The 72,089-nt window shown below is 32.9% G+C and overlaps 2 protein-coding genes across 4 annotated transcripts in view; both read left to right on the top strand.

The window, feature by feature from the left end:
• Window positions 1–26,497: 26,497 nt before the first annotated feature.
• LOC120085962 (protein PEP-RELATED DEVELOPMENT ARRESTED 1, chloroplastic) lies at window positions 26,498–41,284 on the top strand. 3 transcript variants are annotated; one of them, XM_039042312.2, is made up of 11 exons: window positions 26,559–27,030; window positions 34,115–34,174; window positions 34,351–34,506; window positions 35,764–35,832; window positions 35,948–36,118; window positions 36,524–36,667; window positions 37,680–37,841; window positions 37,939–38,004; window positions 39,123–39,182; window positions 39,632–39,693; window positions 40,899–41,284. In XM_039042312.2, exons 1-10 carry the CDS (start codon window positions 26,716–26,718, stop codon window positions 39,674–39,676), a joined length of 1,248 nt encoding a protein of 415 aa, XP_038898240.2. In that variant the 5' UTR covers window positions 26,559–26,715; the 3' UTR covers window positions 39,677–39,693; window positions 40,899–41,284. The 3 variants fall into 3 exon arrangements, with proteins under 3 accessions (XP_038898241.2, XP_038898240.2, XP_038898239.2); XM_039042311.2 differs by having other exon boundaries at window positions 26,577–27,030; window positions 34,112–34,174; XM_039042313.2 differs by lacking the exon at window positions 34,115–34,174 and having other exon boundaries at window positions 26,498–27,030.
• A 24,548-nt stretch (window positions 41,285–65,832) lies between these two features.
• LOC120087243 (Actin binding Calponin homology (CH) domain-containing protein) overlaps window positions 65,833–72,089 on the top strand; it is a 7,945-nt gene continuing 1,688 nt past the window's right edge. The window contains exons 1-13 of the mRNA XM_039044173.2: window positions 65,833–66,229; window positions 66,425–66,595; window positions 66,753–66,997; window positions 67,096–67,267; window positions 68,077–68,115; window positions 68,284–68,352; window positions 68,464–68,580; window positions 69,198–69,409; window positions 69,954–70,109; window positions 70,393–70,592; window positions 70,758–70,915; window positions 71,505–71,601; window positions 72,020–72,089. The exon at window positions 72,020–72,089 is cut by the window's right edge and continues 22 nt beyond it. Of these exons, the coding sequence (XP_038900101.1) occupies window positions 66,143–66,229; window positions 66,425–66,595; window positions 66,753–66,997; window positions 67,096–67,267; window positions 68,077–68,115; window positions 68,284–68,352; window positions 68,464–68,580; window positions 69,198–69,409; window positions 69,954–70,109; window positions 70,393–70,592; window positions 70,758–70,915; window positions 71,505–71,601; window positions 72,020–72,089 (1,793 nt within the window). The 5' untranslated portion in view covers window positions 65,833–66,142. The remainder of the gene's footprint in view (window positions 66,230–66,424; window positions 66,596–66,752; window positions 66,998–67,095; window positions 67,268–68,076; window positions 68,116–68,283; window positions 68,353–68,463; window positions 68,581–69,197; window positions 69,410–69,953; window positions 70,110–70,392; window positions 70,593–70,757; window positions 70,916–71,504; window positions 71,602–72,019) is intronic.

Genomic DNA, 72,089 nt, shown 5'->3' with positions numbered 1-72,089 from the left:
TCACATCAAAATAGTGCTAGTTGATTAGAGTTACTTCGGAAACAAAAAAAGTCAAATAGATTTTTGTTATTCTATCAATTCCAATAAAATGCAACGAGATCTAGTATGAATTGGCGATCAGAACGTATATGGATAGAATTTATAAGAGGCTCTCGAAAAATCAGCAATTTCTGCTGGGCTTTTATTGGTTGGAACTTCCAGTTATCTTGGTAGGGATTTGATATCTTTATTTTCGTCTCAACAAATAATTTTTTTTCCACAGGGGATCGTAATGTCTTTCTATGGGATTGGGATTTTCGATCTCTTTATTAGCTCCTATTTATGGTGCACAATTTTGTGGAATGTAGGTAGTGGTTATGATCGATTCGATAGAAAAGAAGAAATAGTGTCTATTTTTCGTTGGGGGTTTCCTGGAAAAAATCGTCGAATCTTCCTCCGATTCCTTATGAAAGACATTCAGTCCATCAGAATAGAAGTTAAAGAGGGTATTTATGCACGTCGTGTCCTTTATATGGAAATAGGAGGCCAAGGGGCCATTCTCTTGACTCATACCGATCAGAATCTGACCCCACGAGAAATTGAGCAAAAGGCTGCCGAATTGGTTACGAAATCGATCCCCTTTTGACTGTACAAGAATATGTGGAGCTCGGCATGTCTGGAAGCACAAGAGAACGTTCTTTTGCTGATATTATCACTAGTATTCGATACTAGGTCATTCATAGCATTACTATATCTTCTCTATTCATTGCAAGTTGGTTATTCGTCAGCACGGGTTTAGCTTACGAGTTCCTCTATTCAATCCTTTTCCTTCTTCTTGTTGTTGTATATCTCATTCGTACAAATCAAAATACTTAATAGCATGGCGATACATTTATACAAAACTTCTACCCCGAGCACACACAATGGAGCCGTAGACAGTCAAGTAAAATCCAATCCACGAAATAATTTGATCTATGGACAGCATCGTTGTGGGGTAAAGGTCGTAATGCTAGAGGAATCATTACCGCAAGGCATAGAGAGGGAGGTCATAAGTGTCTATACCGTAAAATCAATTTTCGACGGAATGAAAAAGACATATATGGTAGAATCGTAACCATAGAATACGACCTTAATCGAAATGCATACATTTGTCTCATACACTATGGGGATGGTGAGAAAAGATATATTTTACATCCCAGATGGGCTATAATTGGAGATACCATTGTATTCGGTACAGAAGTTCCTATAAAAATGGGAAATGCCTTACCTTTGAGTGCGGTTTGAACTATTGATTTACGTAATTGGAAGTAACTCGAATCTGATTAATAAAGAATAAAGTTACATATGTAACATATTATGTATTTCTTTTCACCTCATTTTTTCGTATTTTGTGTTTGTCCGTAATGAATAATTGTAAATCCAAGTAACAATTCATACATCTTTTTCACTTTATTTTAGGGAAAGATTATTTGAGTCTCTTAAGTTAAATAAACTAGGCAGAAAATGCTGATATGTATGTATTGTTATTATGTATTTTTATCGTTTTATTTCTTTTTTGTGAAAAAGATTTTTATTTTGGATCTATCTAGTTGATGGGTTAATCCATACGTTTATTTATGATAATAAAATGTAATAAATCCTTTTTTTTTTTTTACAAAACTTTAGTCAAATAATAATATTAAGGTAGGAAATTTTCAATGAATTAAATCTTTTTAATGATTTCTTATGAATCCTTGTACTCGAAGAAGTGTGAAACTCGTGAATCCATTCTATGCAGAAATTGAAAAATGGAGATTCTTAATTATTCGTAATTAATTATTTCTTAATTTAATTGATTTTATAGAAATTTAAAAAAAAAATCTCTCTATATATATTATATAGAAAATATCTATATATAGAGAAATAAATATTGCACTCATACAAAAAAAAATGTTATTGATCCAATATATGTTGTTGACTTAATTTTCTTCAAACGTTTCTGTGTTGATTTTTTATTTGAATTGTCATATTCTACCAGACAGAGACGTGAGTAATAGAGACATGTACTTTAGTGCGAGGAGCGGAGACATGTACGTTAGTGCGAGGAGCGGAGATTAATAGTCATTTTTTCGTTATTGTCAAATTGATTGATAATCAATCTGTCAATGAATAAATTTTTTTTTTTTTTTTTATTCTTTCATATCAAGTCAAGCATTTCTCTAGAAGGACAAATAGGTTATATCATTTTATGGTGGATAGGTGAATTATTGGGCCGAGCTAGATTTGAACCAGCGTAGATATATTGCCAACGAATTTACAGTCCATCCCCATTAACCGCTCGGGCATCGACCTAGGAAGAATCAATTCCAAGCTTATTGATAATCCATGATTAACTTCCTTTCATAGTACCCTACCCCTAGGGGAAGTCGAATCTGCGCTGCCTCCTTGAAAGAGAGATGTCCTGAGCCACTAGACGATGGGGGCATACTTGCCCGATTCCATCATACTATGATCATAGTATGAATAGTTTTTTGAAATTGTCAATATAAGTATAATGAACTAATATGATGCAATTCGAAGGATTTTTCTGTCTTTCATTATTCCATTGAATTTTTTTTTTATTTGTGATTTCTATTTATGAATCGTTCATTCTAATCACCATTCCCCATATAATTCTATATAGGAACGTAGATAATTGTAACCATATACATATAAAATGACTACAATGGAATGCCATCCCTTGGGCTTTATTTGTAAAGTCTCTATTCCTTGGTAATCGAAACCCAAAGATCTATGAACCAGTCCATGTTTGACTAGCCAAGAAGAAAAATGACCCTGCATCTTTTTTATCCCCCCCGCCCCCATTTTTTTAATTTTTATTTGTATAATTATTTCCCATTTACAATGAAAAATTTATGAAGATTCACTCGTTCTTTGTTATTTGTATACTGCCTAATTTACTAATTCGTAGGAAGAGACTGCACTTTTGTATTTGAAAAAAGTTTCAGGAGGGATGATCTCTGAAGTAGATGATGGTTGATAAGCCCCATCCTAACGAAATTCATTTGATTGATACATGTACACCCACGAATTGAACATAGATACATTCACCAAATTATTGATAAAGCAATTCGGCTTGGCGAGAAAAACAATTTTCAATAACTTGTTGATCCCTATCCCCAAATTTCCAAATTTCTCGTTTTTGAATTTCTTGGCTTAGTGTGAGATCGAAATATACCTACCTAACCTAATCTGAACAATAAGTGAATCGATGAGTGAAAGTATGAGAAATGGAGTTCAATCCCGTTTATAGCATATGGCAGACCAATCACTTCCCGAAGGGTACTAGCCTTCGTATTATTTAAATAAAAAAATAATATTTTTTTTCTTTTCAAATATTTTTTATTTTTTAGACGTTTCTTCTAATCAATACTAATCACTATTTTCATTTTATATTCTATAATGTAAGCAATATAACTATATATTCAAATTTTCAAATTTATGTATATTATTTAAATAAAAAAATGCAATTCAATTTTAAATAAAAGAATTTCTATATAGAATTATATGAGGAATGGTGATTAGAATGAACGATTCATAAATAGAAATCACAAATAAAAAAAATCGATGGAATAATGAAAGACAGAAAAATCCTTCGAATTGCATTATGTTCGATGGAATGATTTCTTAGATATATTGCCACATCCTTAAGGATTAGGACCACTTTTTACAGGTCAGTGGAATCTTTATGCTCAAAACCCTGATTCAAATAATCATTTATTTGGTACTTCCGAAGGAGCAGGAACTGCCATTCTAACCATTCTCTGGGGATTCCATCTGCAAACGCAAAGTTTATGGCTGACTGATATGGCTCATCATCATTTAGCTATCGCATTTATTTTTCTTGTTGCTGGTCATATGTATAGAACTAACTTCAAGATCATCCGCTTCCGGAAGAAATCGAAGAATTTCTCGGGAATCCTACAAGATCCATTCGTTCTTTTTTCTCTGACAGATGGTCAGAACTTCATATGGGTTCGAATCCTATTGAGAGGTCCACTAGAGATCAGAAATTGTTGAAGAAAGAACAAGATGTTTCTTTTGTCCCTTCCAGGCGATCGGAAAATAAAGAAATAGTTAATATATTCAAGATAATTACATATTTACAAAATACCGTCTCAATTCATCTATAAAGATTAATTAAAAATATTAGAAAAAGAAATAGTATAGTATAAAATATCCTTTATATACCTTTATATAAAATATATTATATAATATATATATAATTGGTTAAATCTATATATAAATTATATAAAAATAGCCTAGTATACTCTAACCTAGTATTAATAGCCTAGTATAATAGGCTAGCTCTGCACTGATGTATACTATACATTGCAGATAAAAAAAAATGCGGATATAGTTGAATGGTAAAATTTCTCCTTGCCAAGAAGAAGATGTGGGTTCGATTCCTGCTATCCGCCGTGATAGTATAGTGGTTCTATCCTCCCCCCTTCTTTTCCTCCCATCTGGAAAGAAAAAAAGCTAATATTAATAGTAGTTAATTAATTAATAGTTACCAAGATCAAACCTCAATTTTTTAGACACAAAAATTTTACGAAGACAGGATTTGAACCCATGACTTCAAGGTTATGAGCCTTGCGAGCTACCAAGTTGCTCTACCCCACGATAAGATCACATTCATTGGACGATTATAAAGGAAATGGGAAGGCGCCTCTTCTCTTTAAATAACGGATGATTGCAATATAAATAGTAGGCGGTGTGTTGATATCGGGATGTATGGATATTCATAAAAAGATAGTGTCATCGTTTAGAAAATCAGTGCCTATACGATAGTGACTGCACGATCGCTTATATATACGATATTGTTAAGCGATCGCATACCGATTATACCGTCGCACGCTATTATCTAAACGATTGTTTACCTTTTTTCTAAGCGATCATTTAGCTTCTGATATTTACTAGACTATCGCTTAGTTTCTCCTACGTAATCGTTTGGATGATCACTCACCCTTTTCCTACACGATCGTTTACCTTTTCCTACATGATCGTTTAGACGATCGCTTACTTTTACTACACGATTGTATACTTCACCTAAACAATCAAGCATATTGCCTATGTGATAGATGACCGCATATCCCACTTGCTTGATCGTTGTGTACGGTCTCTCTTCCTCCCTCCCTCTACCAAATCCGAACAAAGCCCACATGTTTCGATTCTTCAAGGAAGGAGACGATCAACCGCATATCCCACTTGCTTGATCGTTGTGTATGGTCTCTCTTCCTCCCTCCCTCTACCAAATCCGAACAAAGCCCACATGTTTTGGTTCTTCAAGGAAGGAGACGATCAACCGCATATCCCACTTGTTTGATCGTTGTGTACGGTCTCTCTTCCTTCCTCCCTCTACCAAATCCGAACAAAGCCCACACGTTTCGATTCTTCAAGGAAGGAGACGATCAAGGGTTGATCGTCTCCTTCCTTGAAGAACCGAAACGTGTGGCATCGTGTCGAAGATCGGTTACGCAATCACTGAGTATCAGGTTGTGTAGACGATGTGATGCTCGCATATCGCTTAACGCGCGCGTGCACTAGACGATCGTTTTGGTCAACAAGCTTCATCGCTTAGTAACTGACTAAACGATCGCTTAGTAACGCAAGGTAAATCGTTTACCTGACACCGTGTTAAGTGATCGCAGAGACGATCGTTTTGGTCAGCAAGCTTCATCACTTAGTAACTGACTAAACGATCACTTAGTAACGCAAGGTAAATTGTTTACTTGACGCAAGTGATCGCATAGACGATCGTTTTGGTTAGCAAGCTTCATCGCTTAATAACTGACTAAACGATCACTTAGAAACGCAAGGTAAATCGTTTACTTGACGCTGCGTTAAGTGATCGCATAGATGATCGTTTTGGTCAGCAAGCTTCATCGCTTAGTAACTGACTAAACGATCGCTTAGTAACGTAAGGTAAATCGTTTACCTGTTGCCGCGTTAAGTGATCGCATAGACGATCGTTTTGGTCAGCAAGCTTCATCGCTTAGTAACTGAACGATTGCTTAGTAACGCAAGGTAAATCGTTTACCTGACGTCAGGTTAAGTGATCGCACTAGCGATCGTTTTGGTCGGCAAGCTTCATCGCTTAGTAACTGACTAAATGATTGCTTAGTAACGCAAGGTAAATCGTTTACCTATCACTGCGTTCAGCGATCACATAGACGATCAGGCTTCGTTGCCTTGTTGTCATCTACGCGATCGTTTAATTTTGCTCCTATCGTCTAGCTCCCGCTGGATGATCATCTACCTACGGCATTTACTACACAATGGAGTCCTCCTAGCGGTTCAAGACCCGGTTCGCTTGTGAACCGGTTTGCTCGATGAAAAATGTAATAGATAGGGTTATTTCATTCCGATTTTGTAAAGGCTCATCCCGGTCCATTAATTCTTTATTTATTATATGTGATATATGTTTTTAATATGTCATATGGTATGCACATATAGATAAATTCCACCTTAGGTCATGCATATTCTCTTTATTATAAGTGTTATAATTTAGAGAAGTATGTTTTAATTTACATAAATGCATGCTCATGCATCATATAATATAAGGGTTATATTTATGTATGCTTTATTTATTTTTTTTAACGTTATATTTATAAGCGTTATAAATACTTCGTCATGTGGGATGAGTGTTTTAGTTGTTTATTTTATAAATGAATATAAAATGAAATTAGAACTAAAATAATTAGTAAAATATTAATATGTAGCAAGTCTATCTATAGTAGTCCTTTTGTCGAAGGCGAGTTCTATCTAGGCTGGGGTATTTAAGATGACGGCAATGGAACACCCCTACCTGGAAACCTACCTGAAAAGGTAATTTAGATAGATTTGATGCATGCAAACTAAGGCCATTCCATTAAAGAGTTTAATGTGACTACTTGGATTTGTTTTTTTTTTTTCAATTTCAAAGACGAAAGTTGTTTTTTTAGCAAATTTTATAAATGACTTAGATCATAATCAGTAGCCAGATTGTCTAGGTTAATAAAACCCTAGGTAGAACATTCAGTGGGAGGTTCTTAAGGCATTTGATGCCTCATTTTCACCTCTTGTGTTTCTCCCTCATAGTCCACACCGTGAGATCTACCCTCGGCCTCGAGGCACCTTTGGCATGTCCCCCCAACGGATGGTGTTTGGGTAGGTCAATATCAAGGTGGATGGAGAGAGTGTTCATAGTAAGTAGGAGCGGGATGTGCGACAACATATCCCTCGGTCTCCCTCGTTGGATTAAATAAAGTTTCTGCACATCACCTCGTGGCACCCTAGGTGTGTCCCCCTATAGGATGGTTGTTTTGCGCATTTCTTTATTTGAACTTCTGTAAGATGATAAGGTTACTTAGTCTCTTGTCCTAATCTGTCTTTTCCTACGGTGAGTTCATTAGGGTAGGACTCTGGGGCCAAAAATGAGGGGTTACACTTATGTAGGATTGTTAAGGGTTAACTATTTTGGACCAAACAAATGGTGGCTATTAGGTATAGTTCCAAGAGTTGGTTCTACCTAATGGTTAAAATTGTCTCATCCCAGTGAAGGGCCATCTGATCACCCCGCCGGTGACGTTTATCCTGCCTCACTGGGGCATCATTGTAAAATAGAAGTCTTTTCACTTAGGGTACTTGGAATCTGTTTTGCTAAAAATTAATTGATTAATTAAAATTTGGTTTTTGCAAAGAATTATAAAAGGTTATTCGTTTTTTTTTAAACAACGTTTTTAATGGCTTCAGCCACTATCAATTTACTAAGCGCCGAAAAACTGAATGGCCTAGACTATTCAAGTTAGAATTATATACTCACGACGATACTCATCATCGAGGATCTCAAGTTTGTCCTTACGGAGGAATGTCCTCTTATTCCACCTTAGAACGCTACTCGAAATGTTCGGGTGGCGTACGAGCGTTGGACACAGGCAAACGAGAAGGTCCGAGCTTATATTCTAGCCAATCTTAGTGATGTGTTGGCCAAGAAACACGAGTCCATGGTCTCAGCACGTTAGATCATGGAGTCTCTATGGGGAATGTTCAGACATCTGTCTGGACAGCTCAAGCATGAGGCTCTGAAACGCATCTTCAGCTCCAAAATAGAGGAAGGCACCTCTGTTTATGAACACGTGCTGAAAATGATGGTTCACTTTAACGTGGCGGAGATGAATGGTTCTAAAATTGATGAGGGCAATCAAGTTAGCATTATCCTGCATTCATTGCCAGAGAGCTTCCTCCACTTTGTTAGCAATACGATTCTTAACAAAGTGGACTACTCCCTTACCACTCTCTTTAAAAAGTTACAGACTTACCAATCTTTAATGAAAAGTAAAGGGAAAAGGGTAGGTGAGGCTAATGTTGTCTCGTCCTCTAAAAATTTCTATCGAGGTTCAACCTTAGAAACAAAGTCTACACCTTCAACTTCTAACAATGAAAAGGGGAAGAAAAAGAAGGGTGGTAAAGGGAAAGGGAATGCGCCTACTAACCCGCCACCTATTGCCCAGAAGAAGCGTCCATGACCAATTGGAAAAGGAAAATGTTTCCACTGTAACTAGGATGGACACTGGAAGAAGAATTGTCTTCGTTATCTGGAGGAAAAGAAGGCTGCCAAGGCTAAGGCCAAGGCAGAAAAAGGGGATTAGATCCTAGCGGCAGTTGGAAGCTGGTGAGATGACGTTGCGAGTAGGTACCAGGCACGTCATCTCAACTGTGACAGTGGGAGACATCTAGTTTACTTTACATAATAGGTTTCTTATATTAAAAGATGTCTTTTTAGTTCCAGAACTATAAATGAACTTTATTTCTGTAAAGTGTATGTTACAATACAATTACACTATTTCTTTTAAATTGAATAAAGCGTTTATTCGTAAGGATGGTGTTGAAATTTGTACAGCTAAACTGGAAAATAATTTGTATGTGCTAAGACCTTTAGTAGTAAGTTCCTTCCGTAACATAGAGATGTTTAAATCTACCGTAACTCAATCTAAATGCCAACAAATTTCTCCAAAACCTTATTGGACATGGTTCGTTTGATGATGAGTTATGCTTCCTTACTAGACTCGTTTTGGGGTTTCACAGTGGGGACTGCGGTATACATTCTCAACTGTGTTCCTTCTAAGAATGTTGCAAGAACACCTCTGGAGTTTTGGAATGGGCGTAAAGCTAGTTTATGTCACTTTCGCATATGAGGTTGCCCAGAACATGTGCTTAAAGCAAATCCCAAGAAGTTGGAATCATGATCAAGGTTGTGCCTCTTTGTAGGCTACCCCAAAGGTACACGAGGAGGTTACTTTTATGATCCGTCCAAAAATAAGTTGTTTGTTTCCACGAACGCTACTTTCCTGAAGGAGGATCATATCAAGGAACAGTCCACGTAGTAAAGTCATGTTAAGTGAGCTTTCCAAAGAAACTACTGAAACTTCAACAAGAGTTATTGAAGGACTTGATTCATCAACCAAAATTTTTTATGATAGTTCGTCTGGTAGGTCGATTCCACCTCAAGAGTTGAGGGCACCTCGACGCAATGGGAGGGTTACAAACCCATCTGATCGCTATCTGGGTTTCACGAAAATCCTAATTATGGCGACAGATGGTGACGTTGAGTATCCGTTGTCCTATAAAAAGGTAATGGAGGATGTTGATCGAGATGAAGGGTCAAAGCCATGAATCTCGAGATAGAGTCGATGGACTTCAATTTGGTATGAGATCTTGTAGATCAGCCTGATGGGGTAAGACCTGTAGGTTGTAAATGAATCTACAAGCGCAAACGGGGTGCTGATGGGAAGGTGCAAACCTTCAAGGCTCGATTTGTGGCAAAAGGTTATACCCAGGTGGAGGAAGTCGACTATAAGGAGACTTTCTCACCTGTTGTGATGTTAGAGCTGATCTGCATGACAGTGCATCGAGGTGACGTGATCATCATGAAGATCACCTCGGAGAAAAATATTGTTGATTCATTTACGAAGGCTCTCACGACTACAGTGTTTGAGGGTCACCTTCAGAGAATGGGTCTACGAGACTGCCCGCGGCTAGACTAGGGCAAATGGGAGATTTGTTGCACTGGGTTTTTATGCCCTAGTTTATTGTTTTGTGCCTGTTTATTTGTACTTCTCACTTCGTTTTAGGACAAGTGGGAGATTATTGAGGTTTATTCCCTAAAATCTCGTGTCCAGTAGTTTGTAAACAATTTTGTACAAACACTTATGATGTATAATATAAATGATATTTACTTTACTACTTGACTTTGCACATTTAGATTTTACCACAAACCAATAAAATTAATATCCCTGGTTATCTGTATGTAACTTACGCATGTACGTGGTGACATACAAGTGAATCATGTCTTGAGTGATAACAAAAATGGTCTGCAGTATATGCATATAGGAGAGAAACCTTATCCTGGTAACGATACGCATGCGGCCCACTTTGTGGAATGGTCACAAGTGTTGTGACTTGTCACCAGATGGTCTGATCCTGATCATTCGTGTAGGGGACATGCGAGCGGGGGCGTACTATACAAAGAGTTTGTATAAGACCTTTCCACGAAGTGTTAACGTCTTGTTATATAACACCGTTCATAACTGAGACTTCACTTCACTAGGATGACCATAGGTAACATGACTTCAATCTTGAGTGAGTTGGGAACTCCTGCCATTGAGGGTGATCCTTTGATTTACATGGGTTCGAGTGGCTAGAACGCCGACTCAAACCTATCATTTTGGGGATTCGTCTGATTTGGGAGCTGGGAACTCAGCTTCACAAGATGGAATTCACTTCTTCCCCGAGGCAGGGGTAAGTAGATAGATAGCTCCTTTAAGGGTTGATTCCAAGGCTTGAACGATGTGGCGCCACGCACCTTCTCATCGCCCGAGAGGTGTTCACACATAGTAGGACTATGTTGTATTGTTCATTAGAGGGATTAGTGGTACTTAAGGAGGAAGATGTAATTATAGGGGCAAAATGGTAAATTGGGCTGTTGTAATTATGAGAATCTGTGAAGGATCATCGTACTGATGATTGGTTATATCCAATGGACATAGAAATATATCTATGGTAAGAAGAGTTCAACTGTCGATTTTTAGTGGAATGTCTGACAGTTAACGAATGTTGGATATCATGACTATAGAGTTTAGTCAGCTATTCATGTACCGTTGGAGCTTCGAGCCATAGGTCCATAAGGTCCCCTTGGTAGCTTGGATACAAGTTGAGAGTCAGTTTTTGGGTCAATTTGAAATGTTCAAATTGACAAGAGGGAGTTCGATTATATATGATATAATTGAACGAGTTAATTAAATATGATATAATTAACCTTATGTATAAGATACATTAATTTGGGGAAAATTGGATATAAATATGATTTATATTTAGTAGAGGAAAAATATTATAATTAATATTTTATATTAATTTATAAGTTATGAATGTGATAAGATCACATTCATTGGACGATTATAAAGGAAATGGGAAGGCGCCTCTTCATTCTAAATAACGGATGAATGCATTATAAATAGCAGATGGTGTGTTGATCTTGGGGTGCGCGGTTATTGTGAAAAAGATAGTGTCCTCGTTTAGAAAATCAATGCCTATACGATAATGACCGTATGATCGCTTACATATACGATATTGCTAAGTGATCGCATACCGATTAGACCATCGTGTGCTATTATCTAAACGATCGTTTACCTTTTTCCTAAGCGATCGTTTAGCTTCTGATATTTACTAGACGATCGCTTAGTTTTTCCTACGCGGTCGTTTGGACGATCGCTCACCCTTTTCCTACATGATCGTTTACCTTTTCCTACACGATAGTTTAGACGATCGCTTACTTTTACTTACGATCGTATACTTCACCTAAACGATCAGGCATATTGTCTATGTGATAGACGACCACATCTCCCACTTGTTTGATCGTTGTTCGGTCTCTCTTCCTCCTTCCCTCTACCAAATCCGAACAAAGCCCACACTTTGGATTCTCACTCCAAGAATATTGAGGGCTCTGAGTGGTGTTGTCTTCTCCATTTTCTTCTGTCTGAGTGGTGACTGTACGAGGTAAATGGTTGGGCTTCAGACTCACTGTGAAGAAGAAATCTTCATCTGGTATAATTTCTTGATCCCTTTAGCATTATGAAAGTATGTTTGAATATATGCGGTAATTTTGTCACAATGAATTGGAAAGATCTGCTTTCACTCGTAGGTACTCTTTAATAAGAGTTTCTTCAGTTTCATGAATGTCCAAGAGGGACGATGTACCATCGACACATGAGAGAGACTGAAACAAGAGTTGCGTTCTCAGTTCTTCCCCGAAGATGTTGAGATTTTGGCAAGACGCAAGCTACGGAAATAGAAACGTATTGATACTATTAGGGACTATGTGAAACAATTTTCTGTATTGATGTTGGACATAAGAGATATGTCCGAAAAAGACAAAGTTTTATGTTTTATCAAAGGCCTAAAATCATGGGCAAAAACAAAATTGTATGAGTAGAGAATACAGGATCTCCCAGCTATATACGCAACAGCCGAACGGTTATTTGACTTGATTGATGAATCTCAAGAGATGAGGCAACACTCAAGATCCCCTAATAGGGGAAGAAAGAGCAACGGTACGAGCCCATTGAGAAACAGTGGGGGAGATAAAGACAAAAATGGGGATAGTAGACCCCCTCAGTAGACGACTGGAAATACGTGGCAGGGGCAGAATCAGAAGAATTTTTATCGGCTCTTATCCTGTTATATATACAAGGGACCACACAAGGCGAGCGAATGTTCAGAACGAGCAGCCTTTAATACTTTCCAAGCCTCATTAGCTTCAGACTGAAAAGGCAAAGCTGTTCAGGTAGAAGACGAGAATGTGCAAGCAGAGGAAGATAGAACCCCACGAATTAGGGCCTGAGATATTTAGCTGCCCTCCAAAAGGATGTAGGAGAAGAAAAGGGATCCCACTGAGGCGGACTAATGTATGTTGATGCTTGGGTCAACCATAGATCAGCCAAAAGTACCATGGTCGATTCGAGGGCTACCCTTAATTTTATGTCCGAAACAGAAGCTAGACGACTGAATCTCCGTTGGGAATGAGATGCAGGTAAAATGAAAGTAGTGAACTCTGAGGTCTTGCCGATTACAAGAATGGCAAAAAAGACAGTCGTAAAGTTGGGGGACTAGAGTGGCCCTGCCGATTTCATAATCGTCAAGATGGATGACTTTGATGTGGTATTGGGAATGGAGTACTTGCTTGAGCACAAGGTAATACCGATATCCCTCACAAGTGTTTAGTGATCACTGGGTCTACGCCCGCCGTTGTGCATGCTGAGATCAGACGGCCGAAGGGGATAAGGATGATCTCGGCTCTTCAGTTGGAGAAGGACTTTACCCACGAGTCAATCGAAACCGCGGAAGAGAAGGCCCCCCAAGACATTCTACGTGTATTGAAACAGTTTCGTGTTGTTGAGTCGAACAGTTTACACAAGTCACTGACTCCAAAGAGGAAGGGAAGAAGAGGGAGGAAGCCTAGACACTGAGAGTTCCTACCAGAAGACTGGGTTTGAGTAAATTTGTGCCTGGGACAGTTTCGAAGTCGAGGGCAAAGAGAACATCACCCCGTGAACAGCTTTAGAGGACCGGTGGAAGTCATCAAAAGGGTTGGGAAAACCTCTTATCAGGTGTAGTTACCATCGTGGATGGAGATTCATCTTATCATCCACGCAAATAGACTGAAACCTTACCATCCCAACCATGCCGAGGAGAGATATAGGGTGATAACTCGTCCTCAGACCACAACGAAGAAAATGGCAGGAGAAGAAGCCAACGGAGACTTGCAAGAAGGAGCGATAGTGCGGAAAAACTAGGACCAAGTTAGGAAGAGTTCCTGGAGAAGTGGAGAAGCCTCTAAGACAGAGAAGTTTGTTGGGAGCGCATGGAAGGCCTCAAGGGCAGCTGCTCAACAATATGCCGAGTTCGAGCATAGTCGACTGACGAGGACGTCAACCAATTGAGTGGGGGAGAATGTCACGGTCATGCTTGTCCAGGGTGTGTTGCCCATGGCCGCATGACCGCCTCCACCTCTTTTTACTATGCTTTCATCCTATGTATTTTCTTTTGCTAGGTAGTTAGGCTTATATGTACTTTTCTTAGTGAGTAACCGCTCGCCCATTTCCATATGCAAGGGTAGCATACGTGTTTTTGTTCAAAATGTACTATATGAGGATAAGACTAACCATCATTTCTCCATACCCGGAGTAGTATATTATAAAGCTGTTGTTATTGCTTATTGCTTTCTAGCCTACTACAATCTTTCTCTTCTCTATTCTTACAATCAAACTGTTTGTGAAAACCTTTTCTCTAAACCCGTTTTCTCTAAAACGGGGGTGGAGGTTGCGAGAGGCATCTGGTATGCCATCAGCGTTCTGTATTTAAATTGGCTAACTTGTTCATGAGCAGGAACAAGTGCCACACAATCGCTAAGTGAAGCTTTGGAAAGTGCGATTATGACACTTAACAGCTGGTATTTTAACCACTTAACCTATTGCTCCATCCTCTTTACCCTGGTTTTGCGTGTGAAATTAGTAAATATGTTTTGTTTTCTGATCCACGCATCCCATGCCTCAAGCTGACCAATAAACATTCTTCTACACTATGCATTGTTGAAGAGAATGCTCTGATCGAAACTACCTTTTGACTAACCAAGCTTGCGTGTGAGAATGGTGAAATTGAGTTGTCTTCTTCTACATGCATCCCATCACTCAATGAACCAAACAATGATCTTGAGTGTACAACAGGTGGTTATGGCTTTACTTCTAATTCATACTTCCCATTACTCAAGGTTCACACTGTTGGTGTTGACAATCAACAAGCGGAAGTGATTTGGATCTTAAGCACTCTAATTTCATTAATTTTAGAAATTAAGCATGCCAAGTCAGGAAACTGAGATAGGGTTTCAAGTTTTTATCTTTGAAGAATCCCTTCAAAACAACAATCCTCAGCACGAATTTCTTCTTCAACAGCTTGTAGACCGCTACTTGATTTTTTCTACTATCCTCTTGGCTCTTAGATAGATTGTGGGATCTAAAATGAGAGTTATTTTGAAGGGAAAACAGAAAGGTTTTAGTTTTTGGTGTAACTCAAGAAGAAGAAGAATTTTCCTTCAGAATTTCAGCATGCATGAATCTCATTCTCAACCAATTTGATCTGTTTTTAATCTTCTTCTACATGCAATCTGATTACATAAAGAACTGACACCAAAACACACCTAATTTGAGGGGAAATCTTAGGTGTTTAAGGTGGGAAAAACCCACTATGAATATTTTTCCATTTAATTGAATTTTAAATATAAATTCAATTTTCTATTTTGGAATCAAATTTCAAAATTAAAATGAAAAAACAATTTTATAAATACTAATTCAATAATCAATATTTAAATAAAATACATTAATTTTTAACTAAAATTAATTCTATTATTAATTTTAACTAAAATTAATTCTATTATTAATTTTAACTAAAATTAATTCTTAATAATTAATTAAACAGTTTAATTAATTTAATATCAAATATTAAAATAATAAAACACTTATTCCCAACATGAATCTTTATTCATGTAATTAATATTTAAATCATATTTAAATATTTTTCAAATCTCCAAATTTGTTTAATCCAATAATTAAACGTTTAATTATTTCACATATAATTAATAATTCCCTTCAATCGAATTTGAACGTTATAAATTCTATCATCACGCTATTCTAAGGTTTAGTCCATTTGTGAGCTAGTAGGGGGACCTAATGGATCTACAGATCATGAGCTCTAACGATCAAAGATTAATTGGCTAAACTCTTTTAACCGAATTAATCAACATTCGTTAACTACTGAGCCACTCCACTAAAGTCCAGCAGCTGCACTCTCCTCATTTTAGATATATTTCTGTCTACTTGATTTAATCATGATCAGGAAGTCGATCCTTCACAGGTTGTTTGTATTAACAATTGGGTCAAAATTATCGTTTTACCCTTATAATACATCTTGCTCCTTAAGTCTCCACTAAACAACTAATGAACAATTGGTTTATGATCCTACCAATAAATCGAGTCCCTCTCAGTCATAGAGAAGGGTGGGGCCTCTTGTTCAAGACTAGAAGTCGGTACTTAATTATCTACTAACCCTAAAATTGGGTAAGAGTGAATTTCATCTTGCAGGACTATGTCCCTACCTATCTACCCAGTTTTACCCCTAAAATGGGAGGCTTATCGAGCGATGCTGTTGAGCCACTCTCACCTATGCAGATTAAAGGATAATCCCAAGTAAACAGGAATTCATAGTTAGCTCAGAATTGAGATCGAGTTACCTTAGGTTATCAGATTGAAATAGTCAGTTTTAACAGTAAACGATTGTTATAAAGAAAAGTAACTATTTCGTGGTCCAGTCTTATGCGAACATCTTTTATATACGATGCCCCCACTCACATGTCTCTACATGAACGATTCAGGATCACATCGTTTGTTTCTAATACAAAGCAGGTCACACCTATAGTGTCCCCAAGATAAGGGTCCCAACTTTATCCTTATACTTATAGACCATTTTGGCTATATACTCAAACTCGATCCTTTTTTATATCTCCATATAAAGTTCAGGTATTCATGCTATAATCAGAAGTGTTGGGTTGAATATCCTAAAACTTGCAGTTTGTAAAGTTAAACATATTTTATTATCAATAAAGATGTTATTCAACATTTATTCAATAAAGTTATTATTGAATTTTGTAAAATTGCATTTGTAAAGACTAAATCCAATAAACTAAAATTCATGGCTATTATATGAATACTTGAACTTTATGTGGAGACATAAAGATGGATCAAATTCGAGTAAATAGCCAAAATGGTTTATAGTATACGAATAAGGTTGAGTGCCTTATTCTGGTAACACTATCAGATGCGACTCACTTTGTCGTTGTTACAATATGTTGTAAGGTGCTACAAAAGAAGTGATCCTAATTTATTCATGTATTGACATGAGGAGTGTGGGCGTCCTATGCAATGAGTTTACGTAAGATCGGACCAAGAAATAAGTCACTCTTACTTTACAACATTGTTTACTATTTAAGACTGACTATTTCGCTTAGATGACCTAGGTGAATCGATCTTAATCCTGAGCCAACTATGAACTCCTGTTTGTTCGGGATTATCTTTAGATTTGCATAGGTAAGGGTTGACTCAACAGCGCCGACTCAATAAGTTTCCCATTTCAGGGGTAAGATCGGGTAGATAGCTAGGGACATAGGGTGCAAGATAGAATTCATGCCTACTTGATTTAGGGATGGGAAAAAGGTTATTCTCTTAAGTGTTGAATCCAGGTCTTGAACAAGAGGCCTCATCCTCTCATTGATCTGAGAGAGATTCAGTTTAGTGATTGGATCACAAACCAATGGTTCATCAGAGGATCAGTGGAACTTAAAGAGCAACATGTAATTTTGGGGGTAAAATAGCATTTGACCCTTACCCAGTTGTTATTACGAACAACCTGTGAAGGGTCGACTTACTGATTATGGTTAAATCAAGTAGACATAGATATATCTACAGTGAGGAGAGTGCAACTGTCGAGCTATAGTGGTGTGACTCGATAGTTAATGAATATTGATTAATTTGGACTAAAGAGTTTTAGTCAATTAATCTTAAGTCGTTAGAGCTCATGATATGTAGGTCCATAAGACCCATTTACTAGCTCGTAAAACATTAACACCTTGAATTAGTAAATTGAGTGAATTTGAAATGGTTTCAATTTGAAGTGTTCAAATTGAATTTAGGGTTTCAATTTGAAGTGTTCAAATTGCAAATTAGGGTTTGAATTCAAATTGTTCAATTTTAAATTTTAGTTTGTATAATTAACGTTTAATAAATTAAATGAAATTAGAAAAATTATAATATTTAAATATTAACTACATGAATAAGAATTCATGTTTAAAATTAGATGTTTGATTAATTTAATATTTGTTATTAAATTATTGATTAAATTAATTAAATTTGTTTAATTAATTGAATTCAAATTAATTTCAATTTCAATTTTCAATTTTATTAAATTTTAGATTAGATTAATTTTTTACTTTAATCAATGAAATTGGAAATCAAAATAGTAGATAATGGAAACATTCAATAGTTTGGATGATTTGGTGGATTCATCCCCATCCAAACACCTAACCCACTACCAAGCACAAATTAAGATGACCATGGTTGAGATTCCTTAGTGCTTGCATGCATGAGATGTTTAAAAACTTCAATTTGATGAGATGAAGCTGATAGAGTTGCTGGAAATCTGAGAAATTCTGAAAAACTCTCTCTTCTCTCAAACCCTTTCTAATTCCATTCACAATTCACCTCAATTGATAGTTCCACCATTCAAATTCAAGGCTGAGAATAGTAGAAAAGATCTCTTGGTGGCTCACTGAGGTATTGAAGCTGAGAATTTGTGAAAAGCAGCTTGGTTTTGGAGAACGCTTCATAGGTATATGATTCTTGAAACCCTCTTATTTGAAAATCTGTTTTGCATGCTTTGAGAACTTAAATTAAATATAATTAGGGTGCTTATTGATTCTGATTGCTTTCGTTGCACGATTATACATTTCGAACATGATTTAAGCACTCAATTAACGTTAATTTGAGTGTGGTGGGTGAATTTCTATGAATGCATGTTTTAGGACTGATATAGTGTGTTAATCAACTTTGGCATTAGATTACTCTTTGATTCAGTTGTTAAATTTGTAATTGGCTCTTGTTTGATGAGCTTATATGTGTGCCCTAGAGTCTGTATTTTATTTGGAGTCAATAGAGTTGAATTTAGGCTGTAATCCAAGATAGAAGCAAGCTTCGTAAACTACAAAAACTAGAAGTTCAATTACTGCCCTTGTTGCGTCGCGACGCAGTTCAGAGCGTCACGACACTATTCATCAGGGACCTTGAGGCGTTGCAATGCTGGGGTGTAGCACCGTGACATTGCTCATCCCAGCCCAACAATGTGCACATTCGTGAGCCGGTTCACACGGATGAATTCTGGTAAGATTTTTTCGGTTCTCTCCTGGTCCGGTTTAGCATCTTTTGAAGGTTTGGAGGTCCGATTACGGCGGTTCAGGTCGATTTGTATGCTCTAGAATAGTTTTGAAGCCTCTTTTGACCTATTTTGTAACAATTTAGTTATTATTGCTTGCTTAAGATGCCAAAACTGAACCACATCAGTGTTGTTTAAATATTTATGCATGTGATGTATGTTATGTTTAAATTAAAACATATATGTGAATATTATATGCCGTGTAGATTTAAAATCCCACTATAGGAAGCATGTTACATGCATTGGATATATGTTATAAAGAGTTATAATATATAGTATGCATGTTTAGAGTTTCTTTTGTTTAATATAAGTATTATATTAAATGTTGAATGCCTTTTTTGAAATTATGGATGCAATTTTATAAATTGTTATAAAATTGAATTAGACATTAAAATCCATAACAAATATAAGTTGCATGCTCACATAGATTAAACACTTGTTTTATATTAGAACACTTCAGTGGGAGAGTAATAACATTATGATATGTTGTTTTTAGCTTTCACTTCTCTAATAATTCAAACCATATTCCATTGATTTTAGAAATTAAGCATGCAAGGTCAGAAAATTGAGATAGAGTTTCAAGTTTTTACCTTTGAAAAACTCTTTCAAAACACCAACTCCTTAACACGAATTTCTTCTTCAACAGCTTGTAGACCACTACTTGATCTTCCCTACCATCCTCTTGGCTCTTAAATTGGATTGTGGGATCTAAAATGAGAGTTATTTGGAAGGGAAAATAAAAGGGTTTTAGTTTTTGGTGCAACTCAAAAAGAAGAAGAATTTTCCTTCAGAATTTCAGCATGTAGGAATCTCATTCTCAACCAATTTGATCTGTTTTTAATCTTCTACTACATGCAATCTGATTGCATAAAGGACTGACACCAAAACACACCCAATTTGAATGGAAATCTTAGGTGTTTAAGGTGGGAAAAACCCACTATGTATATTTTTCCATTTAATTGAATTTTAAACATAAATTCAATTTTCTATTTTGAAATCAAATTTCAAAATTAAAATAGAATTTTTTTTTTTTAAAGAATACTAATTCAATAATTAATATTTATATAAAATACATTAGTTTTAACTAAAATTAATTCTTAATAATTAATTAAAAATTAAATTAATATAATATAATATTAAAATAATAAAATACCTATTCCCAACATGATTCTCTATTTATGTAATTAATATTTAAATCATATTTAGATATTTTTCAAATCCCCAAATTCGTTTAGTCTGATAATTAAATGTTTAATTATATCACATATAATTAATAAATTCCTTAAATCGAATTTGAATGTTTCAAATTCTCTCATTATGTTATTATAAGTTTTAGTCTATTTGTGAGCTAGTAGGGGGACATAATAGACCTACAGATCATGATCTCCAACAATTTGAGATTAATTGGCTAAACTCTTTTAACCGATTTAATCAATATCCGTTAACTACTGGGTCACTTCAGTAAAGCCGAGTAATTGCACTCTCCTCACTGTAGATATATTTCTATCCATTTGATTTAACCATGATCAGTAAGTCAATCCTTCACAGGTTGTTCGTATTAACAACTGGGTCAAAATTATTGTTTTATCCTTATAATACATCTTGCTCCTTAAGTCTCCACTGAACAACCAGTGAACAATTGTTTTATAATCCTATCAATAATCAAAATCCCTCTCAGTCATAGAGAGAGGGGCCCCTTGTTCAAGACTATGAGTCAGTATTTAAGGGAACAACCTATCTACTAACCCTGAAATTGGGTAGGAGTGAATTTCATCTTGCAGAACTATGTCCACAGCTATCTATCCGGTATTACCTCTAAAATATGAGGCTTATCGAGCGGCGTTGTTGAACCACTCTCACCCATCCAGATTAAAGGATAATCTCGAGTAAACAAGAGTTCGCATTTAGCTCAGGATTGAGATCGAGTTACCTTAGGTTATCAGATTGAAATAGCCAGTTGTAACAATAAATGGTCGTTATAAAAAAAAATGACTATTTGTGATCCAGTTTTATACAAACATCTTTTGCATAGGATGCCCCCACTTGCATGTCTCTACATGAACGATTTCAAGATCACATCGTTTGTATCTAATACAAAGTCGGCCGCATCCATAGTGTCCCTAGGATAAAGTACCCAACCCCATCCTTATACTTAGAGACCATTTTAGCTATATACTCAAACTTGTTCCTCTTTTATGTCTCCACATAAAGTTCAAGTAATCATGTTATAGTCAGGGATTTGTTAGTTTATTGAATTTAGGCTTTACAAGTGCAATTTACATATTCAATAATAATTTCACTTAATAAACCTCAATAACATCTTTATTGCAAGAGGAATATGTTTAATTTTACAAATTTACGAGTTTTAAGACATACAATCTAACACACACCTCCCAAATTGATAAAGTTACTTTTTCTGCCACCCTACAAAATGATGGTATGATAGTTCTTATTGACCTCTCACCTAACCCATCAACAATCACATCACCACTTTTTGCCTCTCAAAAGCAACCTATCTTTTCAACTCCCACAAACTCTCCTTCGGTAAACCAATCCCCATCCCTTTCCCACAAATCTTCCATCCACCTTTGGTTACAAACACAAAAGCCATCTCATCTACCCAACCCCAACTTTCTTCCTCATCAGCATTAGATCCCAACCCATTCACTGTCAAACCAAACCCAACTGATTCCAACTTCTCCCTTCTGCATATTTCTTCCCCCTCACCTTTGAACTCCTCCCCTATAATTGATCCCCTTTCAACTCCCATCCCAAATCATTCTTCTATAAGTAATAACAACATTAAACCTTCTCCCTATACTAAACGCTCGATCTTTCGGTCGGGTACCAAACACTCCATGACCATTGTTGCTGTACAATCGGATGCCAGTGCGGACGCAAACCCTTTCAGTCTTATGCCCTTATCGCCTACAACTCATCACAACCACAGTGAAGAAGATTGGTTTGACTACATTCCATAAAATTCATTTGAATCCTTCAACCCTACTCTTCATTTGATGGCTTTGGCACCTTGGTTCAAAGATCTTGGCCTTTGTATTAAAGAAATCCCGACTCATAGATATTCCAACCGGTTCTCTACAAGGGAAAAAAAAAGATTGAGAAAACTACGAAACCTAGAGAGTTATATCTCTTGTGACAAAAAAGCAAAAGCTTTGCTTAGAGAAGAATCCACATCCACATGAGTCTGCTCTTTTATCCTCTGATAATGGCATAGATGAAGCAACAATCTAAGTTTCTCTGAATATCCTTCGGTCATGGAATTATTCATCAACCAAATCTCCTTTTTCGGATTTGCTACTCCATGTACCCGCTTTTGGTTTTTGTATCTTATTATTTTTTTGTATGGATATTATGACTTTTATCTCTCTTTCGGTTCTTCATTTGTAATATCCTCGGTTTTCTCTTCTTTTTTCTTTGGCTTCATTGTACCTATCCTTAATTTCTCTGATATATCTTTGGATATTTCATTCATCAATGATATGTTTCTTATAAAAAAAAAAATCAAGAATAGAGAGAAAGAGAGATAACACCGATGAGTTTGTAGTGATTGGGAATATCCCTACTCCACTCTCCAAGACTTCTTCTTGGGTATTTTACTACATGGATTCTCTTATGGGTGAGAATCTGCTTTTTGTAAGTGTTCAAGGGTCAAACCACAACCGATTCTTTTGTAGGTTTATAGGATCTAACCTACTATGATCTTTTTTAATAAGTTCAAGATCAAAACACTACAAATCCTTTTTATTTTCGAGTCTAGGATTAAACCATTGCGCTCAAATCCTTTTTGGGATTAGAAATAAACTACTACACTCAATCCCAAGGTGCTCTCACATCTTACACTCTACAGTTTTCTCACAAGATAAATTAACATCAATAAATTGTGAGAGATTTAAGATTTTTAGGGTTTTTTTTTTTTATAGCAAATGAGATGAAAAGATGAAAAAAGCTTGTTGAAAATTTGCTTGGGAGAGGTGAGGAAGAAGATGAAATTTTGGTTAAATTATAAAATTGAAGGATTTAAAAAATAGCCATTACATCTAGATAAAAAATGATGAGAGGTGGAGATTAAAAGATAGAATTTTGGAAAGGAACCAATTTGAATTAAGGAGAGAGAAAATTAAATTTATTCAAATTTTCCATCCAAGCTTCAATTATTTCTTAAAAAATTAAAACAAACCTTTTGTCGAAAAATCATTTTTTTCCGGAAATAGTAATAACTTTTCTAAAATCAGGTTAAGAAGAACTTTAAGAGTGCCACGTGTCATAATTTGAGCAGTCCAATTCATTTGATTATTTCTCCACGTGTGTACTATTTCTTTATCTTGTGATTGGACTACGTGTGTCATGTCATCGCCACATCGAAGATCCACATCTAGATATTGTTCTTATGTTTGGGATGTTTTGGGATGTTTGGGGCAACTTAGTCTTGGAGATGCAAAAAGCAGTCAATTATAGCTAGAAGCAGTGTGGAGGCTAAATTTCGAGCTCTATCTTTAAGAATTTGTGAAGGGATGTGGATTCAAAAGCTTCTGAAAGAACTAAGGATAAAAACTCAAAGTTTGTTCAAAATACTTTGTGATAGCCAAGCAACAATCACCATAGCAAAGAATCTTGTACATCATGACAGAACGAAACACATAGAGATTGATTGGCATTTCATATCTAAAGAGGTCAACAAAAACATAGTGAAACTAAACTATGTTCCATCCCGCCATCAAATTATCGACATTCTCACCAAAGTTTTACCAAGAAAAATTTTTGATGAATACAATTCCAAACTTGAATTATATTCTATATACGATCCAGCTTAGGGGGAGTGTAGATTTATATATAAAATAGTTGCATTAGAATTAGTCATTTACATTTTAAATTATTTTTTGATGTTTTTTCCCCTTTTTTAATTAGTTTCCTTGTTAGTATTGATAAAATTATTATTATGTCTCCAAAAATATCACTATGGAATACTCACTTGGGATGATTTTCTTTTATTTTTACCATATACTTTTGTACCAACTTAACTTTTGAAACAAGTGTTGTAATTTTGGAATTTTTGTATGGATGACTCAAATTGAGAGGGAAAAATGAGATTTGTAATACTTTTTTAAAAAGAGGGTTTTTTTTTTTTTTAATTCTTTGCAGAGGTCAACATCGGGTGAAATTACTAAAACGAAACCCTCGCGCGCATGCAGAATGACCCTCTCTCTCTCTTTTTGCTCTCTCATAGATCGCTCTTTTCTCTTCTTTTTTTTTAGAATTGCTCCCCTCTTTCTCTCGCTCTCCTCTCACGATCTCACTCTCTTGTCGGACGATCTCACTCACTGAAGAAGGATCTTGTAGTTCAGAGAAGAAGAAGAATGAAGAACGAGTGCTCGCCAGAGAAGAAAAAGAGGAAGAAGAAGAAGAAGAACTAGTGCTTGCTGGAGAAGAAATAGAGGAAGAAGAAGAAGAAAGGAAAAAAAAAAAAGAAAAAAAAAAAAACGTAGAGAAGAAGTAGAACGGGAAAAAGAAGAAGGAAAAGGTAACAAATGAAAATACAAAACGAAGATAGAGGTAGAGAGACAAAATATGGGCAATGATATAAAATTGCTTGAAGATGATGTAAGCAAAAAATATGGACAATGTTATAAAACTTCTTGAAGATGATGTAAGCAAAAGGTAACAAATTTTAGGTTTTAAAAAGTAGGACATTTTTCATTTTGAACCTTCAAAATAGGTCAATTATACCCTATTCTTTGCAATTTTTACCTTTCAATAAACTTTCATATAAAATCATCAACAACAAAAAAATATTCATTTAAAATAATTAATCAAAATGATCTACTCACATGTAAATCTTTATTGAAAATATAGCGACTTAATTTCCAAGCATAATATAGTATATAAAATAATCACTCATACTTCAAACGTTTTGTATATATTTAATAATACATTAAAATATCCACTCACACTTCAAATGTTTAGCTCATATAAGAAATCTCATAAGTAGTTCTTCAATTAATAACTTGTCAACTTTCTTTGTAATATCAACGTACGTAATAATCATTCACTCTTAAGTTTCATAATTTTCTAAGACTATATTTAACTGTGAAAATTTTGAAATATCATAATTATAGATAAATAATAATAATAATATCATTTGGAAAATAACCACTAACAAGACTAAAGAGTGTGATCTATTTAGATTGTAGCGATTTCGATCTAAAATTAATTTAGCCAATCATTAACAAAATTTTCATTCCAATTACCTTAATCCATTCAACTTAACTTTTTTTTAATCCATTAACTACCGTTTAAGATCTGAAATTAATTGTTTTGTATTCGTGCATTCAACAAACACAAAAGAGTTAAGTCTTCGTCTAAAAAAAGACTACAAATAAAATACATATATCTAAAAGTTTAAAAGAAAATTGACTCTATAGGTAGGTTTTTGTTGACAGGTGAGTTTTGAAATATTTATTCAATCGTCTTTCGTCAATCTTATGCATAAAAATAATTTGTGAAAAAATTGATTCCCTTTTTTATTTAAAGTAAGTTGAGCTTGAGTAAAAAGTTACAAAAGTAGGTTAAAATTTGAGGTTAAATGAGATAAAATAAAAAATTTATGATGAAACTTGATAACTTTGATAAGTTTGATATGTCAACATGAACATAACTCAATCAGCATGAACTTGTACTATTAATCTTAAGAGTCAAGATTTGAGGTTCAATCCACCTATCTTAGAGAAGGAAGATAAGTTCAAAAGTAAAATTGATTTCTTTGTTTTTTTTCCGACGTTTTATGTCACTCGATGTGTAAAAAAAAGAGGTCGTTATCCACAAGAAAAATTCATACAATTCAACTAAGGAAACAAGTTTCAAAGAGAAGAGCTAACATGAATTCCCTCGATAGAAGTCCTAAGTCACTTAGAACAACATGCAGAAACATTAGACTGCATATTCTAATTAACTACTTGTGGAGATACATCCGGCTAGCCCTTACGCTGCAACCGATTGTCTGCACTAATATGACAAATTTAATCAATTTCCATGTCCTAACGATAGATACTATGGAACACCCTCCTCACTAGAATACATCTCTAAATAGCTTAGTTAGAAGGTCAACAAATAATAAATAGTCTTGAGACTCAACTTTACTCATGCAAAGATATACAAACATAGAGATATTAGAACACCAATGCCTTCTAATAATACCACGAGACGAGCGAGGGCGAGAGACACAGTGATTTGAGAGTGCAAAAAAGAAGAGAGAGCAAGACTGTTTTTTCATGTACAATATATTTTGGTAATTTCATCCAATTTGACAACAACAAAAGATCATTTGATATTTTTTTTAAAAAAAGGGTCATTTCATATTTTTTTATCTCATTTTTTTGGATCATCCATCCATGCTCCTCTAATTCCGAGAGCATGCCTAGAAATTTTGCACCATTGAAAAAGCAGGAGAACCCGTCAAATTACTTCAACAATTGATGAGAACAATATTCCCAATCTTGTGCACCAGCAGCATTTCAAACTTTACCCAATTAAAAACGGATAAACCTTAAACCCATAGATCCCAAGCTAAAACCCCAGCTAGATTCCCAATTGAGCAACCAATTCAAGAAGATGAACAGTAGCCTCCGGCTGTTCCCAACTTGTTCGTGCTCAAACCGACTACCCACCAATCCAAAACCAACTTCGCTGTTTTTCATTAACAATCCTACCCACTGTCTGCATTTGAAGCGAGCTAAGAGGAAGCAGCAGTTGGCATCGTGTACCAGTTATGAAGTCGGTGGAGGTTATCCAGAGGAGGAGTTGGATATGCAAGATAGAAGAGGACCCATTAAGGAAGTGAAGCCGAAAATGGACACTTCCGAGTACGAAGCTCTCCTCAAAGGAGGCGACCAAGTCACCTCTGTTCTCGAAGAGATGATTGTCCTCGTAAGTTCTTTCTAATTTCCCTTGTTCAGATATTCTCTTTTCGTTTTAACTGAACAGACAACATAAATTCGACCTAAGAACCGAAAAGATTGGATAGCAGTGTCGAGATGAAACCCAGCTGACTGATGGGTCAATAAGAGAGGAGAGGTTGCTTAGCCAGTATACAAATTACATTAGTGTACAAGTGATGAATAACAGATAATTGTATTATCAAGTTAGCTGGAGGGGCAATCAATAACGGTCAGCTAGCTTTGAATCTCAGCTAATGATGATCAGCTAGCTTTGAAACTCAGCTAATGATGGGTAATGTGTTCTCTTATAAACTGCACATCAATTTGGATATACTTGAATTTTGAATGGAACAGAGGAGTTAAGATAAGGAAGGCGGCTCCCAAGTTTTCACACCATTCTACGGGGGTTTGCTTGAGAGAAATGTGCAACTTTAAAAATAGAGAATGAAGCCAAACAACTTCAGCTCACCCAACAGTTAGCGCACCATATTGGGTCTTGATACTTGCCGAAGAGAAGGACTGTTTTTTGAGCTCCATGATACCAAATTCCCATTGCGGACTACCGGTTTTCTGTAAGATTTGTTGTTGGCCCAGTCTTAATCAACATGTGACAATAGCCCAAATGGGGAGGAAAATATGTGAAACTTGGTTTGGTGCCCTGTGATAGAGTGCCTTTGATGTACTGAAGTATTCATTTACATGCTTCCCAATGTTACTTGTTGATATTGAAAAATGGTTCAACGGTGAATTTGTATTTTTGGGAGAAAAATAATACCGGTGCACTGCCAGGCAAAGAACACTAAACATTGCATGGTGTCAAGCCACATGTGGTCAAGTTATAATTGGGTTAATAAAATGGCTTAACGAATAGGTAGGTAGAGTCCAACATGCCTTTCAGGGTTCATACTCATTTGCTTATATAGAACCTCTCTTTGGTAACTGAAGTATAAACTCATTCTCTCGTTACAAAAACATTTTGGAACTCTTAGAGTTGTTACAAGTTGCACCGTAATTGAAGTGGTTACATAATTATGTTCTCTACAAACTTGAGACTAAATTGAGCATTTAAGGAATTATTCCATCACCTTTTGGGATTCCTCAACTGTCAGTCTATCACTAAACCAATTACCCTCTCATATTATGAAATGCCTTACTAATGATGACCTCAATATACTTTTGTGATTATGTAAAACCCCCAATTATTCACATATAAAAGGAGGGGAAAAATAGGAAGAAAAGGGGAGAATTCAATTAGAATTGAGGGTGAGTTAGTGGTGAGAGTGGCAGAGGAGTTAGTGGGAGGTGAAAACGGTTGAAGTGGGCCCAGTTGTGTTTTTAAAATAGAAAAGAGGAAAAGAATGGAAGGCAGGTAGAAAAATAAGGAAGGAGATTTCCTGGGAAGGGGCTTCCGGAGCTGCCTTAGCGATTCCAGAGATTTAGTGTTTTGTTCTGTATTTTCCGAATTTAGTTTCCATTGAAAGAGTGATTGTCGTTATCGATTTTTGTCCAGAAATTATTACTGAATGAGAAGAATAGTCGATCCTTCATCTATGTTATTTGGAACATTTTTTTGGCCTTAATTGTGTGTCTATATTTTGTTTGTCGAGTTTCTTTATCGCAGGGGGAAAGCTAGGTGATCAAAGGGTTGTAACAACTTGGTATTAGAGCCGTAATCCTGGGGAAAACGAGAGGGATGGCTCAGAAACAGCTCGAGGAAAGGATGGAATCGGCCGAGAAGGAGATGGCCGGAATACGTGAGCTGTTGACCGGACTGTGTAAAAATTTAGAAAAACTGACCGAAGAAGTGAGAGAAAGTAACTCTAGCAGAAAGAAAGAGGATTCGATGATCGTTGACAATAGTATGGCCAAGGCGAAGGGTAAGATCGGTGAAGCCGAGCCATCACACGTGGGATACGCCACCAGAGGAGACAAAGGGAAGTATAAATGTCTGGAAATGCCAATGTTCACAGGGGAGAACCCCGAATCCTGGGTTTACCGAGCCGAGCATTACTTTGAAATCCATGAGCTAACGGACGCTGAGAAAGTGAAGGTAGCCATCGTCAGTTTCGCACCGGATGAAATTGGTTTCGATGGAGTAATAATTGTCGAGCCTTCACTACTTGGGAAGAATTGAAAACCCGGTTATTTGATCACTACCGGAAGGTGGGAGAAGGAAGTTTGTGTGCGCGTTTATTGAAGATCAAACAAGAAGGTACCTACTCGGATTATGTCAAGAAGTTTGTAACCTGCTCCGTCCCATTGCCGAATTTGTTTGAAGAAGTCTTAAGATATGCTTTCTTGAATGGGTTGGAGGCAACCGTACAAGTTGAAGTCATCAGCCGAAACCCAAGGACATTGGATGATTGTATGAGGGAAGCTCAATTGGTGAACGACAGAAATTTGGCTCTCAAAATTGCACTGAAAGATCTGGGGGTGAATGGCCTGAGCAATAGGGAGACCCACCAGGGGAAGGAGTTGATCGAGAAGGCCCAATCCAAGGGAACTGAAGTGTTGCCAATGAAACAGGTTGCCATACCTGTGAAGTCTTTCCCAGCCAAGAAGGAAGCACCGGTCAAGCGCTTATCTGATGCCGAATTCAGAGATAGGCTCAATAAGGGCCTCTATTTTAGATGTAATGAGAAGTATTCTCCCGGGCATAAGTGTAAGTTTCGTGAGAATCGCCAGCTAATGCTATTCATCACTAATGAAGAGGAAGAAACAGGGGAGGAGATAGGTGAGGCAGAAGAAGAAAAACTAGAGCTTAATAATGTGGAGTTGGGGGAGAAGGCAGAGTTAGCACTAAATTCATTACTAAGTTTCTCCGCGAAAGACCATGAAGCTAAAAGGGGGGATAAAGGGAAGGGAAGTACTAGTCCCCATTGATTCAGGGGCAACACATAATTTCATCCACCAAGATACGGTCAGGGAGCTACGCATTCCAACAGAGAAGCACACCATGTTTGGGGTGGTTATCGGAAATGGGAGTGAAATAGAAGGGAAGGGGATTTGCAGGGGAGTGGAACTCGATTTACCTGGGCTGAAGGTGAAGGTTGACTTTTTAGCAATCGAATTAGGCCGAATGAATGTGGTGTTAGGCATGCCATGGCTGTGCTCGACAGGGTTTATAGGAATACACTGGCCAACTTTAACCATGAATTTTTGGGCCGAGGGCTCTCACGTCATGTTACAAGGGGATCCATCTCTAACCAAGGCAGAAGTGACTTACAAAATATTGAGTAAGCAGTGGGAGGATGATGATATGAGATTTCTAGTCGACTTTCAGCAACTTGAAATTGAGCAAGAGACAGAGGACAGTAGGCAAGAGGAAGGAGAAATGAATTCTGACGTACCACTGATGATTCGAGCACTTCTGGAACAAAATCAGGACATCTTCGAGCTGCCATCCACCCTGCCTCCTCAGAGATTAGTAGACCACCACGTTAATATCCAAGAAGGGACTAACCCCATTAATGTAAGGCCATACAAGTACGGGTACACACAAAAAGAAGTAATAGAGAGGCTGGTTCAAAAGATGATGCAAGCAGGATTTATTCGACCTAGCAGAAGTCCATACTCGAGCCCCGTACTTTTAGTCAAAAAGAAGGATGGAAGATGGCAATTCTGTGTGGATTATAGAAAGCTAAACCAAGCCACGGTAGCGGATAAGTTCCCTATACTAGTGATAGAGGAACTACTGGATGAACTACATGGAGCCACTATTTTCTCCAAGCTAGACCTCAAATCAGGCTATCACCAGATCAGAATGAGGGAGGGAGACATCGAGAAAACGGCCTTTCGCACACATGAAGGGCATTATGAGTTTCTTGTCATGCCTTTCGGTCTCACAAATGCACCAGCCACCTTCCAGTCGTTGATGAACCAGGTTTTTAAACCGTTTTTACGTTGTTTTGTCCTTGTTTTCTTTGATGACATTCTAGTTTACAGCCCTGATGTATCCACACATGAATCACATTTGGGGATAGTGTTCAGCATTCTTAGAGAACATAAATTGTATGCTAACCATAAGAAATGTGTTTTTTGTCAAGAAAGGATTCAGTACTTGGGTCATCTAATCTCTTCCAGTGGGGTAGAAACGGATGGAGATAAAATTAAGGCAATGGTCAACTGGCCACAACCGAAGAACATCATTGAATTGAGGGGGTTCTTAGGTCTAACAAGGTACTACCGTCGGTTTGTGAAGGGCTATAGTAGCCGAGCTGCTATTCTCACCAAGTTACTCCAGAAGAATGGCTTTAGATGGGATGAGGAAGCCACCGAAGCTTTTGAGGATCTCAAGAGGCAGATGATTTCATGTCCTGTTTTGGCCCTACCAGATTTCAACAAACCATTTATCATAGAAACTGATGCCTCTGAAGTAGGATTAGGGGCTGTGCTTACCCAGGGAGACTGACTGATAGCATACTTCAGCCAAAAGTTGTCCTCAAGGGCACAAGCCAAGTCTGTGTACGAAAGAGAGCTGATGGCCGTAGTCTTGGCAGTCCAAAAATGGAGGCATTACCTACTTGGAGGGAAGTTCACAGTCATCTCTGATCAGAAAGCCTTGAAATTTCTCATTGAACAAAGGGAGGTCCAACCGTAGTTTCAAAGGTAGCTAACTAAGCTGCTAGGCTACAATTTCAAGATCCAATATCAACCGGGACTATCCAATAAAGCATCAGACGCTCTATCTAGAGTTCAAGAGGCTCCGGAATTACAGAGTTTAGTATCCTCAGCAGTAGTGGACCTAGATGTGATCTTGAGGAAGTGGAGGAGGATGAAGAACTCCAAAGAATTATAACCACACTGAAGGAGGATCCGGAAGGGAAACCACCATACCAGTGGAGGAACCAAAGGCTATTGTACAAGGGGAGGTTAGTAATTCCACGAAACTCATCTCTGATTCCTTCATTGCTGCACACCTTTCATGACTCCGTGTTGGGGGCCCATTCGGGTTTTCTTAGAACATACAAGAGGATGAATGGGGAGCTTCATTGGATAGGGATGAAATTTGATATCCAAAAGTATGTAGAAGGCTGTGAGGTTTGTCAACGAAACAAGACTGAATCACTATCTCCGGCGGGCTGCTACATCTGTTGCCAATTTCCGAGTTGTCGTTGGAAGAATGGACTATGGATTTCATTGAGGGGCTGCCAAAGGCTGGGGGGTTCAATTCGATCCTTGTAGTGGTTGATTGGCTCAGCAAGTATGGACACTTTATGGCTTTGAGGCACCCGTTTACTGCAAAGCAAGTAGCTGATCTGTTCATTCAAGAAGTGGTTAAGCTTCATGGAGTTCCCAAGTCTATCACAACCGATAGGGACAAAATTTTTCTAAGCAATTTCTGAAGGGAAATGTTCACATCATTGGGAACAAAATTGAGGAGGAGCATAGCATTTCACCCTCAAACCGACGGACAGACCGAGAGAGTTAATTGTTGTTTGGAGACTTATTTGAGGTGTTTTTGTAATGAACAGCCCACCCGTTGGAACAAATGGTTGGCATGGGCCGAGCTGTGGTACAATACCACTTTCCATCAATCAAGTAGAACTACTCCCTTCCAAGCAGAATTTGGTCGCGCCCCCCCCCCCCCCCCCCCCCCCCCCCCCCCCCTTCCTATAGTACACTACGGAGATCGGAAGTCTTCTAATAACAGTGTGAACAACAGTTAAAATACAGAGACTGGGCTTTGAACGCCCTTAAGGAACACTTAGCGATTGCTCAGAACTGTATGAAGAAATAAGCAGATTTACATCGTCCCTATAGGCAACGAACTCTAGCTTAAAGAAGGAGTGAAAAGCTGTCCCCTAAATTTTATGGGCCATATACAATATCTGAGAGGATTGGGGAAGTAGCCTATCGTTTGAATTTACCAGCTGAGACCGCCATTCACAATGTATTCTATATCTCTCAACTAAAAAAGAAGCTAGGCCAAACCCAGCAAGTTCAACACATTCCCCTTATGCTGACAGAAGAATTTGAACTCCAAGTCAATCCGGAACTAGTGTTGGGAGTAAGATGGAATAGTGAGACAGATGTGCAAGAGTGGCTAGTTAAATGGAAAGGTCTACCCGAAAGTGAGGCAACATGGGAGTCTGCCCCTGCAATGAGACAGCAATTTTCAACTTTCCACCTTGAGGACAAGGTGTGTTTCGAGAGGGAAGGAATTGTAAAACCCCCAATTATTTACACATATAAAAGGAGGGGCAAAATAGGAAGAAAATGGGAGAATTCGGTTAGAATTGAGGGTGAGTCAGTGGTGAGAGTGGCAGAGGAGTTAGTGGGAGGTGAAAACGGTTGAAGTGGGCCCAACTGTGTTTTTAAAATAGGGAAGAGGAAAAGAATGGAAGGCAGGTAGAAAAATAAGGAAGGAGATTTCCTGGGAAGGGGCTTCCGGAGCTGCCTTAGCGATTCCAGGGATTTTAGTGTTTTGTTCTGTATTTTCCGAATTTAGTTTCCATTGAAAGAGTGATTGTCGTTATTGATTTTTGTCCAGAAATTATTACTGAATGATAAGAATAGTCGATCCTTCATCTATGCTATTTGGAACTATTTTTTGGCCTTAATCGTGTGTCTATATTTTGCTTGTCGAGTTTCTTTATCGCAGGGGGAAAGCTAGGTGATCGAAGGATTGTAACAGATTATTACTTACTTGCACCGTTCGGTCCGTTCCTAATGACACCCTCTTCATATTATGAAAGACGTTATACCTGAGCTCTAACCATCCTCACCTTGGGCCATCATGAATTTGCCTTAGCCCATTCTTGGACTAGTTGTTCAGGATCTCCACCCATAGGAGAGGACGTGTATGGAATCAGTTTGAGTTTGTTAATTGAAACAGGGATCAAGCTCTGGTAATGGTTAAGGTTTGAAGATCTCTTAAGATACTGCAGTATTATAATGTTGGATTAGAAAATAGATTCGTATTCAGTTGAAAGAGTGACATGTCAGGTGCCTTTGATGTTGGGAATGGCCTTGCATCTTTTGTTTTTCTTTTCTTTTTAATGATTCATTTGCATATAGTGTTTTCAATATACAAATTGGGCTCGCCTTTCGCCTACATTGCCTTGTAGCAGACACATGATGTTCACATTCAAAGGTGTTCTTGTCATGATTGCCAATTTCATGGTGAGAAGGTGATGGCCTTTGAAATTGAAGCAACCTAGAGTAATATTCAATAAAAAAGAAAACATCATTAATTAAAATTTCTTTGAGATATCAATGTGCATCATTGTATTCAAATTATTAAACTATTCGTGCTACTACCGACTAACATTCTATTCCCTGTCTCGGTTTGTTTTTGTTGTATCAGTTGGAAGATACGAACATTGATGAAACATCTGAAGAGATAGCTTTGCAGTTGGCTGCACAAGGTGTCATAGGTAAAAGGGTTGATGAGATGGAGTCAGGCTTTATGATGGCCTTAGACTACATGATCCAGATTGCTGAAAAGGACCAAGATGATAAGGTCCGTCTCCATCTTAAATTCTCTACCTTCCTTAGGTTCGATATGAAGCTTTATTTTTATTATTGTTTTCTTTTTTGGTATATCAAAACTTAAAATTTTCTGTTAAAATGAAAATAAGGAACAAAAAAGTAGGTAGTGAAATGATAACTAATTGAGCTTGGTTTAAATTACCTAGTTTACAACAAGGATTAAAATATCGATGTCGATATTGATATCGAGGTTTCAATTCTATGGATATATTGACTAAAGATCGATATCAACCGACATTTATGAAAATCAAATAATTTATTAATATCATTTAAATTTATAATTAAGTTCTTTTCACTCTCTAAATAAGTTATAGATCTTACTATTAATATATATATATATATATATTGGTGAGTAATTATGGTTTTTTTTTTTTAACTTTACATATGTGTGTGTGTATTATCTTATGGGTATTTATATGAGATATTGAAGATATCCATTAAACCTTGACATCGGTGTCAAATCCTTTGATTTACTGATATATTGACGAATATCGACGAATATATTGATGTTCATATTGATATATCAACTAATATTTTAATAATTGGTTTACAACCACTCAATGAGTTGTAATTAGAAGGGTTGAACCATTGTAGAGGTGATTACTATTCAACCCAAAAGCTTAAGCTAATAGATCATGAAAAATTTAACTATTTATTTATTCACATTTCAACAATGGGAGAAATTTTTCGATAAGGTTTAGCCTTTTTGTGGGTGGGAGTTTTTCTTTCCTCTAATAATTATTTTTATTTTTATTTATTATTTTAAAACAAATTACATCTTCTCATCGATATAACAAACGTATACAAGAAATGTTCAAAGGAAACAAACTCTTAAAAGGAGTGAAAGCAAAGCAAAGAAATTGGGAAAATAATATATGGAGCTCACATGAGGTGAATTAAAAAGCATACCAAATCATACCAACATTGCTAGAACAATAATGAATAAACAAATTAGAAAACCATTGTTAAGCATTTGAAGAGAGCTATATCAAATTGCTTCATTCAAATCCAGACTTGTCTTCAAATAACCTTGGATTCCTCTCAAACCAAAATCTTGGCTAAAGCAATTAAATTTAGATTTCATTGGACTTAATTTTTGTTTTTTCGCATTTCAATTTCTCTTGTTGTCTCATAATGTGATCTAAAAGAGTTGTTTTGAATTTGTCTATTTATTTATTTCTTTTTCATTCATTGAAGTAATGCATTTTATCTTATGGTTTCTATTCAGCGCAAGGCAATACTGGAGGTGGTGAAGGAGACAGTTCTATCTCATCTCACAAAAAAATGCCCGCCACATGTATGAACGTTAATGTGAAGAAAAATGGCATTTTGTTTTATTCATGTTTCATTAATATGTCGTTTTGACCAACATTAGGAGCTGCATAGTAAACTGAGTGCTCTCTGATTTATAGGTTCAAGTGGTCGGCCTACTTTGTAGAACTCCATTGAAAGAAAGCAGACATGAACTACTTCGTAGAGTTGCTGCCGGGGGTGGTGTCTTTAAAAGTAAGAATGGCACCAAGGTTCATATCCCAGGAGCAAATCTTAACGACATAGCCAACCAAGCTGATGATTTAATAGAGGTAATTATTACTATTACTCGTATTATTATTATTTTGATAGGAAACAGGAACCATGTCATTGATTTATGAAATAGAATACCAAAGGGTAGGGCAGTCCTATAGAGAATAACACCTCTGTTGCTGTAGAGGTAATTGTTGAAAGCAATCTTTCGAATGTGGGAAATATCTTATCCATGTCCCATTTCCGTGTCTATGCTTCTTAGTGTGTAACTCTAGTGAATGGATATGGTTTGTGTCTAACCCCTCACTTTGTGTTAGTTACATATCTTGCCTACTTGTTTTTCAGTCTTACAACTTTTTAATATTGAATGCCACTGTTACTAATTAGAAGCAGTAAATTGTGGACCCTAAATATTGAATAATAGTTTTCTAATGAAACTATTCTCATTCACAATTATTTTAAAGACAATGGAAACTCGGCCAATTGTACCTGACCGGAAACTGCTTGCAAGGCTTGTTCTGATTAGAGAAGAGGCTCGGAATATGATGGGAGGTGGAATTCTAGATGAAAGAAATGATCGTGGTCTAAGTACTCTTCCTGAATCAGAGGTATGCAACATGCTTGCTTTTGTGAAACTTCACATCATATCACTTGATCTGATGGTTCCATGTTTCCTTATTCTATCAACTTGGTTAAACTCTGTTCCTAAGAAATTTTACATGCAATATGGATCAACGTATTATGTTTTTTTGGTATTGCTATTTTTATTATTATTTTGAGAAAAGAAAGTCCATATATTGACAAAAAGTAAATGGATACAAGAATCAGGTGGGAGGATAAACATATTTCCAACCTCATAGAAGATTATGAAAACACCCTGCAACTCACATTGATAAAAAGAATAAATTAATCCAAATATTCTAATATAGTGAGCCCCAATTGGAGGCTACATATGTACCAAGTTCTACGAAGTCATTCCTTTAATCCCATCAAAGGTTTTCTTATTCCGTTTTGGTCAAGATACTCCACACCGTCTATTAAATCCAGCAATGTCCTTGTTGGCTGTATATGACAGCTGTAAATATGACCTAGATAATTTAGGAGTGTTATTGGATCTGTAGTTTGTTGAATTATGGTTACCTGATTGTGGTGACATATTTGCCAGTATTTATAGCGTACAATTACAACTGTATACATGCTTAGTTTTTTCAAGGAAAAACTTAGTTTTGGTTAGCGAGTGCATTTTCCCTCCTTATGCTTCTTTTTGAATGTTGAAACTAAGGACTTTCGTAGTTATCCTCTATGTCTTATTCATTTGGATTAGAGTCATTTTCTGTCTGATTTGGTCAGTTGTTATTTTGCATCTTTTCATTGGTGGTCCTTCATAGTTCCCAAATAGTCTCCTTAATAAATCTCTTAAAATCCTCACCAGATATAGCTGCAAAGTTGACACAGATTTAGATGTGTTTGTCGTGTACTTAGGTGAATATATCCCTGATTTTCAGGCAACAACAATTGCTGTTCAGTATTTGTCTTACTCATTCCTAATGCTAGTATAACAATTTGTCATTGTCCTCACTCATTGCTAATTAGTACATTCATATAATCCTTTTGGTGCAGGTGAACTTCTTGACCAAACTGGTTGCTTTGAAACCAGGTAATGTTGTCCAAGAGATGATACGAAATGTAATGTTAGGTAAAGACGAAGGGGCCGATAACTCAGGTGATGATAAGGAAGATACTGCAGGTGGACGGAGAGCTTCAAGGGGAATTGCAGGAAGGGTGGGTTTTAAGTCCACTCCTTGGATGCTTGAACAGAATTTTACGTGTTGTGGGATTGTCCTGACTTGCTTTATGCTTTCTTTGCCATGGTTACTAGGGAAGTGTATCAGGGCAGAAGCCACTTCCTGTTCGTCCAGGCATGTTTCTAGAAACCGTATCTAAGGTAAGATTCTTGCGTGTTTGTAGTCGTTTAATGGACTCTGATGGATTGTTATGTTACCTGATGATCTAAAGTTTATGGGGTAGGTATGTTCTGGGCTGTTTGCCTGAAATCTCTAATCAGAGCCACTTCAAGATCAAATCTGGTCCATTCAATAAAAGAGGACTCATGAAACTTAAAACAGAAATGATATAAACATGATATGATCCAAATAAGGTCAATACTTATTTTCCTCATAAACTTCGGTTTGGACGAAAAATAAAATAGTTGTGCTCATTATTTTAAGCTTTACAATCACAACACTTAAATACTAAAATTAGTCTGTACCTGGTGTATTTATTGCCCCTAAAACATCAACTAAGTAAATTCTCTTAATTTTTTTTAAAATATAATTTTTTGGATTCAATAACATGTGGAATGGGGGATTCAAACCTTTAACCTTTTTGTTGTGAGTATATGCTTTAACTAGTAGATACTCAAGTTGGCTCTCATTAAAAATATGAACTAATTAAATGAGATTTAAGGTTTAAAAAACCAACACAAAATTTATATTTTCTATACTTTATTTTTTGACGTTTCATTGCACGATTCCTTAAATTTGAGCCTTGAATGGAAGAGGGACGGAATATTGTATCATATACTAAATACTAAAAAAAAGTACTAAATTTTCAGATTTCATTACTTTGTATTATAGGAGAGAAATATGTTTTTATAATTCTCTTTATCACTTGTGGAAGTCGCCAAGTTTAACTAATTATGTAGTCTACTGTTAGATTGCTACTTTTCTAGACTGAGTTCAATAAATTGTCTACTCTGGTCTACTTTGAGATCAATAATTATTCTCCTTATAGTCTGGGCTCGCATTATCATCTATTTATAAGACAGCATGGAACTTTTATGGCTAGTCTTTCCAATGAGAATTTGCAATGCATGTTAATGGATCCAATATATTTTACTTGACCGCATTTCTAGTTTTGTGCCATGAAATTGGAATATTCATCCAATGCCTGTTGTTCATTAGTTTTTCTTGCTAGTTACTGTGAACTATGGTATGATTATCATCACATTGAGAATTTCATTGATAATAAGTCGATCATCAAAATATGTTTTGCACTTGTTAGGTCCTGGGTGGAATATATGCTGGAAATGAATCAGGTGTCACTGCACAACATTTAGAATGGGTATGTGATCTCTCTCTTCTCGAACTCTAATTTTGTACCCACACTTACAGGAATGAACTCCAAAGTCAAATTTTTGTTTCACTTTTTTGCCAAATAATAGTAAGGAAACCATGTTCATGTTCTAGCTTTGAAGTAGTTTTACCGAGCTTTTGATGGTTGTTTAACTGTGGTTGCATTTCGACCATCTATTCAATTAGTAGGTGTCCCTTCGGGGACATCCAATAAAATTTTAACATCTATTCAATTAGTAGTTAGTACCAACTTCTTGACCATGTGATCTTTATGTGGCTCTTGGAAGACAGCCAACAAATGATATTATAATGTGGATGATTTATATTCCTCGAGCCTCATTTAAGACCCCTTTGGTTTCTCCTTTTTTTATCGATTTCTTCCTTTGCTAATTGTTAGAGTATGTCTTCTCACCTCATTTCTTTAACTTCCAAGTACAGGTACATCAGAAGACACTTCACATTCTTGAGGAAATAGCATTCTAATCTTTGCTATCGTCAAGGTATACTTCATTTTCCTTCAGATGTCAATATGTGCATCTAGAAAAGATCAGAGTTTTGTCCCAAGCGAAAAGATCAAAATTCAAGAGTTTTTCTCTATTTCACCCCTTAACTGGTTCAAGTCACCCTGGGTTGTCCAGGTAATTAGTAAGGGTCAACATAAATAGCAAAGGGCCTATAGGGAATAAGATCAAGCTATGGTAGCCACGTATCTGGGGATGTAGTAACTTTTAAGTTTTATTGGCAATCAAATGTGGTAGGGTGAGATGTTTGTTGGTTGAGTATAGTTGAGGTGTGCACAAACTAGCTCAAACACTCATGAATATATAAAAACAAAAATGTTGTTAGTTTTTTAACTCCACCCTTGAATACCCCTAATTCAGACATCACACAATAGATTTTGATGACAATATAGTTACAATCCCAAATCAAAAGTAATGATTAGAACCCTTTGAACCCCCCAGTCTAGGAAGTCAAATATGACATGAGTTCTGAAACTGAATCTTATAGCTTTAGGCAGTAATCTCCATTCTTTTTTGGTAGGCTTTCTTTTCACTTTTTAAACAGATTGTTGTTTCAACTTTGAAGTACAAGGCATGGGAGAAGATATTTGGGAGTCTTCCCTAAATCTCTTTACATGCAAGGGAGTCGGGTTCACTGCATCCCCTAATACGATCTCAAATGAAGTGAACCCCTAATACGATCTCAAATGAATATCCGTCTCACGCTCTCACATTCTTCTCCCTCAACTGACTGATAGATTGGGAAGAAAACTCAGAGGTTGTAAAAAAACTTATTATCCACTACTTATTCCTTTTAGAGTAGATCAATCAAATTGGAGAGAGGGTGGGGGCTTGTCAAAAGTGAGAATGCTGATATGAGTGACAAGAAATCCTATTAAAAGCACAATCGTCTTCGAGAGATTGGTCGAGCGAGTACAAAAGGTAAACACATCCCTGAATTTGGAAGCTTTGCAAAGATTAAACAAGACATCATTTCGGAAACTACTTCGATCCTCTGTTGCACGCACTTCTCATGACAGTAACACAATATCATATTCAAAAGTACAAGGAGAGATTAGAACTGTGGATATTTTTCCATTGGGCGAATCAGAAAAATATAAAAGAAGAGAGAAACCAACATGCTTATTTGTTATGTAAACTTTGTATATTGAATCAATCTTCCATTGATGCTATAATGATAACAGGAATCAGGAGCAAATATAGCCCAAATCAAGCTTTGAATCTCCCAAATCAGCCAACATGATGGAAATATCAAGCTGCCAGTGAAGTACCATGTGAAGAAAGGCCCCACTTGATAAGTCTATTATAATAAATTTTGCTTTAATGTACACAAAAATGGGGCCTTTGTAATCATCTTCTATGCTGAGAGAAAGTTGAAGCAAACACAGCAAAGCAAGGATGGTTTCTGTTTTATGTAAAGAAGAAGCCCTTTTCTTCCCAATCACTATCTATTCTTCTTCATTTGTGTTTGCTGCCTTTAGTTCATTGTATAAAACAAATGTAAGGGCCCATTCTGAAAGGTTTCTATATTTTTAACAATTTTATTTTATTTTATTTATTTATTACGTAAGCTTGTTTGCTAACCTTTTCTTTTTGTAGTTTGCTGTCTCACAAATCAAAATACATTTAAAATTTGCTAGCTTTTGTTTTCCCTTTTTAAGAGCTTGAAATTTGAACAATATTTCAAAATTTTCTTTCTTTCTTTCTTTTATTTTTATTTTTATTTTATTTTTTTTGAATAAATTCAAAAGATTCTTTTAGAAGTAGGAAACAAAGTATTATTATTAGAGAGCAAATTGTAGATTTTCTTTCCCTTTTTCTTTTCTTTTTTTTTTCTTTTTTTTTTTTAATGATTTGAAGGTTGAAAATCATGATGCATTTTTCTCTTGCTTAAATGGTTAAGATATTGTCACCTAGCTGTATTTTTTATTTTTCTTTCCTATTGTGAGGGATTTTACATATAATATTAAAGGTGTGTTTGCCATGCCTTTTGGATTAAATTTTTTTTAATTAAATCACTTATTATATAAGCTTTGGGAAGAAATTTAATTGAATGCTTCTTCTAAGAGCATTTGAAATGTGCTTTTACAGTTTTTTTTAAACCACTTTTAATTACCAAAACTTTTTAAAATACCAATTAGGGTTGGATTAAAATGACTTTTCTAGTGCTTTCTGGGCTGTTTTCTCTAGTGTAAAAAAAAACTGTTTTTAAGCACTTGTAATGTCATTTCAAATAGGTGCTTGAAATAATTTTGGAAAAAAATTGTTTTTTATTTTTAAAATAAAATTGGCTTTCCTACAACCACATGTGAGAGGAAATTAAGGGCTGTTTATTTTTTTTTTTGGAAAGGTAGATAATTTGAATCTTAAATGTTCGAAATTATAGATGTCCGACATCTTTAGACTACCATATTTGTTTTGTAGGAATATTTTTGCAGATATCTGAGAATATTTTGATAACTGTGTTGATTTTTGTAGGATTTTTACTCGAGAGATCTTTAATTTACATAAAATTCTAAGGATTCCTTTACGACTATTTATTACTTTATAATTAATTTGATATAATTTGAACTTATATAACATATTTGTTTTTATCAATTTGAATTTACTTTAAAATTAATATAATTTATATTATTTTTATATGTTATTTTTCTCAACAAAGTAGTATATCATAATTTAAGATTCTTTATAAAATAAATATTAATTTAAATTTAAATTTGAATATATTGCTAAAAAATAATAAGAATTATTATATGACTAAAAGTATATGATATACATGGTTAACAATATTTATTTTAATTATATAATGCAAATAAAGATATATATATATATATATAAAATAAAATAAAAAGAAATGACAAAAACTAAAATGGGGAGATGTCTTCAACTTGGGAATATGGAAAACCTATGTTTCAGGAGAGCATCTAAAACTTACAACACTGCAAATCAAACACGATATTCCACATTTTCACTCCATGAAAATCTAGGATGATCACGAAACAAACAGCCCCTTAAATATTAGTATAGCTTAATGAGAGTTTAGAAGGTAGGGTGTTTTAAAAAAAATGACTTAATAAATAAGTTAGTTGAAAAAATTGGATTAATTTAAAAATGTTTTTGAATAAATACAAATATGTAGAAAGAAATATACATAGAATTAACTGAAAGAATCACAATCAAACAAATTCAGAACAAATTCGTTATTGAAGATAATATTGAAAAAATATAAGATATAATTACATTTTGGTTGAAAACATGTTATTAAAATGTTCTAAAGTAGAACGTATTCTTTATTTTGTTGAGATAACATCACTTAAATTATTATTTCTTTAAATTAGGGTATTAAATTTTCATATACATGTCAACATTTTCTATATATTGGACATCTAAATAAGAGGAGAATCGACGTTTCTATTAAATATTAAAATGATCCATGAAACCTAAAAAAAACATAACCTAAGTAATATGAATATAATATAATCAACAAACTTTTAACTTGTTTTAAAGCGTAAAAGGTTTATTTTTTAATTTAAAATAATTTTTTTGTATCGATTGTTTTTACAATTTTTCTAGAAATATTCATCAGCAGTGATATTTTAAACTTTGCTTTGAAACTATATGTATATATGGTGTTGGTTTGACTCAAATTTTTAAATGGTAAAATCAACCTAATAATTTAAGAAATCTATTTCATTCAAATAAAAATCAACGTTGAAATAAAAATTTTCCCATCCAAACTAATTAGACAACCATTTTCATTTTTTTTCAAAAAAAAAAAAAAAGGGAAAATACAACTTCAACTTGCACTTCTATAATATAACATTTGAGTTAGAAAATTCTCCTTGCAGTCAGTTTTTCCAACTAAAAAACAATTTAAATTCAATATTGGTGGTTCTGATTTTTATTCTGCATCAAGATGTTAAATTTGAAAATTTTCTTCAATTTTTATTGATTTGAACAAACACATAATCATATATTATTGGGAATATGACGAAAATTTGGAAAATTCTTATAAATAGAAAATTCCAAAAAATATTTACACTTTATAGTAAAAAAATTTTAATAATATTTTGTACTTTTAGAACTTTTTGTTACAAAGTGTAAATATTTTTAAATATTTTTTTATATTTATAAAGGCCTACAAAATTTCTATGGTGAATTTGTTCAAATTCAAATGGATTTATTTTTTTAAAAATAATAAGAGATGGAAGATTCAAACCATAAATCTTTTGGTCGCTAACACATAATCGATCGAGATATGGTCGCTTTGGCAAGTAAAAATATATTCTAATTTCACCTTTTAAATGGGTGGAAAACATACCCTATTTAAGTTGGTTAAATTACAAATTTGGGCCTATAATTTGGAGAAGGTTAGAATTTCGTCCTTGTAGTTTTATAAAATCTCATAAATAATCTCTATGATTTGATAAAATTCTCATAAGTTAGGGACTATTTTTGAAAATTTATCAAATTAGAAGGATTAAATTTTAGTTATAAATCATAGGAGTTAATTTTTTACTTTTTTTTTCAAATTATAGGTATCAAATTTACCGTTTAACCTTTCAAGTTTAATATACAGAAAATCAACACAAATATTAATAAAAATAAAATATAAGTTAAGAATCAAAATAACTAAAAGCCGATTCAATTTATGTAGATGAAAATTTCAAAGTTATAAAGTAAAAAAAAAAATAAATAAATAAAAATCATGTAAAAAATTAAATTGATAAATAAAAATTTGAGAACTAAAGGTCTATGAAAATTTTTAATATTAAAATTCTTAAATGTCTTATTCAATTTTATATATTTTAATTGCAACCTAAGATTCATTATTTTTTAAAAGTTCAAAATGTAAGGTAGATTACCAAATTCTCACCCTTTAAAACGATAACTAGTGTCTTATTCATTAAATTATATTTGAATTGACAAAAACTCATAATTTTTTGTAATAGGACATAAGACAACAAGATGTAAGTTTCCAATTTGGACCTTAATGTCTAACCCACTCGAATACTCACTTTAACTAAAATGTTTATATTTAATATATGCTGCTTGAGAGGCAAACAAAGTTGCTTATGTTTTCGTGGCTTTGACATTCATTAAAGGCCATTCTTTGATTTGGAAAGATCTTTTTCTAGATAGAATTATCATGATGAGGATATTAGACTGTAAATTCTCTTGATGTTTTTGTTAGCCTCAAATATATATATGCACACGCTGACCAACCCAAATTAATTCATATGTTTGGAGTCCGTCACTCATATACTAACAATCAATAGTAGATTATAATAATAATTGTTTGTTAAATGTTCATGGATTAAAATAAATATTTTAAAAATTTAAAGATGGTAAAAAAAAAAAATTAAACCATAAAAGTTTTAGGACGAAAATAGTACAACTTTGAAACTTTAGACCATTATAAGATCTAAACTTAAAAAGAGGTGTCATAGTTTATGAAAGTTAAACTTATGAATTTTTTAGGTTAAGATATGAAACATTGGTATATATGTAGGTTCTCTTATTCGTAACTAGAAATTTACTTATTAGATGATCTATATGAACTCAAGATTATGAACTCATACTTATTATTATTATTAGGAAAATTTTCACAGATAGAAAAAATATCAAACTATTTATAGAAATATAAAAAAAAAGATTGATAGACTTCTATCAGCATGTATCAGTTTCTATTATTGATAGATACACTGATAGACTTTTGTCAATCCCTATAAAGAAGATTAAAATTTTACTATTCTATGTAAATAATTTCTTTTATTTTTCTATTTTTAAAAATCTCCGTATTATTATTGGTATAAGTTAAACACAATGTATAGACTCACACATCTCAAACTACAAGCTTTATTAACCCAAACTTTGTGGGGGAGAAACATAGTTTGGGATGCTGACATTTATCTTATGAGCACTCTAGATGAAAATTAATTAAAAGTCTCATCTAAAAGCATTTCCATTGCTTTTTTTTTTTTTTTAACTTAAAAAACATTCTAGAATTTCTCATCAAAATAAATAAATTTCAAAATTTTCAAACACTAAGAGTTAATTTTTTTTAATTTCCGTAGATCAATTGCATGTCAATTACCTACTAAAATTTACTCAATATGAAAATAAAAAATCTATATTTTTTCCTTTTGAAACGAGCATACTTCATCCAATCAAAGTCACATTACCAACTTATGATCTTAAATAAAAATTAGGTATTAGAGGTTCGATATTCTACCGAGCTTTCACAATTATGCTTTTTTTTTCTCTCTCTAAAGCCAAAGCTTTACTAAAAAGAGAAGAAATTGGGGGAGAAAAAAAAAAGAAAAAAAAAGTAGGAGGTGGGCACGTGAGATTACTTTTAGAGAACAGCGGCCTTACAACAGCACAATTGCACATGATATCAAAATAATTAGTAGTAGGTCTTGCGTCACTTGCCCACATCTCTTTCCTATAACGGTTCATTCTTTGTTTTTTTTAAAAAAAAACTTCAAAAATCATCTCTAAGCTATTGAGCGTTTTAGAATTAATTTGATAAATTAGTATTTTTTTTTAATTTGTTAAGCATTGCAAGAAACCTCTATGGTTGGTATTGATGTTTATATTAGAGTGTCGTAAATATATTCACAAGACAGAAAGTATTAGTAAATATAGCATTATGTAAAAAAATTTATAGATATAGTAAAATTTAGATTGATAGAAGAATCTATTTGTAATAGAGTTTATCACTAAAAGATTTTGTTATATTTACAATTCTTAAAAAAATGTTTTGTATACTTAATTGTTAGTCCTAAAAGTGATTCCTATTGTGATTACTTTATGTCTATATAATTAAAATTTTGATAACAATATCAATATCAACATTTTAATTTGTTGTTTTCAAATGATTATTAATACTAACGAGTAATTTCTAACCAATCAATTGGCAGTAGGTCGATATTAAAAGAAATTATTGTGAGGCTATTATGTAAGTTGTCAATTTTGAACTTCTGGACATAAAAAAATTACAATATATCTCGAATTTGTATTAAGTAATTATTGGAAGCTACATAAGTTTTTGAATCTATATTCAACAACTACTAAAAGATAGCTACATTATTGCGGCGACCCATTGAAAATTTACTCATCGTCTTAGATATACTTAAAGTTCAAAGAACCAACCTTAAATGTTGGCATCCACTTCTTCTTTTGAGGTTTTAAGTTCGATCCTCTATTATTTTATTTGTTGTTTATTTTAATCCTTGCACTTTTGAAAGGTGATTATTTTGGTCTCTTCATAAATTTCATTTTTGTTGAATCAAAATGACATTTCTTTAAAAGTTAACTAAAATGAATTAAAATTAAAAATATATGGGTCAAAGCCGTATTTAAACTTAAGAAGAAGAGCCGATGGTAGAGGGAGGTGAGGGTGGGTAGAAAAAGAAAAGAGAAATGAGATAATTTTAAAAGTTTTATTTTTCTAATTGCAAATGTCATATAACTTATTAAAATGGGAAAAAAAAAAGACTACTTTAACGATTTTTAAACATACTCTTAAAAATTCAAAGGTTAAAATTATACATTTTTAAAATTCAAGTACCGAATGCTCCATTCTTAAAAATTTGGAAATTAAAAGGATAAAATTTAAAATTTTATAAACTAAATAAATCTATTAAATTCAAGGTTTATATACTACTTTGGCCCCTATATTTTTTATTTTGGTTCATTTTGGTCCATGTAATTTCAAAATGTTCATTTTGGTCCTTATATTTTCAACTTTAGTTCATTTTGATATTTATACTTTAAAAAAGTAATAAATTTGGTCCATTCAGTTCAATTTTTATTTCATTTTTAAAAGATTAAAATGATCACTTTTTGAAAGTTTAAGAATCAAAATGAATCAAGGTTGAAAGTATATGGACTAAAATGAATATTTTGAAAATATAATGATCAAAATAAACTAAAACTAGAAATATAGAGACCAAAATAGTATTTAAATCTAAATTCAAAGAAATTATTATTTTCTTTTTTAGAAAAAAAAACCAACCTTAAAATTGCATGGATTAAACTTGGAATTTGACTATGGGCATTTTATTCAAGCATATTTTCATTATTTTATTTTTGAAATTTTGAAAATGCCAAATATCAATATAAACTCCTAAATTTTGAGTGTTGTCATTTAAATCTTAAATAATAATTGTATCAATTTAAACCCTGAATTTTGAAGATTGTATTAATTTAAATCATGAACTAATAATTATATCAACTTAAACTCTCCACTTTTATAAGTGTATTAATTTAAATTCTGAACATCCATAATTGTGTCAATTTAAATTCTCCCTTATATTTTATTTGGATATACTTATGAATGTTCATGGTTTAAATTGATATATTTATGAAAGTTCAGAGTTTAAATTGATTTACTTAAAAATGTCCAAGGTTTAAATTGATATAATTATTAGTTTGAAGTTTAAATTGATACAAATCCTAAAGTTCATGATTTAAATTGATACAACCCTAAAATTTAAGATTTAAATTGATACAATTCTTAGTTTATAATTTAAATGGATATAATTCCAAAAATTTAAAAGTATAAATTGATATTTTCTCTTTTTGAAAATGAAAAAAAAAAAAAAAAAAAAAAAAAAGGAGAGAGAGAGAGAGAGAGAAAAAAACTTGTAAATGGGCTCCCAAACAAATTGATCAAGTCAAATTTCTCTCTTTCGGTGAGAAAGCATACAAACTTTGCCGCCTTCTTAAATGACGAAACTACCCTTTTGCCCTTTTGACATAAAATTTGAATTTTGAAATTTGAATTTCTTTGCCTTCGACACGTGTCAGTTCCATGTCTTTTTTCTTCCCAACTTCTCGAACGCCAACCAATCACTTTCTAACTATCATTTCTTGCTCTAGTGGTATTACTTGTACGTCCCACGTCAGCGTTATTTCTGTAATTTCCATATATAAACAACAATAATAATAAGAAAAAAGATATCGTTTTGGTTACTAGATTTCGAATTTAATTCCTATTTCGTCCTTCTGTTTCTAAATATTAGACTTTTAATCCTTAAATTTAGAACGTAATTTCAATTTAATCCATAAATTTTAAAATATTATCATTTTTTTATTGATATTTTAATTTTGTTTCTATTTAATTTATAAATTTCAAGATTTATATTTTTAACTTAAATTTATTTGCCGTCTTTTGTGTTAGTGTTTATTAATTAATTCAGAAGGGTTAAAAAAATTATAATTAATTAAGTTTCAGCGTTAAAATGAATTTAAAATTTTACTACATATTTATTTTAAATTAATTAATAGACATTAACACTGATGACTCAATGTGAGTATTTAGTGAAAAATCAAGATTAAAAATTAAAAATATAAATTTTGAAATCTAGGAATCAAATTATAATGTTTTTAAATTTAGGATTAAATTGAAATCAAACTCAAAATTTAAAATACTAAACGTATAATATTTTGAAATTTAAAGATAAAAAAATGTATTTTTTTCTACTAACAATAAACTATCACTAAACTTTTTGGTGGCAAATATTTTTAAAAGGAAGGAAAAAATAGAAAGAAACACTCTGCCTTAACTAGCCGAATTATGTTCGGTAAGCGATACAATACCGATTCTAAATGTTCTAACTCCATAATATTTCTTTCGGTATTTCTAATGATATAATTATTTCATCAATTAGATTTTAATTATATAATTTGAAGAAGTCTATTGTGGCCAATTGGTCGGTTGAGGCAAATTTTTCTTGACTTTCGGTCTCTCGTAGGGGTAGGGACGAAGATGCACTCTCCATCTTGTTTCCGTAGAAATTTATAATCATCATTTTCAGTCTATTTTCCATTTTAAAAAGTCGGGATTGAAGTAAAAAATCTCCGTTGGGAGATAGGGTCCTCGCAAGAAAAATTCTCTGTTTGCTTTTTTATTATTTATTTATTTAAAATCATTTAAATTTTGATATTTATATTGAAATTTTAAATATTTATTTAAAAATTAGTATTAGGAATGTTTTCATATATAGAAAAATAAACTAAAATATTTACAAATCATAACAAAATATCACAATCTATCTGTGTAGACCATGGTAGACTGCAATAAACTACTATTTGTGTCTATCTATGTCATCATAGATACTGATAGTAGTCTATCATGATCTATCTTAATCTATCAAAGATAGACTGTGATATTTTGCCATTATTTGAAAATATTTAAAATGGTTTTGTCATTTAAAATAATTATGAGTATTAATTATTATTGTTTTATTTGTTTAAATTAATAAATAAAAAGAAATTTTAGATTTTGTTATTGTTTATGAAATGAAAATTTTAAAAAAAAATTTTTAAAAAAAAGTAATCAAAACAGTAGCTTACTATGTTAAGTATTCATTTCATAAAAAAAAAAAATTTAAAAGAATTAATAAAAGCAGCAGCTTTAAGCTAGTATTATATATATATATATATATATATATAAATATTTGGGGTGGGGTAGGGAACGAGGTGGGGATGCATCCCCATCCCTGACCGAAGACTCCTTTTGTGCTTCTAATCTGACCCTTTATCTCTGGTCAAATTGGGGATTCTCCATCCGGTGGATACCCACGAGGACCTGACCTCACGAAGATTTTTTCTTACCAACTCAACTCTCAAACATGCAAAACCCAAATTTTTGTTTCGATATCCAAATAAATCCAAGCAAGCAACCAACTATACTTTTACAAACAAATCTTAGAAAAGGGCAAAACGACATCATGAGCCTTCCTCCTCGTAGCCCTAATATTTTTTCCATTGCACTAATAAGAGTATTTAGCTCTAAAAACTACGTTTATTACTTAGAAAGCACGTGTTTAATGTCATGTTTTATGCTTTTCATATTAATTTAGAGGAAATCTTAGTCTTAGAAAGTCTATAAAAGTCACAAAGACTCCCCAAATTGCTACTAAAAGCATGATAGATAGCTTCTTTTATTAAAATAGAGATTGAAATGTGATGTGGTAGTAAGTCTTAACAAATCATGAAGTTTATTAGTCATAGTCACATTTGAGATGACATAATATAAGGGGGCAAGGAATGAATGTGGAGAATAAGGTATAACATATTGTTATCCTCCTCTCACAATCAAAATAGTTTGGGGAAAAGCAAAAGCTTTGAGGAGATAATTAAGTAGATAAAGGATAGAAAGAGATACGAGTCATCTATCTCACAATCAATTGACGAAAATTAAAATTAGGGTATGAATAGATGTGGAATGGAGGAAAAAAGGTCAACTAATAATTTTTTTTTATATATATATATAAATTCTCCTACCTTCAAGGATGATAAGAAAATGTTTTCCTTCAACAGTCAAATATATTATATACATATATTAGTACAACAACTATGAGGATGGAGAATCAAACATTTGACCTCTAGTCTAGATATACCATTGACCTAAGCGCACTTTTATTTTGTCTTATTTCTTCTTCAACTTTAGTTAACTTTAGTATGAATTTAAAAAATTAGTGCATGATTTGCTCCCTCTCCTATTTCGATTAAAACCCTATATTCTAAATTTTGTTTCCTTCGATTAAGATCAAATATGATGAAAATCTTCCATTCGTTTAAGGTTCATTGCCAAGCATGGTAGAGTAACATCCATTTTCATCCAATTACCACATCAAATATTTTCTTTTATCCTCATTTTTTTAACTTTAAAATTAAAGAAATGGTTATTTTGAAACGATTTCAAATGGTTAAAGGGTTAAATAGAAATTTATGAAATAGTAAAAGTATCGTTAACAAAGTGAATAATTAGCATATACTATGAGGTTTGAGGTTCAAATTTTCATACTTCCACTTGTACTAAAAAAAACACCATTGAAAACTACATATTAACGTTTAAGAACCTAATTGAAATTTATCATTCGTGCCACTTATATCGTCGTTTTTACAAGTCTTCAGTACATTAAAAGTAAGAAATTAATAGAAGGGCTCTTTTGAAACAAAATTAAAGTTTAATTAAAAGTAAAAAAAAAAAAACAAGCTTTTAAGTTTAGAGACGTAATTGGAAAGTTATTGTAAAGTTTATGGGCATGTTATATAATCTAATTAACCATTTAATAATAATTTTTTTTAATATAAATTGGGAGTGAAGATTTAAACTAAGGAACTCTTGATTCTCGATATATATAAATGTCAGTTGAGTTAAGCTCTTGTTGACATATAATAAATAACTAACAAGTCATAATTTCGTCAATTAAAATACTATCCATTTTTAATACAAAGTATAGTGTTTTCAAATTTCATGAGGAATCATGTTTGCCAAGGGGGTTTTCAATAATTACTCTCTTTACTTTGGAAGAGCTCTCTAAAATTTTAGTATAAATTGTACTTTGCAACATGATTAGGAGTGAGAGAGATTCATAAAGAAAATAGACAAGTGTGCTTTTTTTTCCCCCCTAATTGTCCTCCCAAATTATTTACTTTTTTGTTGTCAATAATATATTTTAAATCCTTCAATTATTAATTTCTTTATAAAAGACTTCTTGGACATTCATAGTGCTTATGCCATCCTTTCACAATAATAATTCTTGTATGAGAGAAAACTAATTATGTTAATAACATTTTTGAACTATTTCCATAATAATTGACTATGATAGGATTTTTCAGAAATTTATATATTATTTTATTTAATTGAGATCTCTTTCTTTTAGAGAAACTGCTTTTTGCAAGGGTAAAAAGAAATTATGGGAGAATATTATTTATCAGGATTGTTGGATAAAACAAATTATTTATTAAATTTATTTAGAAGCATTTTTCAATTTTAGATTCAACTTGTATGCACCATTTCTAACTGCCTACAAATTTCAAATTTATCTTTAAATACTCATGTAGCTTTTCATATCTAATTTGATTTTATTTCTATGGCTCTATCAATTTCTTTGTGACACTAAAGGATTTTAGTCACACGACTAAGTCAAGGTTATGGGTATGACATCACTTGTAGGGATATCAATTATCCACATCTCTCTAATGAACATGATATTACCTATTTTGAATGTAAACCCTTATGACTTTACTTTTGACTTCATCTAAAAAAGTCTTATACCATGAAAGGTAATTGAAATAATAAATATTTGATGGTATTAGGTTCTATCTCAAAACCAATTGACAATAGAAAAGAAACCCATTTATCATATAAGGAGTGTGAGGTCCTTTGATTTTTCCAATGTGAGATTCTCAACATGTTGTGATCGGATCTCAATTTCTTTTTATTGGACCAAATACCCGTTTGGACTTTTATGGATTCTGATACCATATTTGATAGTATGTGACCCTATCTAAAAAAAATTGACAATGAAAAGAGTAGCTCATTTATCATATAAGAAGTGTGAAGTTCCTTCAATGTGAGATTCTCAACGGTAAAGACAACAACATTGTTTTCATTCCCAACACCAAACACCCAAACTAAGTCTTACTCTCCTATACACATACTTTTGGACCACTTTTTTATTTTTCATATTGTACTTTAAGCTAAAATTACTAGCATTTGGATTTGATGATGTACTTATAGTAGTTATTTTTCTTGAATTAATTAGCTTCATTTTAAAATTTTTTACTAAATATGTAAGGTGGTGCCTTCGTAGTTTGAAATGCTCGAGTGGAGCTTCAGTATGTCATCCTATTTAGCATAGTTGAGGACTATTTCCAACGTTGAGTTGAGTTCTAAAGTCTTGAGCTAATATATCTATAGAGTTAGAAAATTTGCGTTTGGGGTGTGAAGTTATTTAATCTTGAAGTTAGAAACTTTATGTTTAGAGTGTAGAGTTGAATTATTAAATTAGGAGTATCTGGTGCCGTTTTTTATAATCATAAAAAATATCATTTTTTAGTGGTTATTTTTGTTTCTATAACTTTTTGTTTAGCATTTCAATTACACACATATTTTCCCAAAATTTTAGCACTTAATTGAGATGTCAACTTAAAACTTTCACAGATATTTTACAATTTTTTATATGTAACCGTTGTACTTGAGGTAGACAAAATACTCTTGTTTCATACAAACAACAAAATTACAATATACTTTCATATTAGTAGAATGCACGAGTGTAATATGCACAAAAAAAGTTAGGCCATCAAGGAGTTTAAGGCTTTTTTATGGTATCTTATGTCAAAAGGTAGGTTGAGGTTTATTATGCATGCATGTTGGTGTTGAGAATGCGATCAAAGTCCCACATTTGCTAGATAAGGGAATGCTCATGAATATATAAGAGAGAATAACTATCACTAATGGTATGAGATCATTGAAGTTTGTGAAAACCCTAGACGTAAGCAAGATCGTTTCCCAATTTCAAATTTACACAAAATACATAAAATTCAAAAACCTATTATGCATTCTATACAAATTTACAACATGCTTAGACAAAATACAGAGAAGATGAAATTAGGGTTCAAAGATAGTAACCCTTGAAGTTCAAAGAACTTTTGGAAGAGGGAGAGAATTTAGAAGAGAGGAATTTTCACTGGGAGAGACATACACTTGAATCACAGACCTTCTGTAAATCTTTTGGAAAGAAGATGAAAATTTTGTAATCTCCATCTTTCTCACGATAGATATAGAGAGAAAATATGGAGGAAGTCATTTTCATAACTCCCTCATTTAATTTAATTCAAAATCAAAATAAAATAAAATTTAATATACATATATGGTAACCAACTTATCATATATTATACCTTAAATTATATGTTATATTGGATATAACACATGATCTATAGTTTTTATGTTATAATTCTCTCAATAATATATGAATTTAATATAAATCAAATTTATATTAAATATATGAATCTAGTTCATATAATTAATATTTAAATCATATTAAAATATTTATATCTTTTCAAATAAACTTTATATTATAATGTATCAAATACATTATATTAATTATATCACATATAATTAATTTAAATTAATTATATCATATATAATTAATCTCTCAATTAATTTGAAATTCAAATTAGTTCAAAACTAATTCTCAATAATCCCAGTTGAGTTACAGAGGAACCTTATAGACTTGTAGATTGAAGCTCCAATGATACTTGGATAATTAATTAAAATCCTTTAATTAAATTACCCAACTTCCATTAACTGTCAGTCACTCCACTAAAGATCGACAGCTGCACTCTTCGCACTACAGATATATTTCTATGTCCATTGGATATAACCAGTCAATAGTGTGATGACCCTTCACAAATTGCTCATAAGTGCAGTTGAACCAAAATTACCGTTTTGCCCCTGTAGTTACATCTAACTCCTTAAGTACTACTAATTTCTCTAATGAACAATAAGTCATGGCTCAACTATGACCAAACCCCTCTCTAACTAAGAGAGGGTGTGGTGCCACATTGTTCAAGTCTCAAAATCAGCCTTTAAGGGATCAATTTATCTACTTACTTCGACATTAAGGAAGGAATGAATTCTATCTCATGTAGCTATGTTCCTAGCTCCTCAATCAAACAAATCCCCAAAATGGTAAGCATATTGAGTCGACGAACTGGTCACTCTCACCCATGCAAATTAAAGGACCGCCTTCATAGATAGGAGTTCACAACTCACTTAGGATTCAGGTCATATCACCTATGGTCATCCTGGTGAAATGTAAATTTCTACTATTAACAATGTTATATAATGAGACTATTCATTTCGTGGTCTGGTCTTATACTAACCCTTTTGTATAGAACACCCCCGCTAACATGCCTCTACATGAATGATCAGGATCAGATCATTTGTAGAACTTTACAACAATTGTAACATCTACAAAACGGGTCATATTCGTAGTGTCATTAGGATAAGGTATCCAACCTTATCCATCTACCATAGACCATTCAGATTATCACTCAAACACAATCCACTTGTATGTCTCTACATACATGTTTTACATGTTTAAGCTACAGAAGATACCTTGGATGTTTGTTTATTGGTCTTATGGGTTAATTCTACTAAATGTCGAATAAAATAGCTCAGATTTTATTAAATAAACAAACTGTTTGTACAATACAATTACAAACTACAGACCCACAAGATTTAGGATATCAACCCTAACAACCTTTTGTGTGAAACCAAAAGTAAAACTACAAGGGAGCTCAAAATGGACAATATCATACCATTGTAGAAATATCTAGATGTTTGTTGTCCCTAATAAATGATATCATAATGTTAGGTCATAACTTAGTCTAGTCAGTAGAATCTCAGATGTGGGTAAAAAAGATGGACCTTAAAAAAATGCAATCATGATGGTCTCCATCCTTAGTTGAGCTTTCAAACAAGTTATGAAATGTTTTTCAAAATGTAATTTGCATTCAAACACTTTGAATAAAAACTGTTTAATATAAAATACAAACTTATTTGGTTACATTTTCTCAAATATGTTTTAATACACAAGTTTATTTGGTTTGGCTATCTCAAAATGTTTTATTAATGTTAAATTACTATATAAGAAAACTATTAAATACTATGAACTAATCATTTCAATTTTGTATTTAAAAACGCTTTCACTGACCAAGTTTATTTTATTTTATTTTTGTTGAGTATTTAACCGGTTGAGATGGTCGTTAGAGTAGATTGTTGGAGATCATCGATGGAATTGGTCACCTGAGGTGATCATTGAAATTGGTCGTCAAAGTTAGTAGTTATAGGAGGTTAGATGTCGAAGGTGATCACTGAAAAGCACTAAAGAAGTGCTTTTTTAGGCTCCAAATTTCGTTAGTTTTATTGCGTAACTGTGTGCATTGATGCCTTGTTTTGTCTAATGTATAGGAATTGGGGCTTTGGACACGGGCTAACCATAGTGGAAAATGATGAAAATATCCCTAGAAATGTCAAAGTTTATCCTAGGGTTTGTTTAGAGATGAAAAAAAAGTTTAAAAAAAGACCCTCATGGTGCGCTGCATGGTGTTGAGCTTAACGCTACATCCCGAGAGCCAAAAAGAAAAAAAAAAGGGTAGTGTCACTATGAGGCTCTCTTTGGCCTTAGAGAAAAATTGGACCAGAGTTGTGATGCCATCACCTATTTTGGCTATTTATGTTCTTTTTGTCATCAATCAAAGGGATGCCAATTAGGGCTTCCAGAAGTGACCAAGAGCCAATTTTTAAATAGAGGCGACAACTTAAAGTTTCAGAGAGGTTAATGATCGAGGAGATCGTTTGGAGAGCAATTCCGAGGACGACAATCAAGAGCCTAACTTGCTTTTCTTTCCTTAATTTTTGATTTCTTTGTATTTTGGATATGTTATGGACTATAAATATTTATATCATACCATGAGTTGTTGAGTTCGTAATTCTTAGAGTTTTGATTTAGTTTTTTAGATTGTTATAAATTGATTTAATTTGTTCTTGGTTTGATTAATGCATTGATTATTCTAGCATGTTTGTTCTTTCGAATAATTGGCTAATGTTTGAATGATATTTACTTGACATCTTTATTGGAAGAGAGCTTTAGGTTAGAACTAATGTGTTAGACTGTTATTTCAATTATGTATGAACGTAATAGAAGGGTAATAGAGATAAATGATTAAGGATTTTACTGGCGCATCCAATTAATTGATTACATGATAATGAATTAATGATTAGGTGTTAGAAAGGGTTGAGCTCGAAAGAGCATACTTGAATATTAAACTTCTAGGTCTATAGTTGACATCGAATCAATTTAATGGTCAAACAATTAATTTAGCTAATCCATTAACGAAGTCATTACTCTAGGACACATTTTTGTCTAATTTTTGCCCTGTTTTGTCACTATATATTTGCTTTCATAGAATTACATTAGTGTGGGTTTTTATCACAAGTCTGTCCCCTAGATAAAATTAGAACAATCTCTTAATAGCTAAAAGAATTGAAAACGGATTTCCTAAGGACAATACTCAGCTAAGGTCGTTTTAAACTATATTATTATTCGATGTGTGCGCTTGTGCATATCAGTTGCTAGAGATGATTGTTAAAGGTGGTCTTCTTTAGAGGTAGTTGTTGGAGTTTGGTCTCCGAAGGTGGTTGTTGGAGCATGTCATTGAAGTAAGGAGACAATAGTCGTTGATGGTGATTGTTGTCAAAGTTGGGCATTGGAAGTGGCCGTCGAAGTTGGGCACGAAGGTGGTCATTGGAGCATGTTGCTGAAGTTGGTTGTCGACGGTGGCTGGTAGGCGGAGTCATCAGAAATATTGAAGGGAGGGAGAGAGAAAGAGGGAAAGATGGAGTTTCTTGATAAATGTGTCAACTTCAATAGTGTTCACTATTGAAGTTAGTAGAGTTGAGTTATTTAACATTGATTTGTGAAGTTGTTGGCCAAACACTGAGTTCAACTAATAATACGTTTAACACACACAATAATAAATATAGTCTTTCATATCCAAAACATTATTCATTTTTATTAAGTTAAAATAGTATTATATAATATATCAATGTTTTTTAGTATAAATTGGGTGGGAGAATTCAAATTACTGTAGATCTTTTGATCCCTAACACATACTATATGCTAGTTGAGCTATGTTCATTTTGTCATATATATTATAAATTATATGATATTGTAAAATGACAATTATACAAACTTTTTAACATAAAACATGCTCATAAATTAATTAATAATATGTTCTAAAAAAATATTGGGTTGTTTTTAAATATAGAAAAATAAACCAAAATATTTTCAAAATATAGCAAAATTTTAGCACTATCAATGATAGACACTGATAAACTTCTATTAACGCCTATCAGTGATATTGATAGACACCGATAAAAATTTTGTTATACCTTATAAATATTTTCAACAGTTTTAACATTTGAAACAATTTCCTAAAAATATTTATAATTAGTATTTGTTATATTAAGATAATATTTAGTGAGTAATTATCTATCATTTATGGGTAATTAAATATATTACATCCAACTCATTTTGAATAGTTGTTTAAATTGAGTAATTCAATTTCTATATGAGTAGTTATCTAAAAACATGAAATATAATATATCTATATTTTCATTGAATACATTATTATCAAATTTATGTTACACCAAACATGTCCTAAGTTTTCCTTGTCTTTCATTAACATATAATTTTTTAGTCTTATAAGATTCTCATATTTTCTTTGTGAAGTAAGCCTTGTTTAACTCTTTCTTCCCTTTGGGTTTTTCTTGTCTTTGCCTGCATTTGTAGTTGGCTAAGCCTAGAAGTGCTCTATTGTGGCAAAAAAAATTATCCTAACCCTCTAACATGACCTCTAAACTTTTATTTTGATATTGAGCTGCCTTTAAGTATCCAAATCTTTTTGCTTAATATATGTAACTTGTCTTTTATTGTACTATTTTGCTTTCTATATAATTTGATTCATATTCAAGCAAGAACTATATATTATTAACCTACCATTCAAACTTAAGTCTTAGGTGCATAGAGCATAAACTTCTTTTATTTATATATATATATATATAAGAATAATATATTTTGAGATGAGTTATGATAAAAATGTTCGAAAATATTTTAAAAAGAGGTAGTAAATTATGATAGAACAATTAGGTGAGATGCATAAAGTTGAATGTAGCTCATGATGCACTTAAGTACTTTCTTTTTACTTGCATTGGATGATCGCCACTTTGAAGTCCACCCTTATCCCAGATGGGAAGACCTCTTCTTTCTCTATTTGCACTCTTGTTGTTCCTTTGGAGATAATTCTAAATTTCTCTTGTAAAAAAAAAACATTGCTGTTCGGTAGAGTTTTTGCTTCCTCTTTTTTAATAAAAAAAAACCAAACGAGATTTTCAGTATACATTTCTTATTTGCTGTTTTTTTTATTATTGAAGTAACGAAAAAAATATAAATATATTTGATAATCCTTTCGTGATTTTTAAAATTTTAAATTAAAAACATAAACATTTTACATGAAAAAAGTTTTTAAAAATTAAATTTTGAAAATCTTATGTTATTTATTTTTATGTTTATTTATTATACATTTGGAAGAAAAAAAATATAAAATATATTGCTTTTATTTATGTTTTGAACAAAAAAAAATTAAAATATAAACTAGAATGAATAGTAACCATTTGATTTTTTATTTTTTAGTTTTTGAAATTAAGTTTATAAACATTCCTCCCATCATTAAATTTTTTACTTTAATTTGCTAACCACTTTTTACCAATACTTTAAAAAATCAAGCCAAATTTAGAAAATTTAATAAATTAATTTTTAAAAACTTGATGCAAATCATTTTAAGAAATTGAGAGAAAATAAACTTAATTTCTAAAAACTAAAAAACTAAAAATGAAATTGTTGGTGAAATTTTATTATTTTTTAAAATGAATGAAAAAGGAAAGTGGAGAATCTCATGTTGGAAAATTCCATATTGATTGAGACAACAAGAAGAGACCTCCTTATTTAACCCTTTCTTTCTGGGTAGGAATGCAACAAAAAATCGAAAAACTAAAAAATCAAACCAATTCAAACCAATCCAATGGTTTGGTTTGTTTTTTAGTATAAAATTGGACATCTTAGTTTGTATTTGGAGAGAAAACCAAAAAGTATTGGTTCGGATCGATTTTCGATCCAATGGTATGTATATATTTGTTATTTAGGAAAAAAAAAACTAATTATTATAGAGCTTGATGTTTCTTATTTAGAAAAGTGCCAATAAAGTGGTAATAAAAAGAAAAATGGAAGAAAAAGAAAAATGTAAACAACTGAAAACCAAACCGATAATAAACGGATCCAAATAAAACAAATCCAATAGTTTTGTTCTTTATTGGACATTGGTTTGGATCTCTTCCTTTTAAAATCGATTAGTTTGGCTTGATTCTTGGTTGACCTCAAAACCGATAAAATGTTGACTATCACTTCTACTTGTGGGTTTGGGCCCCAAGGGTACCCAGGTTTTAGAAAAGGTGAGGAAGTATGCAAAAGAGAGTTTGATGGTCTTTCCACACACGTTACTGTTGTCGTCATCCGATCGGGTGTTGTGTGGTGTTTTTATTACTATTAAAAAAAAATTAAAAAAATTTTCCTCCAAATCATCCATTTTTGTCCGTTCAATAGTCATTCGTTCTTGCCATTTTATGCGCACATTACCTCGTTTTACGCATTTTTTGTTGGCCTTCAAGGCCTATAAATTGCAGTTAGTTCTTCAGAAGGAGAGGGACAACAAATTAATTGGCAGTTCTTCCCTTCTTTTCCATTCTCAACCACATTGTTTTTTTCCTTCCTGTTTTTCGAGCACAATCTAGAAGGATGTAAGCATTATCAATCAGATTCCAGTGCAATTTCAATCTGAACAGATTTTAATCTGGGTTGTATTATCTTGGGGACGATGTGACATTCTTTCCGAACTTTTTGCACACAAAGCAAAGCTGCGAAATGTCTTAAAGGGAGCATGATCCATGACTCAACCTTTCACGAGTTTCTGTTTTGTAGGTTTTCTTCATTGTTGCTAACTTCTGAGCTTCTATTCCTGTCACTGTTCGTCGGATAACTGTTCCAACAGAAATGATTACTAAACAAGACCTGAGTTAAGTAATTCTAAAATTTCTACACGGTCTTAGAAATGTTATCAAACAACATGACCTTCCTTTCACATTCATGAATCTTCTTGTTGGATTAGGAACCTACCTCTTCCTCAAGTGATATGTGGCCATAATATATTTTGGAAAAACTAGTATGTCATTTTATATGTTACTTTATTCTAACTTTTTTTTTTAGTATCGAGTATCTAATCTCCGACTTCAATTGAAAATATATATGTCAAATTACCACTAAACTAAACTCACTTTGTCATATTCGACTTTATTTTCTTCTTATTTGCATTGTAAACTTTGCTTTGAAGTCTCCATTCTTGAATAGTATTCCTTGCTCATATATACATATTCTCTTAATTCAAAATCACTCTGCCTTCAGTTACATCCAAACATATCATAAATGTCTTAGGACACGTTTGGATTGATTAGAGAAAAATGTATTTTTCAAAAATAGGAAATTCAAATAATTAATTGGGAATTTCTTATCAATTAAAATATATTCACTTCCTTGAGTAACTAAAGCTCAAAATGAGTTTCTAAAAGCTTAAAAATGAAATGAAAAACAAATTAAAGAAAACAAAACCATTTATTTTTTCCTTAATACTTTTATTTGTTTCCATAATATTGAAGAAATGAAAGAAAAGGAAAGGCAAAGTTTCAAACTACAAGTTTAATGTTTAAAGGTTGTTTTATAGAGCTTAACTTAAAGGTGAGTGTTTGAGTCCCAACTAGTTGGTGGAGTGAGTTATTATAATCTAAAGTTGGTGGAGTAAATTATTCTGACCCGTTCATGTTTAGGACACCAATTATAATAGTTGTGTTTACAACTATTTATAACATACAATTAGGTATAATAAATACTATTTCAAAACCCTCCTATCTTTTCTTTTTTGTTGTAATATTTGTTATTTTTATCCAAACTAAAATAGTTTACACTCGACTATTATATTAAAATAGTTTACACCCCAAATATAAATATTGACTATTATAACCCACAGATTATAATAACTAGCTTAAAGATTATAATAACCAATTCAATACTCATTAAATAAGTTAGGTCCCTAAACTTATTCTTTCGAACTCATTCTTTCCTTCATTGATTTTAGACATGTTTAATACTAGTAGTGTAAATGATAAAAATTCTTAAAGTCTTTATGATCATGTTTATTTAGCTCTAATCTTTCATCAACTTCAATTTTATAGTCCAACTTTAAATGTGATCATTTTAAATGCATGTTTGAGAGTAATTTTGAAATGATTAAAATCACTTTAGTCATTTTCAAAATTACTTTAAAACATATTTAATCATTCAAAACTAATTCTGGTTTGAAAATTGTATTTAAAAGTATAAGATTATATATTAAATTAATTTTGAGTGCTTAAATGTGTATTTCAAAGTTACTAGTACATGACAAAAGTGAAACAATTTCATAATCACTACCAAACATGCACTAATAATGTTAATTAGATGAAAACTTAACACGTCACAAATACAAGCATAATTCAATTGATAAAACATTTATTATCATCTCAAAAGTTAATAGTTTGATCTTTCATCTTTGCATTTGTTCGAACTAAAAAAGGGTGACGAGTAAGATGTAGATTGAACATATATTCACTTGTTTTTTATGACGTGTAAGATGAATGAGAGGAGAAGTAAGCAAATGATTGGATGAAAATAGTGGCATGATTTACAAAAAGGGAATTGATATGTTGCTCTCTAAAAAGAGTATAAGTTGCTTTCAAACATGGTGAAGAGATATAATACATTATTATTTAGTTAAATTGTAATCTAATAGAGATCTAATCCAAATTTAACAACTACAAACCAACCCAACTAAACTCAAGTGAAAAAAAAAACCTAAAAAAAAAATCCAACAATTAAATTTCACTTAATTAACCAAACGTGTAATTTGATTTTTTTTTTAATTCTAAAAATCAATTATTTTTTCCCCAAAACATAAGACTAAAAAATCCATAGTAGTTGAAAATTAGGAAAAAATGTAGGGTAATTTTTTTAAATGGCAAAACTACAACAAATATTTTTAAATATAGCAAATTTTCATTGTTTATTAGTGATAGACAGTCATAGACACTAATAAACTGACATTTTTTATTTTATTATATTTATAAATAAGTTTGCTCATTTTTTTATATTTGAAAACAGTCCAAAAAATATTTATCAAAAAATAAAATAAAATAAAATCTAGAGTTAGAAATTTCAAAGGAGCAAACAAATAAAGGGAAAAAATTTTCCTCCATACTTGTTAAGTTTTATCAATTTAGTATCGCACCTCATACTTAATTAAGTATTGCAAATTTTTCCTAAGTGCTTTTGTTTGAAAGGTTGTAAACAAAAAATATTCTCATATTACTTTTAATGATTTATTATATTATAAAATTAATAAGATTTCAGAGAAAAATGGCATTATACTTGAGATTTTTACCAAAGTTATTCAATTGTTGATTTGTATATGGTCAATGATTATGAAGATGATGATTGAATGATCAAATTTTGATATGATAATTAGTATGATTAGTAAGTGAACCATACAAAATTGCAAGTTTATGAAATTTTGTTTTGTTCTTTTATGTTCTAATTAGTGAGTGAATCAACATAAATTTATGAGATACTAGGAAGAGTAATACTTTGGTGGTGTGGGTTGTTTTTTTTTTTTTTTTTCTACAAACAAAATCTCTTGTTAATTGATTATGGATATATAAGTAAAAATAAGAGATTTTAGAAAAAGAGATTTAGGTACAATTGATTTTGTAAAATTGATTTTTAAACCATCAAATTTTCAAATATTGAAAATCAATTTTGAAATATTATATTTGGTTTTCGAAGTAAATTTAGAGTTATCTAATTCCTCAAAATTGTATTTTTTTTATTTGAGAAATTATTATTTAATTAAATAATTATAGTAAATATCTATTTCTATTTATTTTATTGTTAAAAAGTAAGAGGAGTGTTTATAATAGATATTGAAATAAAAATTTAAAATATATATAATTGTTTGTTTTATTAACAATTTAATAAAAGATAATGCTTGTCATTTTTTGTTCCAGTATTTAAAATTTAAAAAAATGATTTCACAAATAATTAACTAACAATATTTCAACAAAAACTTAATTAAATAACTATTTTGGGACTGATTCTTGAATAATCACTTAATAAAAATCACTTACCGACTAATTCCTCCAAAATCAATTTGAAATGATTTTAGATTTTTCTATAATCAATTAGCTCATGCCAAACACCATCATTTTAAGGAAAGTGATTTTGATAAGAGAGAAAGTGTTTTTGATACCCAAACATATCCTAAGATCTTTTGGGTAGTTTCAAAAGCAAAGTCGTGAAGATTTTTACCCAAAATAAACAAAATGTTATACTATTGTAGAGATAGAAGGAAGTTTTGTTATCCTTATCATTTGCAACCCACCCACCATCACAAAATAATAATAATAATAATAATAATAATCAAATATTTTTATTTTTAATAAGTGACGATAAATATCATGTGAAACTTATAATTTGTAACAAATCAATTTAAAACCATCCTTACGATTATCTTTAAGATCATTAGTGCATCAATTCTCACAGGTGGGTGTTCTTGAAATGTTGGCTCTACACAAAATAGACAATTAAAATTGATTCATGACGATTTCCAAAGAAAATTCTTATGAAAAGTCTAAATTGACTCGCTTGTGAAAGTTTAAGTGTCTTATTGTTACAATTATAAGTGCCACGTGATATTTTCTCAAATGAAATATTATGGAAAGTATATTAATACACTTTTCAAAAGTTTAAATTTTAAAGTGATACAATTATTATTTCAATATTTTAATTTATATAATTATCAATTCAAGATTTTAATCATAGTATTAAATTTCATCGACATGTCGATATTTCTACCAATATTTTCACATTTCTATGAGTTTAACATCGACATGAGAAGTGAATCGATATTTCCATTGATAATCTATGAAACATAGAAAAAAAATAAGTAATAAAAGGTCATCTAAATATAATATAAATAATAGACATATTAATTTGTTTAAAAATTATAAAACGTTTATTTTTTAATTTAAATTTATTTATAATTTTTAAAAAATATTTATAGAAATTATTGATATTTCTATTGAAATCTCACTAAAATTAAGACATGAATATTTCGACATTTTAAAGCTTTGGTTTTAAATACAAGACGACGATTGAAAATATTTACAAGATATAACAAAATTTTAGAACTATCAATGTTAGACACTGATAAACACTAATAGATTTCTATCAGTATCTATCATTGTGACTCTATCGGTGTCTATTTCCATAATTGATAATTATAAAATTTTGTTATATTTGGTTCATTTTTTTTATATTTAAAAACAACCCTAGATACAATCCCAATTTATTTTAATAACTAAAAAAAAAAAAAAAAAAAAAAAAACTTTGAGGACGTCAAAATTGGAGGGTTTAGCCGTTTAGAGGGGCATTTTAGTCATACAATAATAAGAAGAAAAAAAAAATTTTGAAAAAAAAATGATCTAAACGACAACAGTGGCCCCATCTTGAGTACAACGCTCACTTCTCTGTTGCTTCTTTCTTTCTTTTAATATAGAGAGAGAAAGAAAGTGAAAAATGGGGATAGTGAAGTCATTATTTGAATTCTTTCTCTCTCCTCCTCCTCCTCTCTCTCTCCTCTCTCCCAACAAACTTTGAAATTCTGACAGCTTCCAAGCTTTGGCCTACCATCGCCATTCACCATTCTTCTTCTTCTTCTTCTTCTTCTTCCCCTTTTCCTTCTCTGATTTCTGTAGCCAAAGCCAGAAATCAACAACAACAAGCAGAAGAATCATCATCATTATCATCGTCATCGTCATCGTCATCCTCATACTCATACTCATCCTCATTCAACCGGAGCCATGTCAGGCTATGTTGGCATTCTCGTCTCAGATCCATGGCTCCAGAATCAGTTCACTCAAGTCGAGCTCCGGAGTCTTAAGTCTCATGTAAGTAACTTTGTTCTTTCTTTCTTTGATTCTTTTCAGTGAATTCTGCTGCCTTTTGGTTTGATTGAATGCCATGTGAAGAGTTCTCTGTCGCATTATTCTTGATTTGTTTCTTTATGTATGTTTTGGCTGTTTTGATGTTGAAACCATTGGTTCCTTAGTGTTTTTGGTTTCGATCTGATTTGATTTTCGCAGTATATGAGTATGAAGAGAGAGAACGGTAAGCTTAAACTTGGAGACTTGGCTTCTAAGATGTCGAGGCTTAAAGTTGTCGGAGAGAATCTTACGGAGCAAGAGAGAGCTTCTTTTATACAAGATTTGTATCAGAATCAGGATGATGAAGTCGATTACGAATTCTTCCTTAAAGTACGTTCGTGTTTGTCTTCTTTATCACTCTCTTCTGCTTTTCTAAAGCTTTGAGAGATACAGAGTGACTGTCAGATGACGTTCATGTCCAATCTATCTCAATTTTACGGAAATTCTAATGTATTACTTGATATTTCTTTTATAACGAACATGGCAGATTTATCTGAAATTGCAAGCTCATGCAAGTGCTAGAACCGGAAGTACTGGTGCGAAAACTTCATCGGCATTTCTTAAGGCCGCCACCACTACTTTGCTTCATACAATTAGCGAATCCGAGAAGGCATCTTATGTCGCACATATCAACAATTACCTTTCACAAGATAAATTTCTTAAGAGATACCTCCCTATAGACCCTTCCACGAACAATCTATTCGAGATTGCAAAGGACGGAGTTCTTCTCTGGTAAATCATCAAATCATCATCATTTTTTAAAATTTATCTTTACTCTTGATTTGATTGGATTCGATTACAATGATAAACTATGTTCTTGGTGGATACAGTAAACTAATCAATGTGGCGGTTCCTGGAACTATTGATGATCGTGCAATCAATACAAAGGCTGTGCTCAACCCTTGGGAAAGAAATGAAAACCATACACTTTGCCTCAATTCTGCAAAGGCCATTGGATGCACTGTAGTAAATATTGGAACACAGGATTTCATTGAAGGAAGGGTATGAATATTTCTCTTAGCTATCAGAATAAACAGATTCAATAAGTTATTTCTCATACATTTCATTTGAAATATTAGTTTCTTACATCTACTAAATTTTCTATACCGTTAAACTTTGGAGTATGTTTAAACATTTTAATTAAAAGAAAAAACACCACTAAGCCTAAGGCATGGCAAGCAAGTGAATGTTATCAATATTTAGGAACAAATGGGAAGCAGATGATATAATGGGGAAAATTCTTATCAATTTTCTGAAAATTGTTAAGAGGCAGAATGGCGGAATTCTTTTCAATTTTCTGATTTTTGGTTTTCCTTTTCTGGTTAATTTATAATTTAATGGTTAGAATTTTCTTTCTATTGATTTATTTAGTTGATGATTTTCCCTGCTAGTTTTCAATGTAGCAGATACCTGAATGCTTACCCCCACAGGTCGCCACCCTTTTTCTCCTGTTTCTCTTTCATTCGACTTCTACTGGGAAGTTTATTCCCCTGCTACTGAGCCTTATCTGTTCTTTGTTTCCCGTAACTTCTCCTTTCCAATATTAGACACTAAAAACAAGTCATTTTCAGTCTTATTGCTGAAGTTTCACTTTCCAAAATGGTACTGCAACATCGAGTTACATGATGCGAAACTAAATAATTCATCATCTAACTTATTCATCATGTTCTAAAAGAATCAAAATGTTGAAAAATGAACAGAAAAACCCTAGAGACCACATTCCTCTCAAGTCATTGTGAAATAATATGCTAAGTAATCTTTACAACTTTACTGATCAGACTGAGTTAAAAATCATCTGTTTTCATTTGCAGCGGCATCTTGTACTTGGACTTATATCTCAGATTATTAAGGTAAAATACTGCGATGAGCTTTTAACATTATGTGTTTTTTAAATATATGTATACACGCACACACAAGTATATAAATTAAATCATTATATTGTTTTCAATGTTAAACATGTTGCGAACGGGTTATGTTTAGATTAATTAATTCATTTGTCCTAATGGTTATTGTACCAGATACAATTATTGGCAGACCTCAACCTCAAAAAGACCCCTCAGTTGGTGGAGTTGGTTGATGATAGTAAGGTAATGATGGCCTTTGAATTATATGATATGCTTTGTTACATAAAGTTTTACTTTTACAAACTTTTAGCAGTAGATAATTTGGAAGACATCATTGAATTCTCTAACTTCCAGGATGTGGAGGAGTTGATGAGCCTACCTCCGGAAAAGATCTTACTGAGGTGGATGAATTTTCAACTTAAGAAAGGAGGATACAAAAAGACAGTAACAAATTTCTCTTCTGACATAAAGGTATAAATGATGCTGAACTATTTATTTGGAAATATTTCATTTCAAGACCTGTTTATATGTTCTCCTTTCCTATAATACTGATCTAACTTGGTTAGATCTACACTTACAAATTTCTGAGTTGACATGGTTAATTTGTATCTCTTATGCGTAACTCATACAATTATCTTTCCAATCTGAATTGGAAGGTGTTGGCAAAAGATTTATATCAACCTGTAACCTGTAGGGCGCTTGAAATTAGTATCTATGTTTGATAACTTGTATTGATGCTGATAAAGAAGTTTGCATTTGATATTTCTATAATCTATTAGGATATTCAAAGATCTATACCATAACATAAAACTGTGAATTCATTCTATATCTGCTAGTGTTTGACAAATGTAACCGATTATGTCCACATTTAAATGGTGAGAATTGTATGCACGAATTCATTCCACCTCTGCTATTATTGTTTATACGCACTAAACCTCCTACTTTTTCCTCACCAAAGGTGAAGAAATTAACTTGGAGATTTATTGTTTGGTAGTATTGTGCATACAAATTTTGTTCTCGATAATGTGTACTTTTACTTTCCTTCTATGGGTTTCTTTTTTTTAACATTTGAGATATTTTTCCTACAGGATGCAGAAGCATATGCTTACCTTTTAAAAGTCCTTGCACCTGAGCACAGTAATCCATCAATATTGACGGTGAAAGATTCTTTAGAACGAGCAAAGTTGGTTCTTGAACATGCAGATAAGATGGGTTGCAAAAGATACCTCACAGCTAGGGATATAGTGGAAGGTTCACCAAATTTGAACCTTGCTTTTGTTGCTCATATCTTTCAGCATAGGTGAGAAAAAAATCTACTCCTTGAGCAGAGCTACATTTGGTTTTTATTTTGGTCAATCCAGTTCTATGGATTCTTTTCTCTGGTGAAAGCTCAGTCAAAATATTTGTATTCTATACTTTTTGTATGATACTAGAACTATGCAAGCCTATGCAAGTTTGTGCTGTGCTTGTTCTATAACATAGACATATAAACATGACATGATACAAAATTACGTTCTGACATGCATATATACCAACGAAAGGCACATGTAATGTAACTATTTATTTTCGGATTTACTACTAAATGTGCACGCAGTTTGTTGTTATATACAAGTTTGTGGATTGAAAGCCTTTTAGAAAAGTGGAGGATGAATAACCAAATTCTGTATAAAATGACCTGTAACTTTGGATTTCAGAGTATCTTTAAATATTTGGTTCCATTAAGTAACTGTCCTGTGAACTATTGACTTCTATGTTTGTTTTTTTTGTTTTTTTTGTTTTTTTTTGTTTCACATGCGCACTTTGTACCTTCGTTCAAGTTGTTTATGAAATATCATACTTTGTAGGAATGGGCTGTCTACGCAGACGAAGCAGATATCTTTTTTAGAGACAATGCCAGATGACGCCCAAATTTCCAGGGAAGAGAGAGCATTCCGTTTATGGATAAACAGCATGGGGCTTTCAACTTATATCAATAATGTCTTTGAGGATCTTAGAAATGGGTAAAAATTATTTCATCTCTTCCTGCATTATTTTGTTTTGACCAAAAAGAGGTTACTATTCTATTTACTTGATTGTTCTTTCAAGTTAGTGTACCAGATCAGAGTACACTAGAAATCATTGACTTTTTAAAAATATATATATATGAAGAAATTTCGTTTTAAATATGGCAACTTTTTCTAGTGAAAAGTGGGTTATCAAATGGGATCAATCTTATGTTCATGTTTGCAAACTAAAAGATAATATTAACTGTGAAAGACATTATCTTTTCCCTTCACTTTTCAGGTGGATTCTTCTTGAGACGCTAGACAAGGTGTCCCCAGGAATTGTTAATTGGAAGATTGCAAATAAGCCTCCAATTAAAATGCCATTTAGAAAAGTAGAAAACTGCAATCAAGTTGTCAAAATAGGGAAGCAATTGAAGTTCTCCCTGGTCAATATTGCTGGAAATGATATTGTGCAAGGGAATAAAAAATTGATATTGGGTAAGCCAGTCAATTTTGTCATTTGTTAAGCAGACATAATTACTAATTATGATTTTCAGCATACTTTAACAATATTCAAGAATTATAGTTGCACTGTAATTGGTATATTTGGAATTATTCTCCTTGGTATATAGCTCAGATGAAGTTTTCCGGCTTTCTTGTCAGCTTACTTGTGGCAACTGATGAGATACAATATCCTTCAACTTCTAAAGAACTTAAGATTCCACTCATTTGGAAAGGAAATCACCGATGCTGATATTTTGCAATGGGCAAATAGCAAAGTCAGAAGTTCTGGGAGCCAGTGTCGCATGGATAGTTTCAAGGTATTGATTTTTCGTACTCTGTATTTTCAAAATGACATAACATTGCGATGTTCCAACAAATTATCTCAGGTAGTCAGGTTGGTGTTAGAACTTTTATTTGCACACGAGCATTGAGTTTCGAAAGATGAAATATAATCATTTGTTGGTCAATCCTATTTTGGCTGGCCTTTCCGCTTTCCTTATTTACTCACGCACATATATTTTTCAGAGCACTTCCTTTATATTATAATCCTTAAACATTCAACCTTTTGTTTTTTTAGTTGCTCTTATTTATTTTCTAATACTTGTTTTTTAAGTAAAACAAACGAGATAGGGAGATTTGAAATTCCAACCTCAAGACAAAAAGTGTATGTCAATTACTAATAAGTTATGGTCAAATATTTTTATCAATGAATGGTTAAAAACTTAGCATAAACATACATTTTCTGTGGTTCGAACTCATGATCTTAATTCTTTTCAGTGAACTAATATCTAACTATCTTCAAATAAGTTACTGTCAGAAGAAGTATGAGAACTAATATTTTCATTTAATGTAGTTATTGATGAGACTTACTAATAACTTAATATTATCATTATATACAATCTTCAGGACAAGAGTTTGTCGAATGGAACATTTTTCCTGGAGCTTCTCAGTTCAGTGCAACCTAGAGTTGTGAATTGGAGTCTTGTTACCAAAGGAATCTCCGGTATGATTTTATGATGCATTTGTGCATAGTAAATCATTTCGCATCTGATATTAAACGTGCTTAGATTTCAGTTCGTAAACTATATTCTATCTATTTCTGATTTTTCTAGGGAATCTTTTCTTTTGGAAACTATTTTTCTAGTTTTTAAGACTAGTATTTTATGTTTTTTATGTTCAAAGTAAAAAAGGAAAGGAAAAAGGAAAAGATTAATGGATGATCATTATTAAACTTCTTTATCAAGAAAGGGTTTGATCATACACTTTCAAATTTATGGAATAAAAACTTGTAAAGTTTAAGTAATATTTCTTTTAAAGTCGAAACATTGTTTAATACATGAAGGGACCAAGGAAAAGACATCCCCACGTGTCTACAAATTTTCTAATTGTATTCTCTTTTGCTTTAATCATGACCAACATAGAGGAGGAGAAAAAGATGAACGCAACGTACATCATTAGCATTGCAAGGAAGCTTGGATGTTCCATATTTTT

This window comes from Benincasa hispida, chromosome 9 (assembly GCF_027475165.1).
Source record: "Benincasa hispida cultivar pf3 chromosome 9, pf3_genome.v1.1, whole genome shotgun sequence".
Classification (NCBI taxonomy): Eukaryota; Viridiplantae; Streptophyta; class Magnoliopsida; order Cucurbitales; family Cucurbitaceae; genus Benincasa; species Benincasa hispida.
This window is presented reverse-complemented; position numbering and strand designations above follow the sequence as displayed.

Bases quoted from the DNA above. Each gene is read 5' to 3' on its own strand.
- LOC120085962 (XM_039042311.2), top strand. From the start codon at position 26,716: ATGAACAGTAGCCTCCGGCTGTTCCCAACTTGTTCGTGCTCAAACCGA. The intron at 34,507-35,763 runs GTCCGTCTCCAT...GTTTCTATTCAG, and splicing joins AAAAGGACCAAGATGATAAG to CGCAAGGCAATACTGGAGGT. The intron at 36,119-36,523 runs GTAATTATTACT...ATTATTTTAAAG, and splicing joins AAGCTGATGATTTAATAGAG to ACAATGGAAACTCGGCCAAT.